Source organism: Anopheles coustani, chromosome 2, assembly GCF_943734705.1.
Source record: "Anopheles coustani chromosome 2, idAnoCousDA_361_x.2, whole genome shotgun sequence".
NCBI classification, from domain to species: Eukaryota; Metazoa; Arthropoda; class Insecta; order Diptera; family Culicidae; genus Anopheles; species Anopheles coustani.
Window position 1 is genome coordinate 11660857 of NC_071289.1, and position 72089 is coordinate 11732945.

The 72089-nt window shown below is 45.1% G+C and overlaps 3 protein-coding genes across 3 annotated transcripts; 1 reads left to right on the forward strand and 2 right to left on the reverse strand.

The window, feature by feature from the left end:
* The first annotated feature begins 14047 nt into the window (after positions 1-14047).
* LOC131263470 (uncharacterized) lies at positions 14048-51639 on the forward strand. Its single transcript, XM_058265670.1, has 5 exons — positions 14048-14137; positions 45433-45739; positions 47487-47724; positions 48196-48358; positions 48436-51639. Exons 1-5 carry the CDS (start codon positions 14048-14050, stop codon positions 51637-51639), a joined length of 4002 nt encoding a protein of 1333 aa, XP_058121653.1.
* Positions 51640-63827: 12188 nt separating this feature from the next.
* LOC131262297 (microfibril-associated glycoprotein 4-like) lies at positions 63828-65065 on the reverse strand. The gene is made up of 3 exons (XM_058264268.1): positions 64940-65065; positions 64771-64860; positions 63828-64703 (listed from the first exon to the last, which is right to left on the reverse strand). Exons 1-3 carry the CDS (start codon positions 65063-65065, stop codon positions 63828-63830), a joined length of 1092 nt encoding a protein of 363 aa, XP_058120251.1.
* Positions 65066-66606: 1541 nt separating this feature from the next.
* On the reverse strand, positions 66607-69401 carry LOC131263123 (cytadherence high molecular weight protein 3-like). Its single transcript, XM_058265279.1, has 2 exons — positions 69393-69401; positions 66607-68202 (listed from the first exon to the last, which is right to left on the reverse strand). The coding sequence occupies exons 1-2, from the start codon at positions 69399-69401 to the stop codon at positions 66607-66609; spliced, it is 1605 nt and encodes a 534-aa protein (XP_058121262.1).
* Between the last annotated feature and the right edge of the window lie 2688 nt (positions 69402-72089).

The following is a 72089-nucleotide window of genomic DNA, read 5'->3' on the forward strand; positions in this document are numbered from 1 at the left end:
GAATTCTTGAGTATTAAATTTTAATTTCAAACAATTAAATCGATATTCATTCTAGGAAACTCCCGAAGCAATGAATTGGAATTAAATGTAGAAACTCCTTGCTTAGATACTATCTTAATAATTGAATAGGCATAAGAATATCTTATAAGATCTTTTAAATGCCTCCTCAAGCTTGAACGCTGGAAAAAGTTATTCTTACTTAATGTCAAATTAAACTATCCATGTCTTTCCACATCAGGTTTTCCGTCTTTCGTCCACCCGTTAGTACAGAACGACGATGAGATCAAAGTTCAAGCAAGCGACACTGCTGGTTCCCCGGTTTTTCTTCTCCCTCCGTCCATTCGGCCTCGTTTGACACGGTTCTGCGAATACGCTCTTCCACCTTTGGCCACGGCATGCGGAAGGAATACCAAATCGAAGATTAATGCTAATTGTGCCGAGCGCAAAACTAGGCATTCCCTGAGGGCTGTGACCCAAGCTCCGGTGACTTTGCAGTGCGCGTTTACCATAATCGGCCCGGTTGGTCACCGTTAAGCTTTCTGCAATCTTCTCCATTTCTAATTACTGCTCCCGTCCCAAGTCGAGGAGTTGAGGTCTGGCGAGGGCTTTTCGTTTCGTTGACCGGGTAAGTGGTTGGTATAGCCTGTGGAGCATTTCCCAGTGTCCAGCGGAACGCCACGCAGCCGTTACGTTTCCCAGGAAGATTCCACCTCTTATCATTACGCCTCTCGTTAACATATGTTCCGAGTGGAGTGGCAGTGGAGAACGCGCACTTGCGTGGCAGAACGATTGGAGCACTCGAACCTGATTAGTAGGGGCACAACCTGGTGGTGGTGGTAGTGGCACAGTAACAGCTGGCCGAGCCGCTGATCAAGCTTCTAGGAGGTGCTTCGGAAGTTCAAGATCACTGCCAACAACCTTTCGCATCTTAACGACGATAGCCATCTTATCTTTTCTCCATTCTCTCTCCTCCAAGCGAACGGACTAGATGAAGATAGAGGAATTCAAGCATTACAACCTAAGCACGGGCAGTTGGATCGTACCTCGCGGCCGAAGAAAACTGTCATAAGGTTCTCGCTGCGGTGCGGAAATTGGAAACACAACAGAACGTTTCTGCGAACAAACACCGTCCGCGCTATGTATGGATCCACGGGCTGAAATGGGATGAAAATCTTCAACCCGTTTCCTCCGCGGTTCGATCACAGTTCATTCCCCCTCCGCGCGTCGGTTTCGTACGGTTCGTTCACGATCTCGCCGCCTGCCAGCGATTCTTGGACCCGCGGAACGTGATGCGGAATAATTGTGTTCGTTCTACTCGTCTTCTTCCAGACGCGAGCGGATAAGTCAACGAACCAACGTCGCGAACGCGCGAATGAAAATGGATAAAAATAGAAGCCGGGAAAGAAGTGGAGTGGTTTCCTGGAGGCTTGGGATTTGTTTTAGAAGTAGAAATTAGAATTGTAGTTTACAATGGGAAAACATTAATCACGCTATTATTCAAGCAGAATTATTAAAAAAATAATTCTAGCGAAGTAGGTGTCGTTGAAAACAAGATAAATTAGCTATTTCTTTAGTTTTATTTTAGCATACTTTAAGCATATCTAAATGCAATATACATGCATTTCATTTTTATTTCTGTAATAAAATCCAGCTGGAAACTAAACAATTATACCACGATCTGGCATGTTTTCCAATTGTCACAGTAACAATTCAAATCAATTGTTAAAGTATTTAATATATTCTGTAAATTCGTAAAATAAATTCTGTAAAATAAGCTATTAGTATGGTCAAAAAAATTTAAGGCATAATTTGCACAGTTTTCTCTATGATATTGTATTAGATGCCAGATGAGGATTAAAACTGAAATAAATAAAAATATATTGTATGTTATAACTGATTTACTGAGTTGCTGTTTGAACTTCTTGACTATTCAAAATTCAGTAATAGAATAAATTAATTTATTCTGCTACTAACACAACAAGTATAACCAACAAACCTTTTGTGCGAGTAATTAAAATAAATTTGTCAGTTCCTCGAGTAATGACTGACAACACAGGAAGTGATTTTATTGTACAATCTTTGCTCGAAGGAAAACAAATGAAATTCGAGTTCCACAGCTTTTTCCGTCAGTTTCATTCAATTCCGTCGCGTGACTCCTGGCGGAAGAAAATGAGAAAACTGTACCCGCACTGTTCAATCGGTGGCGCAGTCCAATCACCCAATTCTCATGGGCCTCGTATCGGGCACACATACACCACCACCACAACCGCAAGGGAAGGCTCGACGAGCATAAAAAAAGCCCCGCGCTCCGTTGTTTGCGTGCTGGCTGGCAAAGCGCGGGCAGGAAATGAGATTCTGAAGATGGCCCGGCCACAAACAGCAGCTTGGTGGCACTCTGGGTTTCCAAGCCCCGGCCAACACACCAACACACACCGCGGCGCGCTCGGTCACGATCGACACAGTTACACGGTTGAAGATCGTCGTGAAGATCATGGACCCCTGGGAGCAGGCCGGGGGGGGGGGGGGGGGGGGGGGGGGAGGAGGAGGCGGCAACAAGAATACCGGGAATCCGCGACCGCCGCGGAAGACGTACCAAAGCGGAATCCGAGCGAAAGAAGTGCGAAGGAGGACGCGAGAAAGTGGCGTCAAAGCAGGACGACGCTAGGGCCGGCCGAGAGTGAGATCGAGCAGCCTCAACTCGCGAGCTGCCAGCGATCTTGAACTTGGGAGCTTTTCCGCCGCGATCGTTCGCGACCGGGCGGCAGTACGCTGGTGTCGTCTTTGCGAGCTGCTTGGCTGCCGTCTTGCGGCGTCCGTGACTTTCGTTGGCCGTGTTGTGCGGGCTAACGGTGCATTTTCCTTCTTCGACTTCGTGGTTGGTGTGTGGCTTCAGTTTTTCTTCATCCAATCGTGTTCTCACCGTTCCCCAAGCCGGTGTTAACGTTCTCGCGTTCCGTCTCAACGCGCGTCGTGGGCGCAAAGCCCTTTTGCGCTTTGTGGACGATAAGGAAAGGGTTCGGTTCGGTTGGAGTCCCCTTGTCAAACGGAGCCAGGGAGCGGAACGACACGATCACAGTGCACGGATTAACGGGCCCTAGGGGGAAGAACGATCGACGTTGCGGTCGGAAAGAAAAGCCAACGGGATAGAATCGAAAAGGCAGCGAAGAATGCAGCCAGTGTCCATCGGCAAAAGGGGTGTTGTGGTTTGGTTTGTGTGTCGACGGTTAACATACGGCGTTGTCCACTTCTTGTGAAAGTGCATTCTGACGCGATGGTAAACATACACGAACCCGTAAGGGCCAAGAAGAAAGTGTTGAAGCTGATGAAACGAAGTGAACGAGTTTTGTGCTTTTAAATAATACGACGAAAAGATTCTATTTTATTTTGTGGTATGATATTTTGAAAAGAAAACCTTCCTGCTGTGTTTATTGAAAATACGAGATTTAAATAATTTTGTGCAATAGTGGGTTTTTAAAAACGGCTAATTTTATTCATCCCTATTTTCGGACGATAAATCTCTAAACATTTATGCTCTTTGGGAAATAAAAAAGCCCAACGTGTGTTTATAAGAATCCATCAACTACGACTGGAGTTACACAAAACTCCCCCGACAGTTTAAAGTTCTAAAAGCTGAAACGTAAAGTGTGCCAAGTGTGTGTGTCCCGCTTCGGGATGACGGATGGTTCCCGTCGGGAAAGGCGGTAAAGTTTTGTAGAAGATTTCCAACCCCAAGCCACCCGATCCAGCCAGACAGCATCACATATGAGCCGACTTTATCCGCTTATGCTTCCCCTCTCTTTCGGGAGAGGAGTTGATCCTCCCGTTCGCATTACCATACGATCGTTGCCAGCAAACATAAATGAGTTGAACGAGGTCGCTAGGAAAATAAAACGGAGTAAAGAGGAACCATCAAAAGTGTCCCGACCCAAGGGGGAAGCGAGTCCCATCGCTCGGTTGAAGTTCTTACGGAGCATAAGCACAAGAGGAGCATCACAAACGGAAACGCCAGCGATGGTGGAAACGAGAGAATGGTGAATACCCGAAAAGCAGAAACAGAAATAACGAAGGAAATCACTTGAATATTGCATCAACAACGAATGGTGGACAGGAAGAAAAAAAAACTTAGCAGTTGAAACACGGAAGGAAAACACTCATCTCACCTAAAGGATGGCTGTCGGGTTGAAGGTTGACGACGATCATCGCAAGTAGCGGGAGCATTAGCGCCCACCTGTGGGCGGAGTGGGTGGTACTGTCGCCTCGAAGTCATCCTCGCTGACTGACGAAGCTAGAGCATGTGCATGTGTGTTTGTGTGTGTGTGTGGATGCCACTTAAGCGATGGGGATGCGAATGAGAAGTGATTTGGAAATGAAAAGTTGCGAAATGCCAGACTCCCGGTTGTTATCAACGAAAACGGAAAAAAGGAAGAGGTTAGGTAGCACGTGTCTAATGGTGGGTGTGTCCTCCCCCAGGGGGGAGAAGTTCCGCGTGGGGGGGCGATGAATGACAAGGTGGCGCTTGGCGACGGTGAAGTGAAGAAGTTCGCTAATATTGAATGAAGCGAATTCGGAGTGTGAGAACCATGATGCCCATTGTTGGGTGCGCGTATGGTGGGGTGTCTCGGGAAAATTGGGCCTGATGGCTGCTGGGGATGAATTTTCCTCGATTGGCACGAACCTTTGCTAACTTGTTGTTCACGACCCCGGCTGGGGACGGAGGAAGGGGCACGAGTTCTGAGCACTCGAAGTAATATCAGTTACGCAAAACAGTTCTTCGTTGGTTTGTTAGGATGGTATTTGAAGGAGTTTGAAAGCAGGACGCTGGGTTGGGAAGGGGGGAAAAAAAACTTCTGCGGGAAGGTTAATTTAAATATCAAAGGAATTCTACCGTCGGTGGAAGGCTTTCATTTTCTTCTTTTTTGCCAAGTCTGCTTCGTGTTCGGAAGTTCCATTACAATTCACTCGGATTCGGTGGAAAATTCGTTCCGCATGCTGAAACCCTCGGGTTGGCCCCGGGAAAAAGCTGCCAGGAAACGATTGAGCTGTGATTGCCTGGCTTTCGGATTGCAAGCTCGAACTAGTACGGTTTGGAGTGTTTGGACCTCGCCGTATGAGAGGTTTTTCTTCTTCTTTCGTGCATGATTATTTGGTCCACAAACGGTGGCTTCTGATAGGAGAAGCGGGAGTTGAAGCGAATTTTTGACCGAAGAAAAGCAGCTCCAACTTTGAAGTGCGGAATGTTTTTATAAGAAGACTTGCGACAGCGTACCCCGGACACGTCCATCAGGCGTAGGACATGGTCGGAGGGATCCCATGGGGGAGCTGAAAAAAAAAGCTGGTACCAGAATGAACAAAGGCTTCAACCTGGGAGCGTGCGTCTTTCGGAGGGTGGAATGTTGCCGCCACATACGAGTGGGTGGAAGCAGTTGCTCTCATCGCGGCCAAGGGAAGACATGTCTGCGTCTTTCGTCTTACGACGTGCCGAAACGAAAACAACCGACCGAAAGTAGTCCCGCCGAGCGTGTCGAAAGATGAAAGTGAGCCCGGTGTAACGAAATTCGGAAAAGCAGCATCCTCATCAATCATGCAACAGTTTTCAGCGCTCAAATATGGTCACCATGGTTTCGGTCTCATGTGTGTGCGAGAACACCCTGGGTACAGCCAGGGTAACACCCGGTTCGGTGTCCTAAGGGATGGTTGCTAAGCTTGGAAATTAGTTCCACATAAGGGCACCGGAAAAGTGTGGAAACTTTAGTTTCTTTTGTTGCGCCCAACGTACGCGTCGCTTTCCCGGCAAAAAGTAGTTTCCACGGAACCGTTGATAAGTACGAACAGCTTTCCTTGTGTCAATTCGACGAAACACATGACAAACAGAAGAGACCGAGAGGGAGTAAAACCTTCCACAAGCATCTCACCGAAGGAGAAGCGCTCCGAGCAAATATCCATTCTCGGTACATACTGCCATGATTTTCAGTTCCGTGTGCATAATAATGGTAGAATGCATTACATTAACAAACATTTGCCCATAACCAACCTTTCGCCTTCCGCCACCTCTCAGCTTTCTTTGCACATGTTACTTTTTAATCTCTTGGCGCACACAAATGACGCCACGCAGCGATGGTGGTGGTAGCGTCAACAAAACCTTCCCAAAAACATCAACATCCGACGTCAATGCTAAGCGTTTTGCCATCAACAAAGCGGGCTGGGATGACGATTGCACCGGAATGCAGTGCCGGAACTATGGGACTCGAGCGGAGGGTCATTTGGCGAAAATTATGTTAATGAAGAATGTTTCGCTGGAAGTAAACGTTGTCGTCGAATTTTTCATTGTTTTAAACATCAAACAACCTGAAGTACTTGTTTACCTTTTTAACCGGAGATTTGTTATGGACCATTGTTGTTTTTTAGCTTTTTGAATATTCTGTTGGAAGAAATAGATTTAAGACTCATTATAGCAAATTTAGTGTTGTGTTGGTCAAATTAATCCATTACAACCTTTAACCATTCATTTTCGTTTGTATTTTTAAATTATTTTTGTATTTAAAAAAATAGTTGGAACAATGGTTTCGTAAACGATGTTAAAAGAAGCAAAAAGAACGAAAAAATTATTGTCAAACCTTGAAGGAAACTTAAACAACAAAAAAATTACAACTTTCAAAACCTTAGATCATTTTTGGGATAAGTAAACTATCCATAAATAAGTCCAAATAATTGGGGAAGTGATTCTTTTAAATCGTAGAAGTGCTTAATATTCGATCCAGATGTAAACCATAGTTTAAACTATCCCAAACAATGAGATATAAAACATGCCAAAAAATAATGTTTCTCCGCATAGTGTCCTGATTTGAGAGACAGCTGAACAGGAGCGTAGACATCAGTGGAATCCTGACCTTTGCCATTGTTTTGTGTACCTTTTTTTTTAAGTTCCACTCGATGGCAGCATCGCAATGACGATGGTGTGTACAAGTCGAGCGACAACATTTTATGTCACGCCGGACTGAAGCAGTGTGTTTAGCTGCTTTGTTATTGATGGTGATGCTCCCTCTGCGTCACTCCGCGCTGTCCACCACTCGGTGTCATTTGCCATTTTACATGCTAAAGTATTCATGAAGCTCGTGTCATCCGAGGCCGTTGTTGTGCTGGAATTGTACGGAGGCTGCCTCCCAAATCCTTTCACAAACATTCACTCAAGCTCGGTGGATGCTGCAAATAGTAAAGGATGTATAGAATAACGTTCGCCAGGACACGATATACCATTCTTGTCGAATTGTTAACGCTTTGTGTATGTACAGTTTTACTCTGTGCAAATAAACATAAACTGCACAGAAAAATGGAATTTACTGAACAGAATACAATTGGCCAAAAGTAAAAATACTGAATATACCTTTCCGCGTGTCGCCGATCACTTCAACAGGGAATGGTACCATACCGATGCTGAAAATAAAACAACAACAAACGGCACCAGCATATTGTTTAACCACGGCTGCCCAGCAAACGAAACGCTCTCGAAATGGTCACGACCAGGCCCGAGGAATCATTGCGGACCATTGGGATTGAATAAAATTGGAGCAAGACATTATGTTCCACCCCATTACACTCTCCGGCCGGCCAGCGGAGTAGCTTTTCTTTCCTTTTCCTAGGGTTTTTTTTTACTTCCCCTGTTGTTCTTGTTCGTGCCGGTCTTGGCGGTTGTCTTCCAGATTCGATCCATTTTCCCATACACTGCACGCCACATTTTCCTCCCCACGGCGACGCGCCGATGTTTGTTTTGCGCTGCTCCAATTCCCGGCCGGCTGGAAAAACTGTAAGCATGTAAGAAAACGGTTGGAAAAAATAAAATGGAACATGGAAGGAGAAGTACTTGCACTTGCAGTGTGGAGCGTTGAAAAAAAACATGAAAATAGTAATGCGTGATCCGTTCGAATGAACAATTCATCTTTCCCATCGGTTGACAGCTTTCAATGTTCGCTGATGGAAACATTTACAGCGTGCCCCGGGGAAAACAAAAATTATGTGGAATGCAGGGGAAGGAAAAGTTTAGAGCGTGTTTTAAGGACCCAACCCATATGATTCCCATTTGTTCGTGTGTGGGTTTGTGCTTGTCCCAGTGAGTTCTAGTTTTGATGAATGAGATTTCCGATTCGGTAATGATATGATTAGTTCATCCGGCGGTGTCGTTCATAAATCTCCATTTTCCGACATGATTTCCTTCCCCACGACCGGCAGTCTCAACTCAACGCAGCACCGATTTTCGGACTCCATTGTGAAGAAAAGCTGACCAAGCAGGGAGCCCAGAGGATGCGGTTTCCTGGACTATTCGCATGAAATCGACCATGCACCATCGCCGGAGCTATGCAATTCTTGTAACATTGTCCACCCCCGGGGTTGAAATATGTTCAAAATGTTTCTCGCCCGGCAAAGGCAACGACTCTCGTGTCTTTCTGTCGCTTAGAAACCAGCTCCTGGGCCACCTAATACCAGACTCTAGAACCGGTTTTCAACCGAAGAGACGCTGAACTAAATCAACGCCGGTCGACGAAAGCCGGTCGAAACGGTGCTGAACCAAAATCCCGTTTGCAGAATGACTGAATCCTAGATCTCCCACACAGGGTGAAGCAAAACAAAAAACTAAAAGTGGAGGTAAAAACCAACCTCACTTCTGGCAAATGCTGTAGCCACCGGGCCGGGTTTTGGTACTTTCACTGGTCGACACTGGGAACGTTGGGAGGGCGGGGGAGTAACCTGCTCTCCCGAGCTGGCTGGGCGAGATAATGAAATGGAATGTAAATACTTTTGAGATGACGTTCTTCTTTGGACCGGCTGGCGCTTCTAGTGTTGCAAAAAAACCGGAATCGGGCAATTCACTCTTCAAATTCAAGTTTCACTTTCCCGGCTGGTGCCCTGGGATGCGGAAATGTAAACAAGCCCGCCGAGGACGTGGGCCCATCATGCGATGGAAAACGGACCGCATTGCGGAGACTTTTGCCGGTAGACGGAATGCAGTTTATATCGCTTCATTGTAATCATGAAAGGGTTGGGCTTATTATTTTTCTTCGGTTTTATAGATTTTCAAAAAAATAATAGAATGTATAGAACTAGAGACAATTTCGATTTTCACTAATGAGTTTTGCATGACTGCCTCAAGGCGTTTAAACATCATGTCAAATTTGAGTCCATCTTGTGACGAACGATGGAAAGCACCACGTAATGAACCGATCAGACTGACAGTATTATAACACGGCGGTAAAAGTGTGTTACCGTTTCCTCAACCGGCACAAGAAGACGCACCAAAGTGGACCATACACCGCTCGTGACCATGTATGACAAACTCGTAAGCAGGCTCGCACCGGTTGCATCCTCACCCGATCGGCCAGTGATCGATGACATGATGCTCCAGTTTACTGCATTTTGTGTCCACAGACACACCAGCATTTTCTGACCCCACATGGACACAAAGGAAAGCAACCATTTTACGTTCTGAAAGGGATGACCAGCATTTAAAAGCTGTGATGCTGGGAGGCATTAATCACTTCGCACCACCACCACCACCACCACCACCGCAAGTGCAATTTCAACGACGATGAAGCTGGTACCATCCGCATCTCATTGAGGTCAGCCTTCCGTCAACCTACGACATTCATTATAAGCACACGCCGGCTGCACGCCGAGTGCAGATTTAATTTCCGACCGGTGGTTTTCGACTCGTTATGTCAAGAATTTCCATCATCATCAACATCGCCATCACCATCTCGACAGCATCAATGCCATCCAAACCTCTCCATTGATGACGTTCCTCTTGTCGCTTTGAAAGCATCAGCATTGATAAGAGGTGGAAGAAAAGGTCGAACGGCAGAATCGGCGTCAATGGTGCGGATGGTCGAATGGAAGTTTGCGGTTGCTTTCTTCGACAAATGTGGCTTGGCTCCCCCCCCTCTGCCTCTCTCTTCTTCCACTGGGAAGAGGAGAAAGTAGCGACGGTAATTATTCGATGAGGCACTGGATGATGCGTCTCTGTGTGATGTGTGAATTATGGCGCACAGACTGAAGTGGGTCTCGGTGTTGATGATTTGAATTTGATGAACTGTTTCTTTTCGCTCTCCAGTCCAAGCATGCCAGGCTTGAAGTGGATCGTTATATTTACGCGCAATAAATATTATAGCTTTTCCTACCCCGTTGCTTCGGGTTCTTTGAGGAGAAATAGTTTTCTGTTTGATCTGTGCCGCCACCTGCGATCGGTTTACTCATCAATCCAGAGCAGAAGAACACAGCAGTATCAAAAGCATTTCTTAGGAACCCACAAAACTCCCATCGGATGTTTGTTCCCGATATTTCTCACTTTCTCTTCAAGGAGTAAGGGTGTATAGTGTTTGAAAATATTTCTTCCGAAAAGATTATTAATTCGATTGCCCGGGCAGGGCAATAAATTTCCCCGATTATCATCAAACTATTAGCGCCGGCAGCAAATTGGGGGGCGGAAAAGCAACCGTAAGGAAAAACCCGCTGGGAAATCGTGGCGTGGGACGTTGAGGCGTTGAGAACTTTGATTTATTGACTGTCGCCATCGTTTCAAACACTTCCTCCATTGTGTTGCGAAATAACCCGCTTTTCCAAGCCAGTGTAAATATGTGTGACCGTGTATGTGTGTGTGTTTGTGTAGTGGTCAGTGTCTTATGAGCTTGCATCGCGAGTGAAAACGAGTTGGTCTGGCGTCTCTTGTCAACCTGAAGCCGTCGTAACGCTGGTTGGCATTTTTTAATTAGAGGAAAAGTAGGAAGCAAATGAAAGCACTCCATAGTAGTGGTCAACCCGTTTTACGTTCGTGCACGTTCGTTTGGACTGTCTTTTCCCATCCGCCGGGTGGTCAGCGGCTGTGGAAAATGTGTGTCGCCCCGGTGCGTTCGTCGCCGGACGATCGTTTGCGCTGAATCTGATTGTTCCGGTAACCTGCTTTCCACGTGTACGGCAAGGCATCCTTCCCGCTTTCCCGCCACGTCACGTTGGAGAGCCAGTTTGGTAAAAAAAGGTACTGAGCTTCAGAATACTCGGTCGGCGCGATGAAGCAACACTTGCGAGCACAATCGTTGTTGTTCCCATATTTTTTTCCGTTCCACGAGATGCAAACTCCTCCACGGAATTTCCTTCGGTATGTAACGCCGATAGGTGTTGATGAGCACATACGCCCCCGTCGTGCACACACAAACACGCCCCGAGTTCGGTATTGCCACGTTAAATAACATTTAAGAAGATCGGCCACAACCGCAGCACGGTTAACGATGTGTTGCTTCCTCGCAGGAGGTTTTTTATTCGGGAAAACTTTTGCCCGGAAGCGGTGGCAAGTGGAGTGGCGTTGGCCTGTGGGGATTATTGTTGTTCGATAGTGCAAACATCTGCTTCCTCGCTTCAATTACCCACCTCGTAACGATAACACACTCAGGCAAATAAGCTCACTCTTGCCCGGAATTCTTTACAAAGTGTATGGAAAGCAACATAAAAGAGTGCGGGGAGGGGAAAACGAACCCTCCCCCAAGGAAGGAACGAGCCGGTTGGAGCACGTTATCGAACGGGATGAAATGTGGGAACGAGCGTGAACCAAATTTCCTCCACATGGACGTTCCATATTGCGGTGTTTTGATGGTATGCTTTGGCAACACTTGTTTATCGATGGAACTACAATAAAGTTCGTTTGCGGTAAGAAGCTTACCGGGAGGCTTACGGTGGCTGGTATTCTCCACCGAACAGTCTACCGGAAAATGAACGATTAACTTTTTCCCTACAATCATCTTTTAACAGCATTTCAAATGGTTTAAATGAAACAAAGCTGGATCGATCGTTGAGCAAGAATCTCGTTGTTACTCGACACAAAAGGGATCGGCTTATCCGTGTATGTTTTCCAAGAAATCCATCTTAACAGAGGCGTAAATGAAATCGGGGATTGCCTAACCACCGGGTAAACGGTCCGACGACCCTAGTGCCTCTTGTATCCATGATGGGCAACCGGTTTTTTTCCCCCGTTTGACCCCAGAAAGCGTCATTGTTTGGGAAGAAAATCGTGTTTTAATGAACTGTTTACGGCGCGGCGACACAAAACCGAGTGCCTCTGCTTGTGACACTTTTCTTTCGGGCCGTTATCCTTCTTTTCGGGCACCGGAAAACCCGGCCCGTTCGTCCGTTTGAACTTCCCCATTCCGGGGTGGGAAAAGAAAACCACGTACGCTCTCGTTCGCTGAACGGTTTCCCGAAAGGCCGTATCACGGGGAAAGTCTGAAATTAAATTCTGTGGCTCGAGTGTGCGGTTTTCGTACCAGCTAAAGTGAGCATTATATCGGAGGGGTTCAATTTGAGATGGTTGAAAGCTATCCGGTATATTTTTGGCCGTGCCCTTTTGAATGACCGATATTTCGTACGAGTTTTCCCGTCACCTTAAAGAAACGAACGGTTCTGCAGAAAGGGTCCTTTCGTCCGGTTTCTCTAACGTGTCGCCGGGGGGAGAAAAAACTGACCAACCAGCTCTTTTCCGAGCCCAGTTTTGTGAGCTCGAAAAGTTGTGGCATCCAACGAACGAAAGGGATATGAGGAAAGACCTTTTTTCCCGATATTCAACTGATGCACAAGTGAACACATTTCCCTCGACGTCGTACGTCGAACGCCTAAACGCAAAGGCAAACACCGGCGACCGGGTCAACAACAGGCGTGTGGTCAGGATCAACCACGGTGTGTATGTGTGTGCGATTTCGTGGTGAATTATCGGACGATGAAGGAAGAGGTCCTCAGTATCGGCAACGATCGAAACGAAGCAGGCAATTAGAGTACCATTGAGAATATCCACCCACTGCTCGCTACCCATTTGCTCGACAGTCCACCGGGAGAACTTTTCCTGTTTGTTACCTGAAACGGTGAAGATGTTTTCCGGAGAGTGTGTTCAGTGCTTCTTTTTCGGTTGATGTCGGTACATGTTGTGCTCCAAAGTATCGGGCAATCGTGCAAACTAAAGTTTTCCTCCAGCATCCGTCCGGTCGGTGGAAAGCGGTGATGCGGTATGGACCCCGGTGCAGACGAAAGACAGCGTCTACAGAGCATGGAGTCGATCGGTTCCGGAACGTACGACGGTGTTGTTGTTGTTGTTGTTGTGCGAATCCTGGTTAGAACTTCCGGTGAACGACGGTGGAAAGACTAAACTTGTTTCATCAAGTGCCGAGCTGTTTACCTTTTTACCTCCGTTGTGGGTGTTTTGAAGTTTGCCTCGTGAAAGGATATTCGAACTGTTGCTACGAATGGCAACGAAAGGGCTGCACCACGCATCGCAATGGACTTACGAACCATTTCGCAACATTTCGAAAGCGCACGAACAACATGATTCGAAACACCTTCACCGTGGTGGAAGATGTATTCGGTCAGAGGAAGAAAAAACAGTGAGAAGAAAGGAGAAAATGCACCCTTTGCCCCGTCAGATGGAACACCGTGGCTTCGGCATTTTCGATTTCTATCTTTCCTTCTAATGATACGTTTGGCACCCGCCCCACTCCCCCTCCCAACGGGGTGCTCGATCGGATGATTTCGATCGAAAGTGAACTAAATTTTAATTATTTTATTTCACCCCCCGAACGTGCTTTATTTTGCAGATGCTGCCCGCGGAAAACGAGTTAAAAGCGCCCATTATCTAACGGCTCGGATCGACAGTGAAATAGCAAAACTGAACGGCACGTGAGATCTCTAGTGCGAGAAACTGGAAAAAAGTGAACTACCAAACCGGGAACAACTTTTAGTGCTACCTCAGGAGGTCTGTGCTTTTAGTGAGGAAAAGTGTGTCACACATTCACGAATGGCGATGGCGCGTCGAATTTGGATGTTGGAGGAGTGTGAAATATCAGCCGTGCTGTTGATGGTGTAGTGGTTTTGTGTGTTTTTTTTATACTTCATGGCTCGTTAGGCAAATTATTCTAGTGAAAGTGAACAGTAGTGCGCTCACGTTGGGCGGTTGTTGTGTTTTTGGAAGTGGTGTCTTTCGAGAGGTTTCTGAAAAAGGGAGGAAAATTAAGAAAATCGTTCAAAAATGGAGCCAATATACGGAACGAACAAGAAGTATCTGCAGAGCATTGCTGGCAGCGACTATTACCGGAGTCCGAGTACACTGAGGCCTATGGTATGTATAAAACTAAGTAAATGATTTACCTGAAGATCAAATCATATCCAACATCGTTACATATAGTAATAGTTGCTATAGTTTGAGATTGAGAAAGTAAATAGTATATTGAGAAAATAAAATATTGATATTGATATTGAGATATTGAGAAAGTAAAAGTTGAAGAAATTATTCTATGATCACGACATGAGATCATCTGGAATGAAAAGTGTATCAATCATACCATTCTATTATACCATTTGATCAAATGAAATATTGTTCAATATTTAGTAAAATTCTAAAGTAATTTTGAAGCGCTAGTATAACTTGGCTTAATAGTTCTATGCTACTCAACAACAACTCTAATTGCAGTGAAAAGTAAATAAAAAATCAAAAACAAACCCCTCCCACAATCTGAACCTGAACAAACAATGTAATCAGACGGAGTCGGTCGCTTCGTCTATGCCTTTTCAATTGCTAGTACCTGGAAGACGTGAATTCCTCAGAAATATTCGCCCATATTGCTTTCGTTTACAAGCGCCAATTGATTCTAGGAATGCCGAAGCACGATTTTTCCCGAATGTTTCAGCCTCCCGGTGGGCGTAAGTATTTGCGAAATATTGTTTTCGGTGCCACGCGGACTTGTTTAGAAAAAGCAGAAATTTGGCGTGGGTTTGATTTGATTTTGACAGCCTGAGACATAAACTGAACCGAGGCCGGCTTTGATCTTTGAAGGGTAGGAATTTGATTGACTGAAACTTAAAATGAAACGTGCACGTCAAATATGCCAAATGTTAAAGAGTGGCCATTTACGGTACCATTTGTTTTCGAAGGAATGCAAACTTCTTACCATAGAGTTGAGTTTCATATTCAACGTTCTCCAGACAATAAAAACGCTGTTGCTTTTCATATGAGTATCAAATGGAGAAACTAATGTTCAGCATCCTCTCGGGCCGGCTAAATAGACAAAGAGTTAATTGAGCTTTCGTTCTAATCGATGTTCATAAGACGGGGCGAGAATCTAGGCGTGAAATGAAATCAATCCATCGTTTATCGCTAATTCAGCTTATTCTATTTTTGGGATGCTGTCTACATTTCCGCACAATAAGCGCCGCCACTTTACCCCCTTCAGGCAATTTCAAACCGGGCAGCTATTTTCAAACGCCCCATGGCGGCCATCGCAGCTGACCACCCGGAGAAAAGATGGTCGGATAGAGCTCCAGTTTTTCATCCCACAACCACCTGGTAGCAGCTTCTGAGAGCGATCGATATTTCGAAAGAACTCCGAACGCTTTCGGGGCACTCGAATTCGATACGCACTCCATCCAGCTTCAGGGCCGGCCGCTTCTTCTCGCTGTTGCGTTGCTTGCCCAATTATCTTTCCCGGGTTAAGATACGAAATTCGGTTCCACTTTCCCGCTCGGCTCGTGCATCAAGCGCCGCCCGAAACGGTCAAAACGTGCCCACCGTTTTGGGGTCGATTTTCCGCCGCTGGAAAGCTCGACTGATGGATCTTCTGCCCAAAAGGCAATTGGGGAAGCGATGGAGGTGTTTTCTCGGCCAGTCCGCTTTCTTAGCGTTGATTCATTTTCGGGCCTGAGTAGTTTTTGGATTTACCACACGGAACGTTGGAAATGGTGCCAGCGATGGAAAGAAGCGCCATCAACGGGTTTGTTTGTTTGTTTGTTATTCATTATGGTTTGGAAGTCTACGGAAAATCTTGTCGTATTGTAGAATTGTTTAACTACTACGTAGTAACAACTAACAGTTTGTCTTTGATGTGATGTTTTGTGTTTTCGTGTTAAATGTTTAAATAAGGCTTTCAAAATATGCTTTACAAATTGAGTACTGTAAAAACTTGTCAAATATAATCTAATACTCATATATTAAAAAATTTCCATCAGCTCAACTCAATATAGCCTCTTCGATTTCCCTCGAAACAATCCATATTCGATGGAAAAATTGGCCTCGGCAAACGTATCATTTCTACCCCCGCTAATGTTTGCGTCCAATTTTCACCTTCGCGTTAGAAAACGCGATTAGATTAATCGGTTTCGCGAGGTGGAAAGAAAGAAGGCATCTCCCCCTCCCCATTAGCATCTTAAACGCATTACCCGCCCCGGCCCGATGAAAGTTAGCTTTGGCCGGCCGATCGGAAATCGGATTAGCCAAAGATAGCACCGGCCGTGTGTGGCAAAAGAGAGAACGGCGATCCGAACCGATTTCCGGCACCGCTGCGCCGATGGGCAAATTAGAGGAGCTTTCTATTTCCTTCGGGTTGCCAAAAAACGGCCCAAAACAAAAAGTCAAAAGCCCCGCGTCCGGGTGATAGGATTCGTATCGGATGGTTCTCCGGCCCGATCGGACGCGCGATACGGATTGGAGATGCTGTTTGCTCGGTCAGTTCGTTCGCCTAGCGGAACGGATCCGGCCGTGATAGGCAAAAATGTGGCAGATTGGATCGAATGTCGGCAGAAGTGCAGTGCGTCGGGTTTTTGTGTGCGAGCGAACGGACAAAGCGAAGGAGTGGAGGCAAAATGGGAGCTTTTTGCGATGACATACCGAAATTTCCCGGAAGGAAAAACTAATGTTTGGACATGAATTGAAGTGGGGGGGTTTTTTTGGTTCTCCTTCTTTTTTTCGTTTCTTTTTGTGGGTGAATGCGAAGGAGAGAAAGTGTTTCAAATCGTCGTGCGCCAGATTGATGCGATGCCCCGCATTTACGGTGCGGCCAGTGCAAACGCGCCCCCTGAGGAAGGCGGGCAAATTTACATAATTAAGTTTATTAGATAATTGACCTGACCTAATGCGAACCGGGTTAGTTTGCCTGGGTCACACGAATGCGAACCCCCGCCTCGGAGGAAGCTGCCGGGCAAAGCGGCCTCCGCTTCGCTAGACGAAAGGTCCGGGGATGCTTTTCGGGGTCCACTTCCAACAGCCGACCGTGGCAGTGAAAAGAGAACCAACCCAAGAGAAGAAGGGCACTGGTGCAGGCGAAGAGTGGATGCTAATGGAGATCGGCAGCCAGCATATTCGGTACGTCGTGGTCAAGCTGCCGTTCCCAATAGTACCGTGAGATAAATTGTCTGACCACTGCCAACACCTACTTCACGTGTTCGCCACTGGAATGTGATGGTGGTGATGGTGGTGAAGAGAGAAGGCGGTGGTAATGGAAATTCTACGTGCACAGGGGAACGAGTACGTGCCGAAACTTTCTCCAATCATCCGATCCCGCAGCCGGGTGAAGCCGGGATCGTTCCCACGACGCACATGACGTCGTGTGCCTGTTGGGTTGGCCGGTAGAAGACGTTGAATAAATTGAAAGAATTAGAAACAGATGTCACGCATCACCTTAGGGTGGGCGCACCTAAACGAACGGGGGTGAAGTTTTCCGTTTGCGACCTTAGCACGAAAACTGTCCGAACTGAATTTTAGAGTGGTTGGGGATCTTGTTTTGGTAGGGTGCAAGGAACGGCACTAGTTTCATGTAGTTTATTTTGATTGTTTTATGCAGAGTTTTTCTTTATTTTACATTAATTTCTCATTTAGTAAATGTAACTTCAAATAAATAATTTTATTAGGTTTTACTTGCCTGTAATAATCCTGAATAGAACTAATATAGCTGAAAAACATGTTTTTAGACATTTCAGTTTGTTTATGAAACAGACCTTATAATGTTGCATTATTAGGTCAAATATTAGGTTATTCCTAAACAGCTAGAAAATTGGTTAAAAGTGTTCTGCAAAACCCTGAAAAATTTTATGAAACTATCAAACAATAGGAATTAAATTTTCAAACAATTTCCATGTATTGAGTTATCATATTACTAATTTGTTCATTTGAGAAAACAGAAAAAAAGGAGGAATATTAACAACTCAATCTATTATTTCCCTCTAGCCCTAAGATCAAAATATAAATAAATGAACAGAACAAATTCGCTGCAATCAGACAACTCGGCGAAATAAAATAATGAACTTGTTCAAGCAAACTCCTTTTTAGCAAATTTATTGTTCACCGGAAACAATATTCCCACATCATTTAAAAACAAGTCATCTGACTCGGTGCATCAAAACAATGAACAATGATTATAAAATGTTGAACAAGAAATCACATGTTCGAAGGAACAATTATTACTAGGAACAATTAAAGAAATCCAGAAAATGAACACAGATTGAAAGTCGATTGTAATCAGCTTATCTTGTTTGCTTATATGAACGCTAATTCCAATCCCAATCGTAAACTGTGTTCCTTGTATCACTTTGGCCAATCGATGTAACACTGAATGCTCATTTGTAGCCGGCTTTACACTCAAACTCAATCAACCTCTTAGCTTATTCCCACCGATGATCGATGACAGCAATTTAAGCGCTCAATCCAATCAATGCTGCTAGAATTCCACGGCCGGCATCGATCACTGTTGTAACTTAGCAACGGGCTGCTCCTTGATTCTCGCGCCGGCAGCTTCGACGATGATTGATTTATTACTTCACCGATCAAAATACTTATCAATTTAATCTAGATTTATGACTACGTTGGTGTGAGGCTGGTGCCTTCATGATTCCTTCAGAGCGCTTGCAGAATGTCACCTCGCAACATCCTGCCGGCATCGTGCCAGACGTTTGCTTCCGGCGTTGGAAGGCATCGTCACCGACAGTGACGGACAGATGGGAGGAGTGAAAACCAAAGAAAAGATCCAAACCGAGCGGGCACCAGGCAGACACTAGTAAAGTTTCCATCCTAAATTATTCATAATCGTTACAGACCACTGCACCGCCGTGTCATTCGATGGCAGTTCGAGGTAGTTGCTGCATTGATCTCGCAGTGAAGTCAAACTTTTAGCAAGAAATCAACGCTTTTACTTTCGCTTCTGTCGTTTCTTTTCGGCCAGTTTTGCACAAACGCTTTAGCAGTGGCTCACTTCAGTGTTTGCCATTTTGTGGGTATATTTTTTTCTTCTTCCAACAAGTTCCTCCGGTTTTCGGTATTTTTCCTTCGCTCTCCGCGAAACGAATTGGTTTTTCCAATCTCGCCCGGTAGGATGGTATGCCGTTTCCGGGCCGATGCAAGTTCGTCCGGGAGGGTCCGAACGGAAAGCGGGAGACGCTTGGAATATAAATTTTATTGACACTTTGGAAAGTGTAAAGCTATTTCGCGGGAAACTTTTTCCCGATACCCGTGCATGCCAACGGCGCGTTTGGATGGATGGACATTCATCCGCCCGGTACGGTACGTGGTCTGCCCGGAACGGATGTGCCCGACGCCCGACTGGATGTTATAGAAAAAGACGACTTTTTTTTCTCTCTCTCTATCCCCACTCTTCCTCCGTGCAAAAAGTGTCCTTTGGATTCTACTCCGCTCAGGGAAGGTGTGAAGAAAACGAAACGCAGACCGTTCGTTCCGGTGGTGGAAGACATTTTCCTCGGGCTAATGGTCCCGCTTACGGCCGGTCGGAACGTTCGCCACCGGGAGTAGGATCTTGGTGGATGGCGGCAAAACTTGTGCAAGTAATGTTCACAATCGTTTTTCCACCCCCTTTGCCCTCCGTCCCGGGCCAACGAAACCGCGGCCGTTCGCGTGGGTTCCGTTGTGTGGACGAGTGAATTACCGAAATTGGTAATTTTGAAATTATTTTCACGCTCAAGCGGTTTCGAGATTTGTTACAAGCAATTCTTGTGACAGTCGTTTTTGTGTCCCTTGCCACGGCAAATACAATTTGTTGCACATTACTGGATGTTGTCCTGTGGCATGTGTCTTATTGGGTTTGGGTTGTGCGAGTTGGAAAAGGTACGAAAAAAGAAAACTGGTTAAAGCCAGTTCAACTGCAGAGTTGTATTGTTTCTATCTAACAGATGGGTACCAGAAGAATAAACTGTTTTGTTCATAAGTGGATCTATTAAACAATTTCTCAGAATAATTGTTATAAAACAAGCAATACAAATTAATAATTGTTTTATGTTAAAAGCAGTACAACAATACAAATAAAATATATTTAACAAAATGATTGTTTCTCAAAAGAGAATGAAATAGTTGTAAAATAAGCATTTTTATTTAAAAATTTTTTTGTGTTGAATTTGAAAAACAAGCATGAAAATATAAACTATCTCAAGTGCCCTACAAACACTTTGTATCTATTTTCATCGTATTCGCCACACAATTTCAGCACGACAAATAAAGCATCCCCACAACGGGCCAACGCAATCGAACTAGTTTCTAGCAGAATGTCAATTCTATCACCACAAACCATGCGACAGGAGGGGAGGGGGAAACAATATCACAAATCCTATTTCGTTGTCATCTAATTGGATTCATTTTCGCTCTGGTGGCGAGTTTTTCTGTTCTGTTTTGTGCCATGCAATTTCAATCGGATCCATCCTGTTCCAGGCGAGGGTACGAAAAAATCAGCACAATGCTCACCGCAAGGACAGCCAGCGTCCCGATTGCGATAACCGAGAGCGGTTAGTTGCACCAGGGGTTGGCCCCACAACACCCCCGAGGGCTCTAATTCAATCGCGACGTCGACTGCATAAATCTAAACGCTGGTCAAAGTCCGATCGCAGGGGTGGAACTAAAAAAAAGGACAGAAAAAACGATCTCAATTAATTGAAAACTTCACACGAAAACGTGTCATGATAGTAAGAGCTTTCACTGGTATTGTGCCTCTCGGTTGCACTGCGGTGCAACGGTGCATTCGACGCACTGTGGTAGTGCATTTGGGAGGAAATTGATGTGAATATGTTGAAAGGGGGGAAAACAAATCACAGTCCTCTACCTTCGAACAATGTGCAGTTTGTGGCGAGAGAACCCGTGTACACACCGTTTCCCTTTTTCTTCTTCCATACACTCGCACGTTTTGTACACCAATATACCAGTTCGTCCTGCATGGGGCTTTTCCTGTGAGCTTGCGGTTGGGTCGGTGTTTGTGTTTTTGCAGGAAACCTTCTCATTGTGGAATTCTTCTCCATCGTTAATGTTCAACATTGCACCAGTAAGTGAGAAGTTGGTTTAAGCTTAACGGTCGTTTTTATTCCTGCTTGTCCTCGGATGGCTGCCATGATGGATGACATCATTATAATCGGCTCGAATCAAGCGGATCGTCTCCCGCACCATTGAACAGCGAGCATTCGTTTCTCGTTTTCCGTTCCCTTGCAACATAAAAAAAAAGGTGCGGAGGTGACGACGGTATGAAAATAAAATCTCCTTCCGCATTGCCCTTGTTCCTGCTCCGCATAAAAACCGCACCCGAGCCACATAATCGGAGGAAAATGTCTTGCAGTGCATACCAACGAGTACAGTAAGAATGTCGACTGAATGGAATACCAATTGTGATGGCAAAACGGTAAAGCAAAGGTTCTCCATTCTATTGGTGGTTGGTGTGGGTTTTGACATTTTTCAAATCCAAAACCAAAGACTTGGGGTTCGGTTGGGGGTTTTGATTTTTTTTTCTGTTTTGCTCGATACGATCCGGTAAACTATTGTACGTTCGCCATTCTGAGCACGTGGCCGAAAAGCACGTTGGGCGTGTCAATTGGGTTTATGAAATGATTTTTTCCCCACCTAAAGAACTATCTGGAACGAAAAGAAAGCGATTATGGAAACGCTTAATATATTTGTTTAAATAATGTTGATTTCCTCATTGAATCTCTTTTTTCGTGAGATTGAAAAATATTATTCTGATAAATTTTAATAAGTCATGTGTTGTATGAGTATGTGTTGTGTGAAAAAAAACATTGAAATTTTAATTTACTTACCCTGAATTAAAAGTTTCAGATTTCGGCTGACTAAGAAGCAATCAAATAAGTATCATTACTTAAATTTCTTCTCGTGCAATGAAATACTAACTCGGCTTAACTCCATGCAACAACAAATGTCGCAAAAATTGTGCTGAAACCAATATTTAGTATCATGTACTTTTTCCACCAATATTTATTCAAACAAACGTCGACGGACTATAGTCGTTTCGTTCATAAAATCCTCCATAAGATCATCTTATCTTATAGGATAACAGATGTCATTCCTCCAAAGTGAACATTCTTTCCAATTTGCTCCAACCAATTTATTTGGTTGACTCTTATTCACCCGTGTTTCTATTTATCTTGTTATTTTTTGTCTTTGACTGAAAACGGACATTTTACTATAAAACGAACTGGTTTTATTCAAAAGCAACTGCCGTGCATAGTACTACACACATTAAATTTTCTTTTATTACTTTAATTTGGTAGAATTGAAGGGCGAGAGGGAACAAAGATGCTGCAGCAAATGAGCATTTTACTGTTGAGGTAATCGTTTTACGATCTACTTGGCCATCTCACTTTATCGCCGAAAAAAATAAAACCGTTACACTGAAAAAAATCTCAAAGACTAGCGGATGCACTCACAGCAACTAAACTTTGCATACTGATCAAGAACATGTTAAGCTTTTAACAAAAAATATTGAACTCGATCCTCTTTTCCCCCGCTTCTCCCTACAACCCGATTTCCGTTACTTTTGGGTCCCCACTCGTATGTTTGTGTTAATTAATGATATTGCGAATCATCATTCGCGAATAGGACATTCCACGGTAGTCATGTTTAAAACTTACCCACATTATCGCACTCCAATGAACTTTGTTCTCATAACGCCCGTTCAAATTAGAATTTTCGCAGTTTTTGTACCACCAAGCTCCGTGATGTTGCTCAGCACAATTAATGGGAGCAAGGTCATTATCTCGATCGAATGTGCTAAACTTGCCATTCTTGTGATATTTCAACGAATCTCCTGCTGTCCCTGAGTATGTTCCTAACTTCTTCAACGCATACATCTCTGACTCGTTCCCTATCTCAAACTCGCTATACTTAGCGTATCCGTAGTTTCCAAGAAAATCTTTGAATTCCACCAACAGTTCGTGGGATCGATTTTTAGTAATTTGATGAATGTATTCTAGTCCGAGCCAGAATTCGCCATCTAAAGCTCCAAATCCGTTGCGGTACTCCGTCCAGTTCCTATAAAAATCGACCGAACCATCATGCCTATGCTGAATTACTGTCCAGCCGCCTTCGAACTTATTTTGCTCACAAAAGACTTGGAATGGTTCGCTATTCTCCCCAATTTTGATCATGTAAGTATCCGATACACTGAGAGCTTGCCGACATGAACTCACTGGATGCAAAAACTTAAATAACCTAGTGGTTAATTTTGCTTGCATACTAATATTTTGTACCGTATCGATAAGCATGTCCAGAGTATTCTTGTTTTCTCTTATTTTCTTGAGCTCAGTTTCCGACGTTTCCTGGATATGGTCCATCTTGGGTATCACATGATTCTTCAACGCCTCCAATTTGTTCCGGGTATTCTCGTTCGATGCTTCCATACTCTGCAAATGAAACAAACATAAATGAAACACAATCGAAACAAACAAAAATGTAACACTGGATGACTCATAAGTGATTATGACTTCACTTGTAATGTTTTTGTTTCAACATAATATTATTGTTTGTACCAAACAATATTCAGTTAAACAATTTGAAATCTGTTCCATAAACGGGAACCAAAACACCAGCAATCGCTTCAGCTTATCGGATGTTTCATTCTTTGCGTTATTTAGTTCTTAAACTAGATTTTCAAACAAGACTTGAATGAATTTAAAAGAGTTGTTTTTTCATCATTGAATCTCCTGCTGTATCTGAGTATGTCCCTAACTTTTTCAGCGCATACTTCTCCCATTCGTTCCCTATCTCAAACCAGTCGTACTTAGCGTGTCCGTCCTTCTATGTATACATACATTTATATTTTTATATATACATATTTTGTTAGCAGAGTACCTCGAATGAAATTGAATTTACTTCAATTTTTTTCATGTACCCGCTGGGCGATTTCGAGCAAATTGTCCTTGAAAACGTCCTACGTGACACAAACATCGAGCAGTTTTGTATGGTGAGTAGGACGAAGTAGGACGATTGCTTGGAAAACGTCCTACATTTGTTTCATCCCCATACAAAAAAGTAGGACGTTTTTAGGACGATATTTCGAGCTGCCTAGCGGCTATTTCCCATGACACCTTGAGAGCTTGTCGACATGAACGCACTGGATGCATCATGTGAAGCAACTGAGTATTAAATTTGCCTTGGATACTAATATTTCGTATAGAATCGGTAAGTATGTCGAGAGTATCATTATTCTCTTCTATCTTTATGAGCTTACGGTACGACATTTTCTGGGACGTTTTGCCTTGAGCATCCTGTTGTTGCTGAGTTTGTTCCATCTTGTGAGCGTCAAAATGATTGGCGGATTTTTATTTTTTAACTGTCGATAGTTGTCTTTTTGATTTCTCCGGCAAGTTTAATGTCAAAATATTTGTCCGGATAGCAGATACGATTTAGTTTGTAAGCTACTACACGTATACTCTTCTATTTTAGATTTTTTCGGTCCTGGCTTTTTCCTGGCTCGGTATTTACGGTCTTGTCAATTTACTCAGATAGCACTATTTCACAACTTCAACGCGACGCCTTTCGCAAACAAAAATCTACGATTTTGGTACCAGTCGGGATTTCACGCGTTCCAAGCCCTAAACCTCCTTTAAAATAGTATTTGCTGATCCTTTCGATATTAAAATATCATCGGCGAAGTCTCTAATCATCCATCGACGCCGAATCCGTGTCCCATGACGTTCTTTGGCTTCGACCAATTCACGGCCATTTTGGAATTCACTATACCACTTGTAAACATTTTTTTACCATCGCTGCATTACCAAAGGCTTTCTCAATGAATCCGGAGCAAAAAGTTTGTTACGCGTACACATTTTTATGCAAAATCAAATTTGGCCAGGAACGAAAATAGAGGAATGTACGTGTAGTAGCTCACAAAATAAATCGTATCTGCTATCCGGATCAATATTTTGACATGAAACTTGCCGCAGAAATCAAAAACACAACTATCAACAATAAACAAAATTATAATCAGCCAATGCCTGCGGACAGTTTGAGCACCAATGTCTCCTCACTTTTTGTACACAGTAAGGTTCGTTATATTGTTTTTGTTTGCCTTCACACTCTACAAAGAAGAAAACATCAATATCGCAGCATTGGAACAGTATTCTAAGGTTGAGCAGCTTGTTTTCAAAAGGTTGTTTCATCCACTGTAATTTCGTGTCAACTTACTTTTTTCCAAGAATCCTCCATTGCCTGCATTCTTGTCTCAAAGTGCATGAGCATGTTTTCCTGCAGACGTTGTTCCATTTTCTGCAAAAAATCATAATTGTCACTCAACTTTAGAAAAGTTGTTTAGACGATGTTAGTCAACAACCTTTAGCGAACTCTCCAAGGTTGCAATCAAGTTTTGCTCTACACCTTGCAGTTTGTCCTCGAAACTATCTAGTTTGCTCACTAAATTATATAACTCAATACTATTTATAGCCATGGTAGCTCGAGCTAACAAAACAACACCAAAACACAAACCCACGAGGTAGCCGCAAATATTCATGGCTCTTGTTATACTTGCACACACAATCGAATTGAGTGATGAAATACGACTGCAGCCGAATTTACAGGAAACGAATGATGAACTCATGTTCTTAGCTATGGTTCAAATATTATCACCAACACTGAACCAAACGCGATTACGCGAACCAAAATACACTCTACTTACTTACTTATGTGGCGCTACAACCGCTGAGCGGTCTTGGCCTGACGAAGCTCCATCCGAAACCGCTCACGGTCGCTCGCCACGCTGGTCCAATTCCGTATCCCGGCAAAAAAAAAAAAATACACTCTATTTTGACAAAAACATGTTCTCACTGGGTGACTCATAACTGATTATGATTTCAAGTTATGTTTTATTAAAGCATAATTAAATTGTTTGTACAGTCCAATAATCATTAAAATATTTTGAAAGTTGTTGCATAAACGGGAATCAAAACACCAGCAGTCGGTTTAGCTTGTCGAATGTTTCATTCTTTGCGTTATTTATTAGATTTGTAAACAAAGCTTCAAAGAATTTAAAAGAAATCTTTTTTCGTTAGTTGAAACATCTCAAAAACACAACTTTCAATGGATCACCGTGTTGAATATACTTGATTTTATGTCACAAACAGTATCCAGTCCGTGAGCTGATTATGTTGAACATTACTTACCTTCGCTATTCAAATAAGAGTACTCCTGGGTTGCGTGTTTTATTTACCTTAGCCATGCAGGTGACCAATTTTCTTGGATATAGGTCAGGGCTCAGAAGATTAGTTCACAAGCGTCGTAGAAAAATCTACGAGTAAGGAATGAATAACAAATTAACAAAGACAAAGATTTGATTCCAATGAAATAAAAAACGAACGGTGATAATGAGAAATGTTTTTATTGAAGGTGAATGAACTGATCGAGTCAGGCTTAAATTAATTGATAATACCGCGAATCATTTTTTTTTTTCAAGTCTTTTTTCAAATAAACCCACGTCATCGCACTCACATCACTTGTTGTATTCTAATAACGCCCGTTCAAATTGGCATAGGTGCATGATAAGTACCACCAGGTTCCGTGTCGCTCCTGAGCGCAATTACGACCATCTTTGTCATTGTCTCGATCGAATGTGGTAAACTTATTATTCCTGTTGTCTCCCATCGCATCTCCTGCTGTTCCTGAGAATTTCTCTAACTTCTTCAACACATACAATTCTGATTCGTTCCCTATCTCAAACTCGCTATACTTAGCGTATCCGTAGTTTCCATGAAAATCTATCACTTCCACTAGCAATTCATGGGGTCGGTTTTTGGTCAGTTGATGAACGTATTCTAGCCCGAGCCAGAATCGCCATCAACATTCCCGAACCCATTGCGGTACTCCGTCCAGTTCCTATAAAAATCGACTGAACCGTCATACCTATGCTGGATTACTGTCCAGCCGCCATGAAATGTGTGCAAAAAGTAAATCAATCCAGTGTTTAATTTTGCTTGGGCACTAATATTTCGTACCGAATCTGTCAACATGTCAAGAGTTTTTTTGTTCTCTCCAAGCGGCTTGAGCTCAGTTGGGGTTTTTCCTGTATTTTTTTTTTGTTTCAGCCGTTAGTTGTAGCTGCATATTGTCTATCCTGGAAATTAACTGATTCTTCACATCTTCCAATTCGGTGCGTGTGTTCTCTTCGCTTGTCTTCACACTCTGATCAAACAACATCAAAACACAAGACTACGAGGCACTCAGAGTTTTCATGGTTTTAACACTTTTTATTTTAGTTTATGATAAAACAGGCACACGAAATCATTTTGACGTCTTTAGCATCCCAATGTAAAAAGCCCTTCAGCTTTGTGTATCGCATGAACTGACGCAAATTTTGGATATTTCACGTAAACGGTGGGGCATATTAAACAAAAAAGCGAACAAGTGAATGTTCAACGTTATCTCCATTCCTGGTCCTGCTCTCTGGCTTCAGTAGTGTCCTTATATGTGTTGATGCAACGAAAGTCTTATCAATGTCCACCAAAACTGGCAAGAGATGAGTAGGAATAACAGGAATATTCAAGAATCTTGGGATTTTAAAATGTTTTTATATTTTAGCGAGGCAAACGTCATTGGCCAGTACTGTGTAAGTTGTTCTAGAAGTCAACTCGCTCAGACAAGGAGGCTGGCAAGATTAAAATTCAACTTGTTCAAACTTCAAATATACTCGAGAAGCAAGGAAGCTTGCAACGGCTCACATAAACAACTCAAGCATCTACAATCTTTACAATGTTTTTTACCATCGTCGAACGAAAATGCGAATTAAATTCATTGCGGTTATGCAAATAGGAAGAATCCGATCCGGCCAACAATCCTTCGAAACGCTGGCTTCCTCTTAATGTGTTAATTATTTATTTCCACCCCGATGATCGGTTCTGTCACCGGCGGAAATCATGAAGAACGCAACAGCACCACTTTGGTCGCTTTCCTCTGAAGCGGAATCAAGAGGTCCTCAGCAGGCAGCCTTTGTTCGGAGAATTCGGAGGCGACGGCTATGACTCCGGCTGAGGTTTTGGTGCAAGTTTCTCCCTTTCCCCGTTCTATCACTTAGTCCACTCGACTGAGCTACTACTGCTTTGCTGATTTATATTGTAGAGCATTGCGGGGCAGTGGAGGATGAAAAAGTGGATACAATTAACGGATTTAATCATGTAAATTTTCCGACCGGTGGTACTGTTTTTCGAATATCAAAACCAATTTCATACTAATGAGATTTATACTCTTAGCTTCAGTGGGAGGCGCGGGAAAGTGCGACAGCTGGAACCGCGGAAAGCGGTGGCTTCAAATTTTGATAACCCCATTCAGGCCTGTCGGTGCGGATCGTTTCCCGCCAGCAACCTACGACCATAATCGCAAATACCCGCCACGACGGTAACGACGTTCCGGTTCCAAAAGTGCCGTCGGTTGAGTTATGGGCTGTGATTTTTCTAAATTTTACGCTCCTCTAGTGGAAAACCGGAAAGTCCCCTCGGGGTTGGGGAGCCACTCGAAACCACTTGTTAGCAGTGGCGATGTAGGACCGGCGTGCGATGCGAAAGAATCCCATTCAAGTTTACCTAAATATGTCGTTCTCGGTCCGGCCCTCGATGAAGTTGTTCAAGAATGTCGTCCGAAGCGGGCGGTCTGGTGTAAAATTTAGCAAAACACATCCTCTCGGCAATGGCCGTGGCTGCGGTGGCACATGCCGTTTGCTCGGTCATGCCGAATGGGTCATTAAACGGGTGAAATACTTTCAAACAATTTCCACAACGAGAGCACGCCCAGCTGCTTTGCAGAACCCGTCGCTGATGGATGCGTTTAAGTTGGGCGGCCGGAATTTCTTAGAACGAAATAAACGATCGGCCATAAATCATCGGCGCTCATAAAAGCAGCAGAAGAAATCGCTCGCACTGGGCCATTGGGTGGTAAAACCGGGTGAGTGTATTGTGTCAGAGCGTTGCTGCGCGGTTTCAGTCCTTACTGGGCAAGATAACACCAAGGTTTGCGGAGGGTGAGGGAGGGGAAAAAGATTAACGGAGTAGGTCATGATTTCTCCATACAGTACACGGAGAGCAATGTTTCAAAATGGAGGTTATTGACGAGCGAACAATGGGATAATGGTTTTCAGATTCCATTGTTTGTTTTGCCATTAGCGGGGAAATGTGCAGGAACGTAACGTTTAATGCTCAAGCTTTCATCCGGATTTTGCAAAACAATTTCCCAACCTGAGGAACATATTAGAAACATTTTTAGAAAACATCGCAAAGAAACTTGTATGATTAGTTTGCTCTTCCACTCGAATGTATTTTATTTTCCATCCCTTCGCATTTCATTTACATCATCCCTTCCGACCACCGCTCGACATAAATCGATCACGTCACATCCATGCTTGGGGTCGGTTCGTGCACTGTTCCGAGCCCTAACCTTCTGAGGGCGCACCGAGCGAAGCGAACGAGCGCCGAAAGTCGTAAAAAATCTTACCATAAATAAATGGCTTTCGTTTTTTATTACGCGTGAAATCTGTACTTTGTGTCAGAATTGTAGATAACATTTTGCCATCTTCTGCCAGCAGCAAATCACTCAGCGTTCTCTCACAGTCACCGGGGTGCAACAGGCACGAGACAGAGAGAGAGAGAAAGTAGGTGAGGTGGTGGTCCCGCTGGGGGAGATGATGTGGGGGTCATAAGTACTTCAACCATAGTGATTGCTGCGGCTGAGGGAGAATAAACCCACGGTGGGTGAAATGGTACTCCTTCTGAAACGTCGGGTTTACGCGGGTTGGCGAATCCACACGGGGACATGAACCGCACGGTCTCCGTCGCCATCGCAGGGAAGATACTCCCGAGAACCACCTAGCGAGGCGCGATATAACTCGCGTTAGCGCGAAACCAGACTCACCTGGGAGAAAATAAGCGCTAAATTGCCTCCATAAAACCGGGATCATTTTTATATTTTACGGAATATTTATTATGACCCCGGACCCTCGACACTTGGGCCGCTCACTCGGGAGCATAATGATCCTAATCAAAATAATTAGCTTCTCCACTGAGTGCAGATAATGCGGCGATTCGGGGCAAGCGGGGTCGACGATTGGGGTGGGAGCTCGGGAGTATTTGTTTTGTTTCCGTTTTGGGGTTACTTTTCGAATGGCGAGATTGCATCAACCACGAGGGAGATGGAAACATATTTTTAATAAACTCTCACCGAACGAAAACGGGTGACCTTACGCAAATGGAATGAAGTCCAGGCATCAGTTTCTTAACCTGATTTGCACGAAACCCGGAGGTGAAGCATCGAGCTTATAAACTCTAGCCCCAAAAATGGCGTCTCTCACACGCGCCCCGTGGGGAATTTGAAATCAGCGGAAAATTGGAAAGGTTGGTCAGTCAGTGCACCTCCGTCTGCGCTGCAGGGAAACTGTGCACGAAACGATGAACCACGGCGGTTGCTCGCGCCCGATGCTCGTTACTCTAATGGGCATGACCAGGGCTAATATCTTCATCACTCGGCTAATTGACCGTACAAAAATTTATGGCCCCGTTGCGATGAGGCCCCGGAAGCCTTCCGTTCCGATGATAACCGTTGAAAATGGTTCGAAACGAATGTGATTACACTGTTCACGAATGTGTTTGTGTGTGGTACGTTAGCCAACACTTTTCGGGATCGGTCGATTGGGCGAATCGATTGGAGGAACAGTTTAGGAACGCATCAAAACGGGTTCGAGGAATATGTTCTCCTAGTTCTACTTGATACTAGTTTGGAATCAAATTATGTAACGTAATTTTTCCTATTATAAGAAGAAGAATGAAAGATAATGTACACTTTTTGGGATCTAAAATATAAGATTTAAATCATCCTATTATTAAATTCAACTTCATCCAACGTGTCGTTACATGGCTTACTTCATCGTGAAATATCCACAAATATATTTGATCCTCCCACAGGGACTCCGGTTTCAACTCTCCGCTCCTAAATCATACCGAACAAGGCCCACGAAATTTGCATTAATCAAATCATGGCGACGTGATAGACGAAACATAAATCTTTATTCTCCCGCGGGACAATGGCGCTTCTAATGGTGTCCGGCGTCCTAAACACACGACCCATCACTGGACGACGCTGGACAACTGTTTCGCCCGACTCCGGTGGGGTTGGTGTAAATTTTCCACCATCGGGCGAGTTCCCGGGTGGCCCGGAGACTGTCGGGTCGCAAGTTACACCCCCAAGAGATCAGGGTATTCGGGTCCGCAGTGCACCGAGTGGTTTCGTGCGTGCGAACCTCGTGTGTGTCGTTATTGTTTGTGAATCCCTTCGATTGGGACGGTGTCATCCCAGTTGTACCTTCCCGGGAAAACCGGGGTGTTTTCAGTGGTGGTGTGCATTCGGGAGTAGGGAGGGGGATCATTCCATCATTCGCTACAAAGTGTTCGGTATCGTTTCGCATGCGGATTGAAATTGATTTAGGAACGCATTGGCACCAGCGCGTCCCCATTGCGAAACGCATGGTGGTGTCATTTGCAGTACGCTGCGTTTTCGAAGTGGTCATCATTAGCCAACGAAGGCGTCAGAGTCGCGTACAGGTCCCACGGTGCGTACGGTGGAGCGAGTGAACCGATTTTACATGTAACATTTATTGGGTGGATTCAGCCACGGTTCGGACGATGATGCCGCATCATGTTTGTTGATTTGCACCGATCGCTCGATGATGGACGAGCGCCACACCGTAAAACTAGACTGGGCGCGTACGCGGTTGTGGCGAGGATTAAAATTTGACAACCGTGCTGTTTGCCAGATTGCCCATTAATGGTCATCCGGGCTTTGCGTGCATCGTACTCGGGTGGTTGGTTCTGGTAATTTCTGGCCCGAAGCATCGATGGTGGCACAGTTCAAAGTGGCAAGTCTTGTTTTGTAATTAAGCTGCGGTGTGCGAAACGTGAGCGTTCGATCGGTGGACGAAGCTTCTCACATTGGAGCAAACTTTCGCAAATAGATGCATTTGACGGGGATATTTATTTGTTTGCCGAAATGGAGATGGGGCGATTTGGGGTTTTGTAAATGGGCTGTTAAATTTCGAATGTAATTATACAAAACGTTTTTCGGCTACAAATTGATCTACCCTTGTTCTAAAGCATTCGAATGGAGAACCCTGACGTGGAAAACTAATGATTTGAACTTAAAAGATGAGTGTTTATCGTACTTAAACAAAAAGATAACTTAAATTTTTATTTTCTTTCTCCATTTTTTTGACAAAACATGTGTCAGTTTGTATCAACACATCAGTCACTTTTCATAAGACAGTTTTTTTCAGATAATTTTCAACTCTAAATTAACACACTTTGAGTTTTCCACAGTTTCTGTTTGTGAGTTCGAAGTGATCAAAATATTTTACTCCAAATTTAATTCAATTCCGAAAAAGTTTTTGTGTTTTTCTTTTTAATACGAAGCTTTTTTGTTTACTAAAAGAAACGTTTGCGTGTTTTTTAAATACATCAATCCCTTTCCATCCATTCAATGCATTTTCTTCAACCGAACCGGCTTAACTTGTTGCAACGTTAGCAATTATTTTAATGCAACTCATCGCACTCGAAAGTGTCAATAAATGTCTAACGGTGATGTCTGAAACCGACGGTCGATTTCGTTCGCGCGAAGCCTTTCCGCTTAAGAGTGACACCGATTGCAGCAGGATATGTCGATGCGCGGGAAATCGGTTCGAGTGCCGTCCCGGAAGGAAGGCGGCACGTGTGCACTCCGCATTCACCATTCAATAATATTTGTTCTACGAAAGTGCGACACACGCAGCAACCTATCGACCCGACGCGATGGTAAACGTCAGGTTTTGCGAGCGAAAATCAATGTCAACATTATTATTCCATTATTCTGGATCGATACATTTTCACATGCGTCTCAGTATAGGGGGACTTTGAAGTGGACGGGTTATTCCTGCGAAACGATCGAAACCACTTTAGCCGACGGAGCGAGTTGATAAACGATGACGTCGATGATCGTCGACGGTGCCGTTGAATATTGCAGTTTTGTGATTTTTCCCCGCGTATCGAAAACATGCGTATGGAAATTGTAACCCAGGATATGGTGCCACGTTTCAGCGAACCGTAACTGAACGCACAACATTATGCATCTCCGGTTCCATATTCTGGCCGACCGGTTTTCGACCGCGCTCGCTTAATGTCATGCATTGTGCCGAGTGCGGAGGGATCGATAAATGTTGAGCCCCCGTACATCACCTGTTCGGTTTCGGGTTGGTTTTCCGTCGACGATGAACTCCGGATCGAGATTGACCTGATTTTCCCGAATGCCGGACGAGCCTATCGGCCCCGGGCCCGTCCGTAAAATGGAGCTTAGGCCCAAAGGGAGAAGAATCCCTAATTTAGTGTAGATGTTATCGCAATTATAATAGATTGACAGCTTAATCTGTGCCATCTAGGCCACCTAGGAATTGGAACCGACCGCAGCGGGGACCAGGGAGAACCGCCGACCGATGCAGCAGGACTCGTGCGTGGGCTGTCCGACGGTTTTCGGGATCGATGATTCGCTTACGGCTGATGCGATAGTTTGTCGGGGCCGTTCGATAATTATCTGTTTGTACAAATGACTCGAAAATGATTGAATAGTGAGTGGAGTATCTAATTGGTGTCCACGCGCGGCGGGTGACAGCGCGCTCGAGCCTATTGTGGGTGAGTAAACGATTATATCGATTAGCCGTGAATCCACCTAACATTCGTTAGCCATTGGACAGGCGGAGTACATCAACGGTGCAATTAATGTTGAGTTATGCAGCGCTATGGCGACAAAACGCCCATGTGGACAAGGGCGGAGGGGAACGTGGGATGGGGGCACGTGGCATGGAGGAGGAATAGAAAGACACAGGTATGGGGTCGATTAAGTTTTAATCTATAACAATGTATCTGAGTGGGTCGTGGGAAATGTGACATGCTTTGGAATTTGGGCATTGACAAAAAATCCCTTTGAGAGCATAATTTCTGTAATTTGGGTGCCATTTGTTTCCATCTCAATAATAGTAATCAAGTAACGAATACTGAATTTTTGTGGGTGGAGAAAAAGCTAAGAGAGATATTGTGTCAAGAAGTTCAATTCAATTATGGAAAATTAATGTGTGTTTTGCTTTATTCGATTAGATTTTTTGTAATTCTGAAACCACTGTTTGTGTGAAGTTCAGACAAGAACAAACCATTTTATTGGTAAAAAAGTAAGCCGCATATACAAAAAATGATATTTCATTCAAAAGCAATTCGTTTATAAATTATTTACCTTTAGTTGCTAAACCAAATCAATTATTTTTTTCTGATTTTTTCTTTTCAAGTGCGTATTTTAGACAATAATCAGAATTTAGACAATAATTTAGAATCAGTGAAGTAGTATTAAAATATCCAAGTTTGGCAGTTTGTTTTCCCAAACACCTAAAAGACAGTTGTTCTTTTTTCCTAATCTATGTCGAATTTCCTTTATTCCTTTTTTATAAATATACTTTCACATTTAACTTTCTTATTGTATTGGTTGCTTTCTCTCAGTATTTGGGTTAGTTTTGTTCAAAGGAAATGTATTTAGGCTAAGTTTCAATTTTAAATCTAATTCTTGAGTCATGAAGACAAGAATGTTGAACTGAAGAAAACATTTATTTGTGTTTAAAAATAATACACACCTCATTTGCTACCTTATAACGAGATCACAAACCACATACCCTCATCGAAAAAAATAACATACACATTTATTAAAAACCCGCTGATAATTTGTTTCACCTATACCTATCGCACCGATTACGCTGGGTGTTTTTTCCTCACGAAAGAAGGGAAAAGCAATGACGACCAATCAAGCTGGGCATAAAAATCAGTGCTCCGGCACTAACAAGCTGCTCAATATTTTGCCTCCAAAATCGCCACAATCGCACGGTGGTTTGATAAATGGAAACAATTCATTACCGAGTTAACGGAACTTAAAAACTGTTGGCCAGCCCACAATCCAGCGCCGGAATCTTCGGCCCGATTGGATTTGCACAATTTCGCGCGAACCACTCGAACGGCGCTCCCGCGGGGCGTTTTCGGTGACGGCCGATGCAATGGATGGCCTTTCCATCATCGTGGCAACGTTTTTAGGTTTTGTTTTCCTCTCTCTCTCTCTCTCTCTCTCTCTCTCTCTCAGTCGAGGGAACGCGAAGGGAGTGGACCAGTGGACGGGAGAAGGAGAATCTCCACGATCATCCGGTGCGCGGTGGCGAATGTAGGTCAAAATGTTTATTCAACAATATAACTCGATGCTAATGATTCCCGGCCCGCGAGCGGAGGGAAAAAGTAAGTACACGCGAGCGCAAAGAACACGATTGCACAACAATTCGCTAACTGTGAATTTCCCTCGTTCCCCGTTCCCGTCCCGAGCTCTCGCCACCGAAGGACCCGGACTTGCATGCCATTGTCTCGTTCGCTTCGGCGCGAAAATAAAAGGGTTTTGCGGGAAGACTCGTCGTTCGCGGCATTTTCTTTTTGCCCTCGCTTTCTTCGCCATCTCGCCCCTCAGGCTCGGAAGAGGTGGATGATTTTCAAACCAGCGTCAGCTCATCTGTGCTCATTTTCGTTTCAAAACCCTTTTGTCGTGGTTCGAGTCACGCTAACGGTCTCGGTAGCGAAACGGGAAAGCGCACGATAGAATATTACACCGCCGGTTTTTTCGGGCGTGAGGTTTGAAAATGCTACATTTAATTTTTAATCTTATTACCTACACCTCAACCACTGCTCCGGTGGAGAGTGTTTTATTTCATTTTTTACTTCAAAGCGCGGCTGGCGGGGGTTTTGGTTTTTCCGGGTCGAGAGGTTCTTTTCCCAAAAATCCCCGCGCCCCGATTGAGGCTGACCGCAGAATTGAGCGTAAATCGGAAATTGGATCGCATTATTATTGTTATTACTGTGGACGGCGTTTGGGGACGCCAAGAGCAGAAAACAGAACGAACAAAAAATGTAAAACCTCGCTCCTAGGCACTCGGAGCAAGGGTGCTAATTTGACCGTGACCGACGGCGTTCTGTTGGCCGGGGCTTTCCTCACCGCAGCGACAGAAAGGGAGGGCGAGCGCTGGAAAGTGTTACCTTTTCTTTACGACAATCGTCCGGAACGTTCTGTTTGTAGCACGTTGTTCGAAATTGTTCCCAAAATGAAGCCGGCAAACATCAAGACGGTGCTCGATGTGGCCAATTTGTGGACAGATTTGACGATTATAATTAGGTCGTTGATTCAAACAAAGGGCAGTTGTAGATGATTTATTTCGAGTACAGGTAAGCGGAGTAACCTTTTATGATCGCTGTAAACATCTTGTTTATACTTTTCCACAGATTTTTTTTTCATGATTTTTTACGTGTTGTGATTATCAATAACTTATTTAGTTGAACTATTTTTTTTAAAGAAAAATTTCCCTTTCCGAACACATATTAAAAATAAAAGCTTTTCCCAAAAAAAGCCTAGGACTAGGATTTTCAAAAGAATTTTCATTCAAATCTCGTCCATGATGACAACTGCACCATTTCATTGAGTTGTATTTCAAAATATGCCAAACCAGGTGATTATTTATGTTTCATTCTCATCAGCTTCCCGGGGTTCCCCTTTCGTTTTGCTTTTGTTTGCCTAATTTCGAGCCATTAATCAAACGCAAATTGTCATCACCGCGACGGTAAAAGCCCCGGCTCCCGAAAATGAGAAAAAGATACTTAAAGCCTTCCCAGTTCTGTGTCGGTAGGTTTGATATTTTTCCCTTTCTTTCTTCTGCTTACTGTATCTTTTTTGCCGGCACGCTGTTTTTAGTGTTCATTGCCACCGTAGCGTAAATATTCGTGTGAAATCAAAATGAAGAAATGAAGCCGGTAGGAACACAAAAGGGGCTGAGGGAGAAGAAAAATAAAGGGTCGCAAACGGGTCGGGTGTCCCGCTGATTTGCCTTTTTCACGAGGATGCGCGCCACGCCGGTTATGCTCTAATTTTTATTTCTTCCCATAAAACTCTCGTAGCTTAGCTTTTGAGCTTCGCCGGCGAAGGGGTCGTTTTATATAATTTTCCCGTCCCTCGGTTTCTTCTATGGGACCGCACCAACCGCGCCGAGCAATGTGTTTTCAGCGTTTTATTTTTTTACCGCTTTACACACCCGGCAGTACCAAGAGGGCAATATTAAAATGCGTTTGAAATAGGTCGGCGTTTTTCGAGCGCTTTACACCTGTGCAACCTTTTCCTTGCCATCATTACCATAACGAGTTGCGGTTTTTTTTGTCTCGGGGACGGGTTCTTAACGGCAAAACCAACAAACGTGGGCTCGGGTAAAGGTAAGAACGGATCGTTTTGATTCTTTTCCGCAAAACTTCAGGTCTCTCATTAGCATCGATAAAAAAATATGGTGGAAAATCGCGTTCCCAAGCGCGACTGCGGGTCAACTTCTTCCGCCCGCCCGGACAATCTCCATTGTGCTAGGCCGTGGAAAAATGGCAAACGCATCACCAACCGGCCCCCCGGGGGGTGTGAGCGGGGGCGGAAGAAAACAATGTCCCGACCTTTTTGTGATGAAATAATTATCCGCTAGAACAACGATTTACTCGGCGTTGAAGTGGTGAAAAATTGACCTCTCCTGGGAGGAGGCTGTTTGGGTGGGCGACGAGAACAAACCATTCAGAAGCCTTTTTTTTTCTTTTAAGATATGCTGTTTTCCCGCGTGAGCTATTAATCAAGCATGTTAAGCATCTTCTAAAAGGGAATGTGATTGTTACAGTCTTTTAATTTATTTAAGCTTCAACCCGGAAGGAGACTCTTCCGTGGCTTTAAGAGAATGAAGAAAAGAATAATAGCGAAAAGGGGTTGAATACTTCTTTCATGGAAACTTTTTATTTCCGCGTTAAGCTCACATGTTTATTTGCTTAACATGCATTTGCATTTTAATGATAAAAAAAACTTGTTAAATGTTTAAGGAACATGGATGAGGTTTTATAAATTTTTTATAAATTTTTCTTTTCTTTATCGGATCTGTCAGAAGTTAAATGATAAACCTTGCTTTCCGTACACCTCTTGAACCTTTTCTAAAATTGTTTGATGTTTATCCTCGAGTTGTATTTTCCCCCCTATTTCAGCTAATTGGAAGGATTTTGCTTCAAACCGTTTCAAAATAATTCATCCGCTATCCACCGGCATTTTTCTCGGCCAAACCCAAAACATAATTTTTGTATACCTCTCTACCCTGGAGATAAAGCGTTCGCTTCCTCCAGACGCTCGTCGCTACGCGTCGGGAGTGCAGATATTTGTTGCCTGCCTTCCGCTCACTTAAACGGAACCGGCGTCACCGACCGTGGCCAGTTAGTTGAGGCAAAGCGCGAGAAAATGAATTCTGACAGCTAGAAATTAATGCTACTTTAGGCTCCACTTTACCGCTAACTTTTAATCTATAAATAAGCCCACCCGTCTCCACCTGGCACGGGGGCAACAGGCAACAGGGTGGGCACGGTTATGAATGCGCGCCGTTCGGAATGTCCAGCCGGTGGACGGTGAAATTTACGGAAAGTGATTCCGGCCGAGGTGCTCGGCGGTTGGTGGTGGTAAAGAAATTCAATTAAACTTTTGCAAGAATTTATATCGTCTCGCGTGGTGCGTTGGAGGTCTCAACGGTAGACCACCTTTCCTTATCTCGTTAGTTACCAGTCGCGATAACGGAGCGGGCAGACCGCGGCCCAGGCACTTCAAGCGCCGTAATGTTAGGAATTGGAAATTAGTCTACGCCCGGTGGGTGAGTGAAGCATAAACGGCCCGCAGCGAAACGGTGTAATCGAATTCTTATCGATTGTGTTGTCGGAACCAAACAGCTGAGCTTTCTGAAATCACTTTTTCCGGAATGGCCCACTTAAATGGCCACTTTTCATCACTTATCAAAGCATTTCAAAAGCATGGTTAACATTTTCGATTTATTAAATGACGGAAAATAAAAACGATTTCTTACGAAACTTATGAAAGCTGTATGACTCATTTGATAATACTTTGAGACTTAAAGTTTTAGTATTTCGTGCTGTTTGACAGAAAAGTTTTCGTCGTTTTCGTATAGATTCATCAATCAAACAAATTGACCACAAGTATACATGCGGAGTAATATATGTTCGCCTATCGCTGGAGACAAATATTGGTTTCGTCCAATTCTTTTTGGTTGCACACAAGCCATAACACTAATAAGTTAATTTTTGCTGCACCAATCTCGTAGAAGTTGCATCAATACGGAATGGCAAAAGGGTCATGTGTTATGAAAAAAGCTGTCACGCATATGAGCGCATTTAATTCCCCCGGCGTGTGACCCGCCACAATGTACCATTTTCATGGAATTCCCTTTTATTTTGTTCGAATCAATGTCCGAGAAAAAAAATCAGCTATAAGTAAGGCTCGATATAAAATGATAATAAAAAGTAAAATGAACCATTATAAAGTGCGCTTGTTCGAGCGGGTTGCTCACTGCTTGAATCTCGCGCGCATTCCCCGGTCGGCCGCAATCGAAAATGCCCCCCGTAATGATGTCGTTCGGTTGGCCAACTGCCAGGACAAAATCGTGCCCGCCCGAATTCCGGGTGTTCTGGTCAATATTTTGGGCTGTCGGTGTCCCTCGTCGCCGGACGGCACTTGCTGCCCAATCGACCACCGGGGCCGTTATCTGACTGCGTGCTCTTGTTGTTGGTTCGTATGTTAGTTTCGTTCTTTTCGCTGCTGGCTTATTTTTCCACGCCTTGTCGTGCGCCCCCATGAAGTCCCCCATCATGCTCTGTCGAGCCGTCGAACATTTTCTTCTGCTCCGTAGCTGGCCACACAACAAGCCAAACTCTTCGGGGAGCTATTTACGTATTCGAGTCATGCCCGGCGAATGATTGCAGCATTATATTCAATAAAGCATTTTACTGTTGAATTTTTTAATCGCTCTCGGGGGTGATTTTTCCTTTTATTTTATTGAAAACAGAAGGACACAGGGAGGGACGGGAAAAGATGAAGCGTCCGGAAAATGGTTTACTACCGCCAACGACAAGATACCCGGGTTGATGTGGTGCAGAAGCAGAATTTGGAGATGATAAAAAAATGAATAAATAACATAAAGCAGAAAATCGGTTGTGGGACAACCGTGATACACAGGCACATACACTTCTAGTCATGAGAATGGCTGGAAAAGTCTCTAAAAGTGGGATATGGAGAATTGTATGACAAAAAAGTATTCGTAGTGACAAAAATTATCGATCCTAATCGAGACGATGAAGAAATTCCTTCATTTGAGTAACAAATTTGCTTGAAAATGTAATTAAACAAAAGATGTAAACGCGATGGGAATAAAAATTAACAAAGCAAGTTCTACAAAAACATTAACAAAAAAGTGTTAAGTAAACAGTTTCTTTATAACAAAGAGTATAACTCGAAAAGTAGAAGATAGAAAAGAAAGAGTGTATAAAAATATTAAATAAGCTTTGTTAATCACACAGAAGAATAAAACATTTTGGGAATTTACATGTTAAAACTATTATTAAAAGTAAACCCAATCCAATAAACTATCTACTTTTTTAGTTTCAACCACATAGCATAAGAAATAATCGTCTAAAGCGTTTCATGTCAAACACTGACAAAGGACAAAGTGAAGCTTGCTTCAAGTGTGCGATCAAGTGTTTTTCATCACCACTGCCGTAATTGTGCAGAAGTGCCTCACGTTGGCGCAAAAAGGAACATTCAGACAACAAAAAAGGAAGGGGACAACAAAAAAACGGGGAACCCTCTCACAAACGACAGATTGAACGAAATACATGCACGGGGTGGGAAAATGCATCGTAGGGTTGGCAGGAAGGAAAAAAAATCCACACAACGGTTCCGGAGGCTGTGGTGGCCGGGAAATGTGCACATTCGCACGTATTTATCTTCGATCTGGGACGATACCAGGCCAGGACACGCAGGCGGGCAAACATTCACTTGTATCACTTCGTCGGTGGGTGGAATTTACCGGCGGAACGTCCGTTTGTTTGCCACCGCTCGAAGGGCCACTGCTGGTCCCGGTTATGCATGTACCGGGGGTGAGGAGGCGGGAAGGACGGGCGGATTTCCGGTCGACCCCGTTAGAAAAGGCAGAAAGGTCACCGGGATACCGGGATTGACGCTGATGCGGCACAGCGAAGCGAAACGGTGAGATTTCTTTATTGATTTAGGCAGATTGGCCGAGGATGCGGCTGTGGATGACGTTTGAAATGATTCTTCAATTCGTCCGTTCGTTTGGTTGGAATTTTTTCCTCCTGTTTTCCCAAAGCAGTCCCCCGTTCGCACCGTTGCTTTTCGAGTGTTTGGTAGTTGAAATTAAAAACTATTTCCCAACCTAAACAGGACGGTGTACAAGCCCGCACTTCAGTCGATCAAATGCATACACTCGGGCGTGTGTGTGTGCGTTTATTTGAATGTGTGTTAGAATCCATCCGGATTCCTTGTCGCTGGTGGGTGTTTTGTTGTTTATTATTTTGGCTGCATTTCAAACTCTGTGCGATGTTCGATTTTCGAAAATGCCGTCCTAGACGGCACCGGGTCGTGCATGATATACGAACAGTGCACCAACCAGCTGACGTTCGTACAACCCAGTGGCCGTGTCGAGGGAATTGGATTAACGGAAGGGTTAATGTGGTTACTGCTGTACCTTATTGCCCTCTGGCCAGTCCAACCGCACCACATTCGTATCATTCACATGCAAACGTTCGCTGCTAATCGCTAGTACGTGCCTCTGAAAATGCCGGAAGCATCTTTATCAGGTGCGACAGGGAAATGTGCACGGCGGAGTAGGGGTGACTAGGATATGTGCCAAACATGAACATGGAAATGGACATCGGAATGGAAAACAAAACTTGCCCCGAGCTGTATGTGCAATCGAGAACCGGTTTAATCCAATGATTAAAGGTTCCCCTGGATCTACCATAAGTACCATTTGATCTTTGATAAGAAGTGCTGGTTGTTGTTCAAACATCAGTAGATTAATATTTCAATTTTTGCTAACGTTCTGTGGTTTTATTTCCGACCACATTCGATACTGGAAAGTGGTTTCTCTTAGTAACATAAAGAGTTACTTCTTCCATTTTTAAAACAAAGTAAGAAAAGCTGTGAAGTGAATTTCATTTACATTATTCCGGACAATGGTTCATTAATCACAATTGAGAAGAGTATTTTTGCGAAAGTAATGTTATTATTCCATGCGATGTGAATAATCAATTATTATGTAATAGTTCTGGCAATCACCAATTGCAAACTTGTACGATTTTTTCTGTGAAATTATTCTTGCATGCATAAAGCAAGGATTGGTTCTGATATTGAATAATCTGTTCTTAAACATAAATGTATGAAGTTTAATTTAATGGAGTTTGCTTCTGCAATCTTTTTTTCACTTTGATTATGTACATAATATGAGTTTTAACTTCTCAAATGATAGTATATTCTCAATATCATAAACCAAACTGAACTTGAGCGATGTTGGAAGCTAAAAGAAAAATAATCTTTGAAATATTAGATGATATTAATGAAAAAGGACTACTACAAGGTATGATGCATATTTTGATCATGCTTATGTCAATCAAATTATTTCACTCTTCAGGATGTCGGAATTCCAAAATCCCATCCACTATCATGCGAGGCAGCAATTCTTTTTGATGATATGTCCCCGTTCCGGTGTCCATCTCCGGAACGATGTGATACGCCGAATACGCGTCCCGTTGCGGTTCCGCCGCAACGAACCGAGCAAGTACATTATCTGCCGCGGTCAGCTTGCGGTTTCGTGTGGTGAAACATATAATTCCAACTCTAACTCGGACTCGAGTTCAACCTGTACGGGCAAATGTTCTGTCGTTTTTAACTTGTGTGTGTGTTTTTTTCTTCTCTCCTTTACCACAACGTGAGCGACACACCTAGAACCTGGTCGCTTTATCGTCGCTGCGACCGACATAGCTGGGAAACAATTTTCAAACTTTTCAAACTGTCCTCCCGCTCGAGGAGGGAGCAAAAAAAAGAATTGCATTTGCACTTTGCGGCCCTTCAACGGTGCAACGGTGTTAGCATAATTTTGGTCCAAAGCCGAAGCCCAACCGGCATTCGGCATGTGTCCGTCCCCAGCGAGGGGTGCTTGGACCTGGGTCTGTCCCTGATCGATTTTTAGGGGGATCCCGCGTCAGGTACTTCATCAATCTAATAGAAAAGCTATTGGTGAAATTGCAGCCACGTCGGTATCACGGAGGCGCAACCGCACTCAATTCGAAAAGTACATCGGCTTTAGCCCACCGACGCGCTTGTGTCTGTGTGTGATAGTCGGTTCGTTGCATCCGGTGTCTGTCCTTAGGCGAGATGTTTGGGATAGAATTTCAATCATGGCCATTTCTCGCCACGACACGACCAGACCGGCCAGGTCGAACATGTGCCGGTTTGAATTTGCGCCGCCAGAAGAAACGAATACTCGAATGGAAATGGATGGACATTCCCTCCGGTTCGTGTGAAGTGTTTCCCCTAACGCTGCGGGGGCGAGAGGCATTCCGACGAGTCATCCTTTTGCCTCCGGACTGACTGTTGACCGACTGGAGGTGTTTCTTGTTCGGCTTTTCCCTCACGCCGTTTGCACGCCGGGCGGAGCAAAACGAAGAAAGGAATAAACCACCGATTCGGTATTTATGGTGCCGCGGTGGCCACACATCGTTCGAAATAGAAAAACATCACTTACACAACACACTCACACACACACATAAACGCTCACACATATGGATGTAGAAGCATCCAACCACCTTCGATCGGTGAACATTCACAACCACTGGCGAAATAGCTTTCGTCCTGTTGTTCGTTATTCCTGTGATCGATTTGTGAAAAAAGAGATGTGGGAATAAAACACACACGAACAAAAAAAAACCGGAGATTTTCCCACTCGTAACGACGAGTATTCACCCTCCGAAACGGGGTGGCACAGAGAATGGAAAACCGCAACGCTCTCGTAATTGATGGGATTTATTTGATCCCCCCAATGGATTACCCTTCGGACGGCGCATCCTTCCTTTCTCCCTTCTCCGTGGATAAATCTTGCAACACGAAACGAAAAACTGGAGCAAAACTATTCCTATCGATCTGTGCTGTTAGTTTTTGATTCGAGTTTATCGCTTTCCCACGTACGTCCGCGCTGTGGTGTTGGTGGTGGTGCTGGTGGTCGGGCCTTTCCGCTTACGGCACTGTTGTGTTGCAGTGTTAATGACACTTGGATTCCATCAATGTTGCGTGTCTTCGGTAAATCGATTATGCACTCACCCGCCGGCCCTGATTGCAGCAGATTAGTGTGATTACCGGGAAAATCATATACTTATAACGAGCGTAACAATCCTCTGCCCGGGAATCCCGTGTTGAACAAAACTGTTTGGGTGCAATTATTTACTTGCCTGCCTCACTATTTACTGAGACTTATTTTGGAATTAAATTAATTTGCTTTTATATTTTCTACATAATGAAGTTTTGTGGTTTGTGCTTCTATTTATTTCAAGCTTTCAAACGGGTTTTCACAAATTGATAATTATAAGCTTCTATCAAAATGCTATTCACGAAATGTTTTGAGTTCATCAAACGCTTTGTTTATGTCAATGAACACCCATGATTGTTGTCACAAAATGATCTAAACATGTGCGCAGAATTAAAGGACGTAGGGTGTATTATTTTGTGTGTACCAATTCAATGGAAAAATTAAAGCCCATTTCATGCACGAACCACACAAAATGTACCTTTTGGAATCGAGTCCGACTATTACAATATTATTACTACTTAATGCATTCAAATACAAGTATATGCTGCAATGGAGCAAGAGCAATGTAAGTGAATTAGAGCCGTCAGATAAAAGAGATTTTCGGGCCAATGCAATATGCACTATGAAGGTACTGCTGTTGAGTTTGGAAAACTGTGCATGCGTTGTAACTTCAAAGCGGTGAACAAATACTTCATCTCTATTATGCTTTACAATAAAATCGGTCGTTATTGTGAATTGATGCGTATATCGAAGCCGTTTGTAGTCGGGATTTTGTTCGGTAGTGCATACTGCCAGTTTACTTTTAAACTTTTATATTTTCTTTGGTTCTATTTGAATGAATTTTCATTGAACTAGCGTATTTATTTCAGTTCAAATTTAATGCTTTTAAAATTATACAGTTTTTTTTGTCTCTATGAAAAGGTAACAAAAATTAAACACCGTTGGTAAACTTTTAGTAAACCATGTATTCGATAAAAGTTATAGATTTGTTTAGCTTCACGATCCTTCATCCATGGTTTATCAAAAACATCCAGCTCAATTAATTGTTCTCTTCCTTCTTCTTCTCACCGTCCTTCTCCCGCAGGCCAACGAGTACGCTTCGTACCAGAACACGCTCGGGCGTCGCTCGACCCTCGTCGGTCCGTACACGCACATGAGCAAATACTCTTATCCGACGGACGTGAGCCTCAGCAGCCACTACGGCTACACGTCCTGGGGGCTCTGGCGGGACAGCCGCAATTTGTCGTCGTCACTGTACGCCAAGAAGCAGAAGAACATCAAATCATTCTCCATTCTGCTGATGTCGGCGGCGTTCATCGTCGTGCTGGCCGTGCTGTGCGTCGCCGGGCTGGCATTCTACTTCAGCACGTTTAAGACGGATTTGACCGATTGTAAGTATAACGGGTGCCCAGCACGTCTGCGTGATTTTTCATTGTCAGTATCCGTTTCGATTAGTGAAAGATTGGAAAGTCCCGTAAGATTGTGAAGTACAAGTAGAAAAAAGATTTATTTATAAGAAACTCATTTTAAAGCTTTTAATGACAGCGATTGAAATGTTTGACTTTTCCCTTTCCAAAGACGTCAACATATAAAAATATTTAAACAAGTAGTTTAGTCTTCATGCCAGAATCATAATTTTATATCTAAAAATATTTTAAAAAAACTTTATTACATTACTTTCGAAAGATTCGTACGGCGTTGAAAATAATCACGTTATCCAGGTCAACGCTAACCTAACGAAAGTATTGCAAGCAACAGTATCCCTATGTTTCCATAAAGTATGACCACGTCCCCTTCAACTCACAGTTTCTCAGTGGCAGCATAAAAATGCGCTGAAATAATGGATGACATTAGCTCACTCGACGACAGCAGCTCCGAGTGAAGCACCTGGCGCCTCCATCGTCATGAAAGCTTTTGGTCACGATGTTGCTGGAACTCGGAACGGTGGACACAACGAAGCTGGTGCACCTATGCATGCTTGGACATGGTGCTGAAATGGCACACGGCATTCATTATGTCATCCCGGGGCCATCATGATGCATCAACTGATTTAATACCGCTGTTTACGGCAGCGAAAAGTGAACCGGTTCATCCACCGGCGGAAGGGAGAAAAAAAGCCAAAAACAAAAGGCACCTACGGACTGCTGTGTGCAACTATATCGATGTGGGCGTTGCAGTGGAGTAGTGACGGTTTTTTGTTTTTGCCCTCTCCTTTCCTCCTCCCCAGTTTGGCCGGTGACGAGTTGTCCAGCATCATCATCCTCATCACGACCCATCGGGTGCTTCACTATCACTCACCCGAAAAGATCCCTTTGTTGTGGCTTTAATGATAGTGCTGTAGTGGACATATGGCCAGGGCGGTCACTGGAGGGTTTTGTTGTTCTCTTCGGGGTTGCCTCGGCACGTTCCAGCTCGTCCGAATGGCCTTGTTTTTGCTGTTCGCCCGATAAAGCTACCTCCGGTTCGGTCGTATATAACCATAATTCAACAGCTTTTCCACCGACCGACGCTGGTCCAACACGCGGCCCACTCGGGGTTACCGAAAAACAAACATTGCGCTGGAGCTTAATTAAAGTCAGCTTGGATCAATAGATGCGTAGTTTCGCAGTTCTTTTCGTCCCTTGTCCCGTGTGTCACTCAATACCCAACGGCTTGCGGGGACGAAGAGGAAAACAAGCGAGCATTATGTTCATCAATTTCCAATCAAAAAACCGCAAGCTTCGTTGCATCGGGGGTGGTGAAACAGTGGTGACAGTTTGTTTGAAATAGTCCACGCTGCGAAACGGAACAACTTGCATGCGGTTAGCAAAGTGCCAGGTATTTTATGTAGCTGGTTTCGATCGGAGTGATTTAAAACTTTATTCATGTCACCCGGCGTGGTCTATTGTTTATATTGATGAACTTAGCTCATCACCACCTTGGTAGGGGAGTTTTTATTCACTTCAATTCTAAACGTTTATTTTAGAGATGCGAAAATGGAACAAACAAACAAAAAATCGAGATTTGACACGTCAATTATAAGTTTGACAGCAAATTTTCCCCTATTTTTCAGAACACCTCGTCGAAGCATCGTTTTTGGTTCGACAACAATAATCGAGTTGTTAACAATTTTTTTCCCCCATTTTCCACTCCTTACAGCCATTCTTGCGTTTGATTGCACGTTCCGGGTGGCCCGGGGCGACATCTATACAACGGGCTTGCGGACCAACAGCACCCCGGTCTACCGGCAGAAGACGGCGTTCTACGAAAAGCTGATCGATACCTCGCTCGAACGCAGCGGCCTCACCGTTTCCCGGACGGAAATCATGAACTTTGGTGACGGCCCGACCATCGTGCTCAGCTTTCGGGTGTTTCTGGACATGCGAAAGATTAAAATGTAAGCTGTTTAAACGGAAAACGATTTAATAGAGGGATTGCTAATTCCCATGTACTTTAGTATTCTAGCGAACAAAGAAGTTAATACTTTGGAAACGTATTTGTTTAATTTCATATTTCCAATAATTATTGTACTCGTGTTAAACAGTTTTTCTTATAATTCGCAATATTTTATGGAATGAATTTTCTACATGTCTTTATTTTAAAACAAGAGAATGTAGTAAACCCATTTACTAATAATCCGATATTCTCATCGTTATGTAAATTCGTTTCGATAATGGATTTTGTGGCCTCGAGGAAAACTGTTGTTCCAAAATAAGCTTCCAAAATTTGCAATCTACCTAACCTCACTTAGATAAACTCTCGCTTAGCGTACCAAACTAACTTTGTCCTGTGTGTTTTTTTGTGTTCAAAACTCGCCCTCCGGCGAACTTTTCGGTGCATGCGAAACCAACTCGTCATCGCCCGGTAGCACTATCAATAACGTGGAGGAGCACATTCGCACCGCGTTCCTAAGCGAGGTGCTCAACCCGAACTCGGCCTTCAAGAGCATACGCATCGACCCGGACAGTATCGAGATCAAGCGGTTGCTCGACCAGGACGTGCTGAAGACGGCCCTTCTCACCCGGAATGAGGTAAGCACTTTGGGCGCCGGACCCGGGATTAGATAACACTGATGATGATTTGTTTTTCCTTCTTGCCCACCTTGTAGCCGTATCCGCCGGCGCTGGTCAAACCGGCGGGCGGGGGAGTGGTGGAACCGGAGCAACGTCACGTCACGAAGAAGACGGGTGTAATCGAAAAAACTATCCACAAGTTTACGCCCCGCGTCCCGCCGGCCCCACCGGCCGGCCGTCCGCTCGACGATAGCAAGGGCACGGTCGTGGCGGAATCTGACATTGACATGGATAATTTACCGGTTATACAAGGATCGTTTGAGGTAACGAAAACAGACGCCGACATTACGCAGAAGCGGGCGCCGGCCGGGGGAGGCGCGGAGGCGGGAAAGGCGCCCCCGGTGGCGTCGGCCACCCTCAAGCCGTTCGCCGTCAGCCCGGCCCAGATAACGGTGCGTGGCAGCGAGCGGACGAAGGCGACCGAAAGCGTGAAGGCGGTGGTCGTTTCCGGTGGTGATGAAAAACTGCCGCAAGCGCCATCAACCGGTGGCGGTGTGTCGCCCCCGTTCGGCCGGTTCGGACCGGGCGGGAAGCTGAAGTACGAAACGGCAACGGCGAAGATTGAAAAAATGGATAAGCACGGAGCGACGACGAAGAAAATTAAAACAACCTCTCCCAAACCATCGTCGAGCGGAGCCCGGCGGGCGACGACGGCCGTGCTCGGACGTACCGCGACCACGACGAGGCCCACCACGTCGACTACCACGACAACAACGACGACGACGACGACAACGACGACCGAGGCACCGCCAACGGTGGCCAGCAAAAGCCGGACACCTACGACAAGCCGGTTGACAACGCTGCGCTATCAGGTAGTGGCATCGAACGAAACATCATCATCCGCATCATCCGGCGAGGAGGAGGAGGACGACCCGGAGGACGACGCCGACGAGGACGACCTGCGGCGGCACGACGAACCGTACGGGCTGGACCACCATCTGCCGGTGATTGGGCTGTCCGGCGAAGGTGGCGTAAAAAATGACACACTGCTGGAGACCATTTTTCAGGCGATCATTAACGACAGCATCCCGGAGGAGTTTGCGTCGGATCGGCGGCGTATCGGAGGCCTCGAGCCGGACAGCATACCGAAGCTGGACGTCAATCTGTTCACCAGCGCACCGGTCCTCGACAAGCAGCCCTGGCATCCGATCAATCCCAATCAGCCGGAACAGCAGCAAACTCAGGAGGGTCAAGTGCAGATACCGGTCCGCAAGAAGGCCTCACTAGCGGAGGAAATCCTCTACCGGAACCGGCCGTCGGACATCGAGAGCGCGCTGGCGTACACGGAAAACCCCAACGGGCACATTTACTACCAGAGCTACACCAATCCGAGCTTCGGCTCGTCGACGCTCGGCATCGAGCCGCTCGGCGTAGCGGACGTCCGGCCGTATCCGCTGCCGGTGGACAAGATCCACGAGGAGGTAATACCGGACTTCAAGTATCTGACGCCGACGGCGCTGGACGCGGCGAACGAGCAGCTGCTGGGTCTACCGCTGGACGAGCAGAAGTTCGAACATCTGGGCGACGGAGTGATTGCAAAGAAACCGGACCAGACTCCACTCACCGCCAATGGTGGAGATAGTTCGGGAGTGGATGGGGACGCGGAACTGGCTACGACTACGGCAATGGCTAGTACCGGCAGTCCCAGCAGTGTCGCGTCCGGTGAGAGTCAATCGTCCGACGAGAGTTCGACGGAAGTGTACTACGTGACGGAAAGCGTCCCTTCTGGGCTTTCCGGGGAGTTAAACGGTACGATGCATGACGTGGAGTTGGTCGATCCCTCCATGGATTTGGAGTCGCGGATCAGCCCCGACGAGGAGTCGCCGGCGACGACGGCCCTTCCCACCATTACGACCACAACCTCCAGTTCCTCGTCCGAAGAGTCGTTGGAGCAAACATCTACCACGACGATGGGTGCGTCCGTAACGGAGGGGTCCAGTGAGGAGGCGGACTCCTTGGTGAGCTCCCTCGGGACCACGACGGAAGTTCCGTACGCCTCAAGCTCGGAGGAAATGACCACCGGAAGTACGCCGGCGGAAGCAGCACTCACAACGGTGCGTGGACTCGCGGATCAACCTTCGAGGAATCGTCCGTCGACGACGTACGTCGAGGTGGAAACGTACAGATACACCCCGACCGCGACCCCGCCGACGACCGCCACCCTCCCGGAGCTGTTTCCCATCACCAAGTGGGAGTTTGTGAATGGGACGCGTCGGACGACGGCCGAGAAGCCACCCACCAGGAAGGTGTTCAACGAAACACTCCAAGCCTTCGTGGTGGTGAATGTCCAGCCGGATGGCGATGGAACCACCGCCCTACCGCGCCCGGCTAGCACCGCCAACATCGACGCGCTCAAGAGTGACCGTGCGAACGGTACGCAGCTGCAGAACCTCTCCGACATCTTCGACACGCTCGCCTCGAAGCTCGGCATCCAGCCGGAGGTTTCGAGCAAAATGCCACCGTTCTCCTCGTTTGCGAAGATTAAGAACCAGTACCGCAACTCAGCCAACCGGACAGGCACTCGGTCAACCACCACCACCACCACCACAACCGCCCGACCGAAGCGCAGGAAGACACGTCCGACGACCGCCCGAACAACGACGCCACGGCCAACGGAGCGCTTCCCGGAGACGACACCGATGGCACGGGTCATTCCAACCGTCATTAACGACGACATTGACGACGTCGTTCCGGTCATGCTGGAGACATCGTCCGAGCTGGCCTCCGCCGACCTCCTCCTGCCGGCGGTCGTCGGCCAGGCGGAAGTGGAAGTAATCGATCCGAACCGCTACGAGGAGATGCTCAGCTCGATCTCGCTGGCGACCGGCCGCGTTCCGACGACCACCCCGACGGCCCCCTCCACGCTGGTCACGCTCCTGCCGGTCAAGTCGAACTCGGGCATCCGCCAGTTTCGCCCCAAAACCAAACGACCACCAGCACCGTCCACTTCCGTCCCTCCGTCGCGCCGTCGTACGGAAGGCGATAAAAACGAGAGCAGAAAAATGGACGGGATGGGCTTAAAATTAATGAATGCAAATAAAGCCAACGATGGCGACGATGACAGGCCATCCCCGCAGCAACAGCAGCAGCAGCAGCAGCCGCTTCCACCAAGCGCACCGGAAAGCGGCCACCGGAGACCACCGCCGGAGCAATCGCCACCGACGCGACGTCCGGGAAGTAATAAAAATAACACAATGGTCGAAACGGTGGTGCGGGCCAGCATGCGCTTCGAGTCGTAAAGCTAACCGCACAGTTGGGAAGGGAGGATGAGAAGGTGTTGATGGGGAGGGCGGGATGGACAGGATGGCTTCCGGGATCAGGGACCCACGGGCGATGATGGTGCGTTCCGGAAGGGAGTTCTCTGCTTTGGTGATTTTTTGTCTTTCCCATTTGTCCGCTCTGGAGTTGCGGAGGATGATAAAGGTGATAATTGAGTGACGGCAGGGCGGTCGGTGGCCACAATGGGTACCGGTGGTCAACACCAATCCCCCCCCCCCCCCCCGATTCTCCCAGGGTGTCCTCCCGGCAGCAGCAGCATCATCATCCGGTTTGACAGCTCTCCGGGGTGGTCTGCGGTTCGTGACAGCGCGTCCCGAATCGGTCCCTCGGGCCTGGAAACACGATAATCATGGTGCGATTTGCCCCGTGGGGAGCCGGCTTTCCGGTCGGGGTCGGGCAGCATCAGGCAGCATTATTTGAGATTTAACGTCTTTTACAAACTTCAAAGGTTCGCGCTCGGTTCAGAACGCAGGCTCACTCGACACAAGACTGATGAAACTTGGCTACGGGGGGGCGTGGTGTTTTCTGCCGAGGTGACCGTCCCTGACCCCGAGCCACGGTAGGGCGAGGGAAACGGTCGGGGTAGCGTGTAAGTTAGTTACCTCCGAGAAAGCTGGGCAGCCAATCGATATCGATCGCGCCGAGTGCCGATGATAATTTATTTCTACGAAACGGAAAATCCTACTTTTAAGTTCCACTGCAAACCGATGGGGTAGGATCGAGAGAAACGGCACGGAGGGATGTGCATAATCTTTCTCCTTCTTCAAAGTAGATTAAACCACCCTTTTTGTACAGAAGCAAACAACACTCAAACACACAAACTGAAGTTCACTAACAATACACATTGAAGGCAGGGTATCTGATAAGCGAGTAATTTATTTATTTTCCTCTTTCCCCACGAAGCAAAGGGAGAAGCGACAGGCGGGTGAACACAACAGTGGTGCATTAGTTAGTAATTGGTTTTATTCTAAGTATACGGTAGTGCGTGTGGCGATTACGATGATATTTGTATTGATTTTAATTCCGAAGAGGCGGGTGGTTTATTTCAGTAATAAAAGTGATACATTAATAATCCATGGTTTGATGTTTTCTTCAACATAATTTGAAACTAAATCGCATGAGTGTTAAATAAATTGAATTATATTCCTCGGAAGGTACGTATTAGAATAGTAAATAGAATATAAAGTAATGTTTTCGAACTTCGTTTCAATCTGGAATAATCAGAAACAGTTATGCTGCTCGTCGTCGTAGGATTTGGTTTATTTCACACGCATTTGAATCTGTGACATGCTAATTGGCTCTAACTTCTTCAACTTGTACTTCTCGGATTCGCTTCCAATCGCAAACTCTCCGTACTTAGCGCAACCTAAGTTTCCGTGAAAATCTTTAATTTCGACTATAAACTCGTGTGGTTGGTTTTTCATAATTTGAGGAACATATTCCAGCCCTAACCACGATTCGCCATTAACATTAACGAACCCATTGCGGTATTCGACCCAGTTACGGTAAAAATCGACTGATCCGTCGAAGGTATGCTGAATCACAGTCCAACCACCATAGATCTTATTTTGTCCACAACCGAATTCAAATAGTTTTGAATTTTCCCACAAACCGAACACATACTTGCCAGTTACAATTGTTAGCTGATGATACGACCACACAGGATGTATGAAGTGGTCTGCCAGTATCTTATTGTTTTTCGCCGAGTGTTTACTCATATTTTGCACTGAATCTGTAATTGTATAGACCCCTTTCTTATTTTCATCTATTTGTTGTGGGTCAGTTTGCGACGTTTTCTGGTAGGATTTGATTTGAGTTATTTGATGCTGTTGAATGTGGTCCAACTTGAAATGGATCAATTGATTCTTTAATTGTAGTAATTTGGTCCGAATATTTTCCATGCTTGTCTTCCCAGTCTGCTGTAAACGAACCATACGTCATTTTCACAAATTCGACTTGTTTGACCCTACACCTTTCTTACCTTCTTTACGAAGTCTTCCATCGCCAGCACTTTTGTCTCGAACTCAGAGTTCACTTTATCGATCGGTTCTATTGCATCTTCTTGAAGTTTTACAAGCTAGTCCTGCAGGACTAGTCATGCCTCTCTTTTAAAGCTCGTTTAATTTCCTGCAATATTGGTAAAATTAAAATTGATAAAATTTACAACCTTCAACAAGTACGGGAGGCTCTATTGCATGCTTTTCAACCACTGTGTTTTTGAAATATTTGATCCTTTAATTGTTATCTTCGAAAAATTAGCTTCGTTTAACACTTTTTAAGGATTCAATAAATAAATTACCTTAAGCTAGCTCTCAATGATTGTCTTCATGAATTGTTCCATGGCTTGCAGTTTGTTTTGAAAGTTATTAATTTTACTAAAATGTTTTAATACGTTGGCACCAACTGCAATTCCATGCTGAACTATTAAAACAAAACCTAAACACAGCACAACGGAACACCACTGAGAATTCACGGCTTTAAAATAGTTCATCTGCCTCTAGACACATGATCGAAACGACTGATGAAGAACGACTGTTGCTTCTGTGAATACATTTGTCTCTAAAAGGCAAGAAAATGTTGAGAACGAATATTGAACATGTGTTCTTAGCGATAATGCAATGTTATCAATAACAGTAACCCATAATAGAAGCGGCCACAATTCCGAGAAAAAAACATGTTTCCACAAAAAACAGTTAACCCAGTGATAAGATTACAAAAACAGAACATTGTTTTACATGTGTGGTTCATTTGGTTACCATGTGTACGGTAAGTGTCGCTTGGCAGTGTTTTTCTTAGTTTTAAACAGAACCATAAAACCGAAAACCCCTGCAGTGCCATGAAGTCTAGGGAATGTTCCATTCTTATCGTACTCATCGGAAAAGAGATGGCTATAATTGAACATCCGTTCATACCACGAACTGAGACAAAAAAGTGAAAAGATTATGTTGAACATTACCTCGAACGGTTCTCGGCTTCACGTTCTGACTTGATAAATGAAGATGTGTGTTTTTGTTTCTGGACAAGGTTCAGACGTTGATTTCAAATTAATTAGAACGCTGATTGATCTCGAACGTCCCGACTTATCGTTCATTTCTTTCAAGTATTAATTTATGACATGATCATTCGGATATAAATCATCATTCTTCACATTTCACTAACCCCTTCAGCAGGTATTTGTATATTTCGTACTTTTTTCATCTCAATTACTTTCAAATTAAAACAATTTCGATTTACAGGATGACCCTGTGAAATATTAATCGGGGCAACAATTGACCTCAGCGCATAAGCATATTAATCTCGGACATTTAGAATCTACGAACGCTCTTTTGTGTGTTTACCAAGCTAAGATTTCAACTCTTCCCAACTAATCATACCTACGTTTTTTTTTTTTTTTTTTTTTATATGATCGACCTCTAAGGCGACCTCTCTGACCCTTTGTCCCCATCCCGCATGTGCACCAATAAGGTAGAGCTAGGATGGGAGGGTTTCGGAAGGACAAAAATCTCCTTTTACGGACGTTGTGGCACGCGACGATCCCCTGAAGGGGGAAAGCGAATGTCGCCGAGAGGCTTCTAGACAACCTTTGGATCAACAGACCAAAGTTATCCTGCTCTCGACGATGGACTCAAACGGGATACAATTGACATGGTTGCCCACCAATTGAATTACTCCCGTTTACTACCCCCTAAAAACCTTCCCGAAGCACACGCTGGAAGCTCCCAGCATTTTCCCTCCCGACTTATCTCGGAATCATACCTACGTTTTTTCGACATGATTTGTTTTCATCTTTTCATTTGCAAGTAATTATCCGATAATGATAACGTAAATCGAAACTTTTGTAAACCCTCTCTTACATGTTGCGAAAGATTAGTTGAGTTGAAAGATTGATAAATTTAATTAAAATCTTTTTTAAAAATTCTCAAGAAAATTTGATGCCTTAACTGTATTATTTTACTTCATTTTCGAGTTGTCCTTTTTATACTAAATCACTGACTCCAGATTGAAAGCATATTTTTCAATTAAAACCTACTTTACACTATCTTGAATCCTTTGATTTCCATCACACATGAACAGTAGAAAAGGGATAAAGAACCCAAGTTTTAAGTGACGTGTCTATGGCCTGCGTTAACTCTTGTTGCGGAGATCATTAAAAACGAAAAAAAAACCTGATTTATTTCTCTCGACTAAAGCAACTCCATCACAGTGGCCCAATTAACCTCCCATCAATCTGATGAACTCCGTCCCGTGTGGTTGCCATGGTGTGGCAAAAGGGTTTGCTGAGATCTCATTCGTACGATTTGCACTCGTACCGAATGCCCATTTGCGCAGCCAGCCAGCGTGAGTATTTACAGAGCCCCATCTGGTCTGGAGGGTGAAAAATCCCTTGCGGTGGTTTTGAATGCATAAATATCAGCACACCATGTGCCTCCGACTCCCAGCCACATGGTCGCTGCTGGTTCGATGCTGAATGGGCGACGCCGGAAAACTTGAATGAATCGGCTGGCTGTGCGACGTCCACGTATCGTCGTCGAGCAGACTCCGGACTGGAAGTCCTCGGGCGGTCACACAATGCGAGCACGCATGTCAACGTACGGCGCACATACACGCCTAGCCACAAGCAGCAGTCACTACTGGCAGTCCGTACCCCGGCAGGGTCCGTCCCGGGTCCGATAAGCGAACCCCGGGATCCCGGGGACGGAGATGCTATCAATAATTTAACACATTTCTTCGCTTTCGTCGGGTGTCAAACGATAAAAGTAGGATAAAAGCTGGGAAAAGCCACCGCCACAGGAAAACAACATTTGCCCGTCGCCACCCACCCGTCCCTCACTAGCTCTCTCTCTCTGTCGGAATGATTCTTGGCATGCCCGTAATTACTAGATAGAAGTGCCGAGACGCCGAAGTCGGCCACCTTTGTCGTCCGGATCGGGACCCGGGCCACAGGGTCAAGCGGGTGTTTTATCTAGATGGATCTCATAATATTTTCCGAAGATTACTTTTTTGCCTCCCTCCCCCGCATTTCCCGCCCACGCACGCATTCCCATAAGTAAGCATCTATCTGGGCAGGGACGGGGGCAGGCCATCGGGAGAGACGGGTCTTTTATTTACTCGTGTGCGTACGAGTACGAGTCTATTAATGACGGGTGGCCCGACGGTAGCCACAGGAGATTCATTTTAAGTCCCTCAGATCAGGCAGTCCACCGGTTTACCGGACGACGCCGACAGCCTGCGGGGCCGTACGGTTTTGATCTTTCCGAAAGGAAGGGCACAAACCCAACTACGGGATTCTATTTACGCTGATGTATTTATTCTTCATACACTTGCAAAATGAACGCTTCCCTCCGAAAAGGCCTTCCGCAAGCATGGTTTGCTTTTCTTCTCGGGGAAAAGCACTGTAAGCTCGAGCTCGTCGCTACGTTCCTACAAAGTGTTTACCGCACCCACTTGCTGGAGCTTGTGTTTTTCCCTTTGCATTTTTCCTTTGTACCATCTCATTGCTTGAAGAGATTAGATTTTTTTTAATCTTCCATTTACTTCCCAGAACAAGATGCTGCGAGCCGAAAATGAATGAACAAAACGGTACGCACCTTTAAAGATAAGACAGTCCGGGTGGGTTTGCAAAGAAAACACTCCCACACAAAAGCACACTGCAAACACGATAAAAGAAGATTAAACCAGCGAGTGGCCCGTGGAAGGAGCCGCAGCTGTTGAGCGAAGGCTACGTCGTACGGGAAGCATGACAAAAAAGCAGTCCATCAGGTGACGAAAGGACATCCGGACGCGTGGGAACATTTTGCGTTTCGTAACACGAGGTGGTTCTGTCGCACCGAAAGCGTTTGCGTTGTCGGGGGCGTTGGGTGAGTAGCGAGGATGGGTGGGTTTGTAATTAGAAATGGAAACAGCATCCCAGCAGACCCGTGTGAACAAATGTACCGTTTTTGCACGTGGCGAATTTTTTTATTTTCGGGAACCGTTTTTTCTTTGACGAATGTGAAATTTTGAAAAGTGCCCGGGAACAGAAGCAGCCCGATGATAATTGTGTTTTTATTTCAATGGGTTTTTTTGGCTGTATGTTTTCAGTCTGTTTTTTTTGTTTCGACAAGCTTTTTATTAGATGTTTTTGGTATCTTGTTGAACCTTTACTAATATCATAATTTTTATGACATTTTTACATAATTCATCGCAGGTTTCCTTTCATCCCACATTTTGGCATACTTGTTATCTAAAGTTTAAAATTAATTTCCAGTAGAATCGTTTCGTCTAGTCTTGCAAAAGCATTCGCTCCGAATGAGATTGCTCAAGCAAGGGCAATAAATCTATACGTTTTGACATCTTGAAAGCTACATCCCATTACTTTTTGCTGAGCTTCACCCTTCCCTGTTCGCGGGAGTAACCGAAGCCTAACCCCAACCGAGACCATTTTCCATTTGACCCCGTTCAAACCATCAAGCAGCACACCCTTCGGTATCGCCCGTTGCCGTTGCGAGTCAAACGCCGAAGCGAATGCGATCATCGTTGCGAAGACACCGAAGGACAAGAAGTTGCCATTCCTTAATCTTCTTGCGGATCCGGAGGACCGACCTTCCAAACCGTCCGACCGACCGAGCCTGGTGGCGCGTTTGAGCTTGGGAGGTGTTCTCGCCACTCGGATATGAATATTGTATCGTGCATTATTTAGCAGGCTCGGCCACATAAAATTTCATATTCATGACAAAGTGATATTATTAAAGTTAATTACAGCGAATGAGGTTTTACGTGCGTGCACCGAAACGGCGCGAACCTTCCCTCACCGGGGCTGGGGCGGTGCGTGGAAGGGGCTGGCTCGGTTTACTGCCACCCTCCCTGACAAGGGACAATTAGAAGCCTTCTCTCACCCACACACACACTCACCCGCGTTGGCCACATCGACACCACCAGGCAGATCTCAGCTGTTGTGTCTTCGCCGTCGTACGTGTGTGGGAATTATTAGCATGAAAAACCGGCACAATATGCTTTCGGGCGAAGGTTTGCATATTCTTTAGCTGCTCGCCGGCTAAAGGCTTCCCATTATTAGCCATCTTTTGCCGTAAGGTTTCTCATAAATTTTAAGATTCTCGTCCCTTGCAGGAAAAGGGTTCGGTGTTTGCACGCCAACGTGTATTGGTGCGATCGTTAATTCTAAAACGTTAATTGAAGTCAACGCGACCGCTGTGGGGTTTTCCGGGGGTGGGGGCGGTTGAAACGATGGATTTGAATTATGGCAAACCATTTTGTGCTTTGCTTACAGGACGACGCCGCTCACCTTGGATTGTCTCCAGGGTGCAACAAATTAGGCCATGTTGTTATGCAAGCTAGTAATCTTATACGGAGATGATTCGATCATCAGCTGTGTGGGTAATTATTATCAGTTCAAAAACCAAATAGAATAGAACAATTTATCTTAATTTACAGCTTTAAGAAGATGCTAAAACGATGTAATTGTTTATTTGTACGTCATCAGTGAACAAACATTTGAAGTTGGTTTTAGATAATATTTGAATTTTACTTTTCGTGGATTTGAGATTCAACTTTTTCCACCCATACGTTTGTGATGAAAGCTAAGACTAAATCTTCAAGTGGACGCATTTTTCTTCAGATCCTTTTTATTCTTTCCACCCATTGGGTGGCTGCAACAGTACGAAATATTTCATTTCTGAGCTGCTGCTAGCAGGTTTTAGTTTTGTTTCAATTAGAACATGAATGGAATGTATTTCTTTGGAACGGCACGGCAAGGAAAAACCAAAATACTGCGATATCGTTAGGAAGAATGAAACAAAGCAAAGCAAACAAACATCACTGTTTCATTCTCGACCATTGCTTGTTAGTTTGAAAGCTTCAAATTTTATCCCCTCTTTGTTTTTCGTAGTCAGTTGAAGTTTTTTTTGATGTTTTATCAAAGGCTCAAAACGTGCTAGGGCTTCATTTGGCGTATTTCCTCCATTTATCTTCTTTCGGTGGATTGAATTTTTCACTACAAGAAGAAAACAACTTTGAATCATGAGAAAAACCGAAACCAGATCCACTTGGTCATCTTTGTAATTGCTATTTTTAAATAATTTGTGCATTCTCTGGCTATTTAAAATAAAACTGTTAGCCTATGTAAGGATATCGTGGTAAGGGTTTTTATTAATTATCTAAAACATAGACAAGTGCCAAACCACATGTTTAACAATTAATATTTCAATAACGCTCTTAAAACCCCCCTTTTTTCAAACATGCATTTTAAACTTTTATATTATACTTTTTTCGTACGTGACGGATAGTTCCACGGCTCACTGTTGGTTCCAGGTTCTACTGATTGTTTCAAATTAGAATATCGTTAATTGTCCCTAGCAGTAGGGAAGACCGAAAACCATTTTCCTAATGCTACGAATTCAGTGCTGCTCCTTTTGAGGTCATTGTGTGACTCACTTCGGTACGAAATGTACTCTAAAAAGTTGCATTTTTTCCCCTGTTTGAGAAAGTTGAAGCATTTTTTCTCAATTAATGTGGCATATTTTTAAAACTTTTGTTAATGGGCACTGCAGTCAGCATTCATCTCGGTAGATAATTGTTTTTGTCAAGCACGCCACTTCACGTGGCCTGATGCCAATTGGAACTAGTCGTAGCACTTTAGATATGTGCATCCAGAACTAATTGGAATAGTTGAAGTAGCAGTTCGTTGGAAAAAGTTTTTTTTAATGAGTACACATGAGTTAGTGGTTGAGTGAGCCTGCGTCACTTGAATTTGGTTTGACAGTATTTTATAATACTAGCACTGCAATGTCGTATGTCATTAATGAAAAGTAGATTTATTTTTATGTCAAGTTGAGAAGCAATTCTCTTCTATACATTTCACTTCTTATGTGCCTCAACATCAACATACTGTTATTTTTTTTGTTCAGTATGTACTGTTCTTTTGAAAAACAGCTAAAACTGTTCAAATGTCCCTTGGGCTTGTGTTCCTTTTCATTATCCAATACCATTTGTATGCAGTTCGGTTGCCACAGAATGATGTGTTTCATTAGCTGTGCTTAATGTGTGGACGTGTGTGACTTTTTTCCTATTTTCATTTCTACCACTGCGGCCACGTGCGTCCTTATGGGCAGAATGGCATCGATGGAGTCGCAAAGTAGCATTAAAATTCAATTGAAATTTGCATATCAAATTATTATGAAATTGGAAAACATATTTCCAATTTTTATCCCATTAATAATGAAAAATACTAAAATGTACCAGCAGTGGGTTGGAAGCTGGGGATGGTTGAATGGGGTTTCCAGGGTTGGCCGTGGCAAATGGTCCGTAGTAAAAGGGGGTAGAAGGGGGAAAAAAAGAAAATAGTTCATTTCGATGATTATTTACTACGGACTCGCGAGCAACGCTGGCGCTGACGTGTCGATGCGAACCGAGGGAATACACAGCTACGTCCATTTTGTGACCTCCATCCTCTTCCCTCACCTCTCTCACTCCTTTTTGTGTTCCAGGAACCAAAGCTCGCTTGATGTTGGCTGGTCGTTTGTGTTTGAGTTTTAGATCCATTTGTTTGTTGGCCGTGTTTTTGATGCGAACCGCATTTTCACCACCATTTCCTTTTATAGCTCCACTCCCCACCGCCCGACCCCTTGTGATTACAACCACTTTGACCGCCACTCTATTCATTCGAGTTCATAAAATGGTCACTACACCGAATCGAAGGGTTTGCAACCCGAACCTCGGTCATCGAACAGCTAGAGGATGGGATTGGTTTGCATCCGAGTGGCGGATCCGGGAATGGTATTGGGTTTTGTGCTTAAGTACAATGGGCTAAAATTGGCTTAATAGCAACAAACAAAAACAAAAAAATGGCACCGAAAACAGCACGACCAGCCACAGTCATAATTATTATTGCAGCTGTTGACTTTCGGTACAATCGCAATCCATTGGGAGGCAAGCGTGCATCAACACCGCGTGGCGGTCACAACCGGTGGCCGGAAGGTCCGGAGGATCGCGGAGAGTTGGCGGGGTCCGTGCAGTCGTGCAAACCATTCCCGTAATCAATGATGCGTTGGAAATAATCAAATTTATGCATGAAAAATTTGTTATTTAGATTGAGCCCGGCTCGGTTTGAATTAGTTCGTGCTCATTCCGGCGAGTAGTCCCTCCGGAGTGCCGGCTGCCCCTCGGGACACGCCACCGGCAAGTCGCTTCCCTCGGAAAACCCGTTTCAAATTCTCAACACGCCCGAATGCCCGCCACCATGACACCACGTCCTGCCCGCCCTCAGCCACTTGCGAGCGTCCTTATGACCTCGAAGAGTGCACGTATTATGGTGCATTTAATTTGCCTTTTTCCACCTCTTGGCTCTCGTGGGGTTTCCTCCAGCCATGGACCCTCCCAGAATCAATGGCCCGCACAAGGCAGCGATTGCGAACGGTCTGTCCCGAACATTTTGCTGACTTGTAGACTGAATTCCCAAATTAGCAGAATGACTCCTGAAATTGGCCCCGATCGTGCACCGACCCGAGCGTGTTGAGCGAGAGGCAATGTACGATCGGATAGCTCGGTAGGCCTGCCCGGGGTGGCGGTTTTGATAAATTTTCCACCTAATTAGATTACGGTTCATTTAAAATTGCAATCCGGCCGCCATTGATTCCGGCCGCCATTGATTCCGGCCGGCGTGTATTTCCCTGCGACGGCGGTAAAGAAGAACCGAATTTTGACAGCGTTTCACACAAATTCTTGTTGCCTTACCTGGGGGGCTCGTACGTGGCCGAGCGTGACGACACGAACACGGTGTGTTCACTAAAGTACACCGTAAATCAATCGACGTCAGGTGCGAGAAGCGAATTTAGTCTACGGGGAATTTAAATCTGAAAAAAGATGGTATGAAAAATTTGTTTTTGACTCTTTAAAACAAGAATAAGGAAATCGGTAGTATCGGGGTAAATAAGCATAACGTACATATATCACTTACAAAATATTTTAAGGCATAAGGCTAACATGGGCATTCTTTGAAAAACATGTGTTAAGTAGAAAACACGCAACATCGTCTGCTGAAATCGATCTTTATATTCCAAAAAACTGACTATTTACTTAATAACTTCAAGAAAAATATAACTTTGTCTCTTCTTTAAATAAAAGGTATGACATATATTTTTTCATATATACAATATATAAACAGAGGCATGCTTCTGCTGAAAGAAAATGTAACCCTTCAGAGTGTGTGGACACTTCTCACTTCGGCCGTCCGCGTCATCCTGAATGGCAACCTACAAAAGATACGAAAAAGATACGGCTGTTATTATAAAGCGATTCGGTGTTAATTCCAAACAACTTGATGGCACTCAACGGAGTGACTCCTTACCTTCTTCTTCTTGGCGTAACGACCTCTTGGTCATGCCTGCCCGTTAAGGGCTTACGAGACTTGTTTCCCTGTTGTACGTGGATAGTCAGTTCTCTCGTACAGGGGAGGGTCCGGTCTCGGTTGGGATTCGAACCCACGTCGAGATGGTGAAGCCCCGGCGCTCATGGGTTTTCTAACCGGCGCTACCGCTCGGCTGTCACGGACCCCCTACCTCCTTACCTTACGAGCGGCTATTTTACCTCCGACTACACGGTTCGCTCGCATGCATATAGCACAGGTTAGGGCGCTAGAACGGAAGATCGGGCATCGAAGCTTCCCATTACCCTTTCGAACTCTTGTCCAGATCGGAGAGCTGACAAACATATGAGATTTCTGAGAAGCTAGCAGCAACATGTCTCTTAAGGAATCTTTCAATGGGTTATCGAGCATCGATAGATATCGCCGAAGATACTGTGTAGGCAGTTGAACGGTCTTTTCAATAACGCTGTGTTCAAAAACGCTCAACTATTTGTTGCTCACCATTGACGATTTATTGTATCTGTTAATGTAATATTAATATTTGAGCATACAACGCCACATAAAACACATAAAAATCTCACATTCAAACCTATTGCCAACTTAGCGTTTTTTACATTATTTTTACCAATGTCTTTATTTGATGACAACGTACTTAAACATACTAATCTTCCATGAGCTACATGACATTTACACAGGCAAGGCAGAGAGGAAGAAGGGTAGGGGGGGGGGGGGGGGGCTGTTGAAACGATTAAAATCGTTCGTTGATGAGTTAATCGGAAAAAGATTTTACTAATTGACGATACTGCGAATCATCATTCTCGAGTAAGACATACCACGATAATCGTTTTTGAAATAGTACCACGACATCGCACTCATATAATCTGTTGTGTTCTGATAACGGCCGTTCAAATTGGAAAAGGTGCAATGATAGTACCACCAGGCCCCGTGTCGCTCCTCAGCGCAATTACCAACTGTTATATCATTGTTACGATCGAATGTGCTAAACTTTTCATCCTGATTGTCTCGCATCGAATCTCCCGCTGTCCCTGAGTGTGTCCCTAATTTATTCAACACATACGACTCTGACTCACTACCTATCTCAAACTCTTCGTACTTAGCGTATGCGTAATTTCCATGGAAATCTTTGATCTCCACCAACAGTTCGTGGGGTCGGTTTCTCGTCATTTGATACACGTATTCTAGCCCGAGCCAGAATTCACCGTCCAAACTCCCGAATCCATTGCGGTACTCGGTCCAGTTCCGATAAAAATCGACTGAACCGTCAAACCTTTGCTGGATGACCGTCCAGCCGCCTTCGAACTTAGTTTGTTCACAAAGTACCTCGAATGGTTTGGTATTCTCCGCAATTTTGATCATGTATTTTCCTGATACATTGGGAGCTTGCCGACATGAACTCACTGGATGCATAAAGTTAAGCAACATAGTGTTGAAATTTCCTTGGATACTAATATTTCGTACCGAATCTGTCAACATGTCAAGAGTATTCTTGTTTTCATCTATTTTCTTGAGCTCCGTATCCGACGTTTCTTGGTACGATTTGATTTGCGCGATTTGATGTTGCCGAATGTGGCTCATATTGAAATTCAACTGATTTTGAAGATCTTCCAATCCGCCACGTGTTTTGATTTCAATTGTCTTCAAGCCCTGTAAAAGAGGGATATATTAACTCAACAAAACTAGAACAGTTGCTTGTTTCGTGCTTAGAGCTTACTTTCTCCACCCTTTCCTTATCATTTTTCTCCAGTCTGATTAGCATGTCTTGCAGGTTAATATGCCTTTCCTTTGAGGCTTGTTCAATTTCCTGCAAAAAAAAACTCATTTGGTGCAACGATAATTCATTTTATTTGCGACAGATCGTGATTTAAAATGACCAAACTCACCATTATTGTACTTTGCAATGAATTTTCCACCGCATTCATTCTTGTCTCGAACTTAGAGTCCACTTTCTCGATGGTTGTTTTCAGTGTTTGCTCCACTTCTTGCAATTTATATTGCAAATAGTCCATCTTACTCAGTAGAAGCTCCATCTCGAAACCTCCTATGGCCAATGTGTGCCGTACTAATAAAACTACACCGAAACACATCACAATGGAACTTCCGCTAGTATTCATGGCTTTACAATGGCTGTGCTCACTTTGAACTTGAAAACACGATTAGAACGAAAGCATAAAGACGACTGATGCTCGTGAGAATTTGTATGTCCCACAAAGACAAGAATCTGCATGGCTGGAATGGTACACATGTGTCGTAAGCGATAACGCAATTCTATTATCAACAGCGCCCCAAAACCGTTACGACCACAGTTTTGGCAAAATCAAATGCAGGATGGTTAATAAATGGTTCACTTGTGAGTTCATTTCATCGTCTGTAAACGGCATGCAATAGTTGATTTTTTAAAAACTTGAACGACCCGAAAAAGACATTAGTTTCATATCAACCCTATTCTATGATCTTATCTTACAATCTTTTATGTTAGATCCTGTACTTAATTTGAATAAATTGTTTTTATAAACTTGAAAAAATAACTAGGTTATATGGGAGCACCCTGTGAGACATACACATAAGCTGATACCAAACACTGAGCCTGCAAACGAGCAAACTGATTACATTAAACATTATCTCGTATGGTTAGTCCTGGTTTCGCCTTCTGGCTCGGCCAAAGAACTTGTGTGAGTGTTTGCTGCGCAAGGTTCTTTGCGTTGTAGTCATTACAGTAGGTTAAGTCTTCCAGCTAAAATTGGAAGATTAGAGAAAGATACATTCAAGAGTCAATGGACTTTGAAATAGTTTAATGCAAAGGAGTCAATTACAGATGTGCGTTTCCTATAATTGCTCAGTTTAGAAAGCTGCGTATGTCTAATGAAGGAAGGAGTAGAACACATTTTGTGGATGAATCAAAAGCAGTATGACTATGAAATTTGCGAGTAAATATCTCATCGCTTTTAACAGGCCATGGACACCCCCACCCTTCATGATGTACTAGAATTTAAATGAAAACATGCTTGTTTGTGATCATAATGTTTTTTTATTTATTTTTTAAGGCTCTTCAATTCAGTCATACAGTACAACAACTAACAACAACTTGATGCAAATATCGACGAGCGTTACCATTTCGCCCTTCCCCCACCGCACGGTTCCCACCCGCCCAGCCGCACATTACCAGTCCCTGCTGTACGGCTGCTCGAGCGGAACCATCGGCGCTGGGAAACCGGGACGATCGATGGCATCACTGTTGCATCCGAATATTTCAAGATTTTTTCCGCCATTGACTTGGCGCTCCTTGGCAAGCGCGTTGAATACATGTTTCTAAACTCCTGCTGCTTCTCACTCCTTGATCCTGTTCGCTCTCTTACAATAAAGCACGTAAACGAATCTGCGAGTTCCGTTGCTGGACTCCTCCTGCGGTCCATGGGCGAAATAGGGCTGATCGAATGTCCGACCGGGTCGGCACGACCGTTGCAAAGCATCACGAGGCGTACATACACTTAAGGGCTAATATAGAGTTTATCACATCATTCGGATCGATCTCAAATCGGGGCCGGTGCGATTAGTGCGATTCGTAGTGTTGGTGCTGATGCTGGTGAGTCTGCTCCTGCTGCTGGAACTGCTGCTGCTGGTGAGCGTTGTAGATCTGCTGCTGGTGCTGCTGGTACTGGTGGTACTGCTGCTCCTGCTGCTGCTGATGGACCTGCTGGAGCTGCTGCTGGCTCAGCTTCTGCTGGTGCACCTGCTGCTGGTGCAGCTGATGAAGCTGCTGCTGGTTTGCCTGCTGCTGGTGCAGCTGGTGAAGCTGCTGCTGGTTCGCCTGCTGCTGCTGCTGCTGCTGGTGCAGCTGGTGCAGTTGATGCTGGTTCAGCTGCTGCTGGTGGGCTTCCTGATGGTAGGACTGCTGCTGTTCCTCCTGGTGGTAGGATGGCTGCTCCTGCTGGTAGGCCAGAGCCTGAGGCTGCTCATGCTGGTGGTAGAACTGCTCCTGCTGTTCTTCCTCATGATGCTGCTCGTGGGACTGCTCATGCTGGAACTCCACTTCCGGTTGCTTCTTCTCGCTCTTCACCAACACTGGCACGATCACCTTCTCCTTCACCGGCACCGGGACCTCCTTGGTGACGGCAAACTTAACCTCCTTGTACACTGGCACTGGGCGATCAACCGGAACCTTCACCTCGTATGGCACGGGCTTCTCGACGGTGTACGGGAACTTCTTCTCGACAGTGTACGGGGCTGGGAACGGTACCTTCACTTCCACCTTGTACGGTTTCGGGACCTCCACCTTGTACGGCTTGTCGACCGGGACCTTCACCTCGTACGGCACCTTCTTCTCGACGACGACTGGGTAGGGTTTGGGCACTTCCACCTTGACTGGGCGAAGGACTTCCACCTTGTAGGGCTTGTCGACTGGAACCTTCACCTCAAACGGCACCTTCTTGACAACAGTGTACGGCTTCGGGACGGCCACCTCGTACTTCACCTCGTACGGCACCTTCTTCTCGACGGTAACTGGGACCGGGACCGGCACCTTCACCTCGTACGGCACCTTCTTCTCGACGATGTACGGCTTCGGGACGTGCACCTTCACCTCGTACGGCTTGTCAACCGGGTACTTCACCTCATACGGGATCTTCTTGTAGACGGTGTACGGCTCCGGGACGTGCACGGCGTACTTGACGTACTCCTTGTAGTGCAGCGGGACCTTCTTCTCTACCAGGTACGGCTTCGGGATGGGGACCTTCACCTCGTACGGCACCTTCTTCTCGACCGTGTACGGGACGTGCTTGTGCACGGTGTACGGCACCGGGATCTTCTTCTCGATCGTGATCGTCTTGATCGGCTCCTCGTGCTTATGATGGTACTGCTGGTACTGGTGGTACTGCTGGTACTCCTGCGGCTGATGCTGCTGCTGCTGCTGCTGCTGATGGTACTGCAGCTGCGGGTGGTACTGCTGATAGCTGTGCTGGTCGGCGTAACCGTGCGACAACTGCTGGCTCCATTCGCCCAGCGACGCTCCGCGCTTCTCGAGTCGTTGAGAATCCTTTGGCTCAGCTTCTTCGCTTCTCTTTTCGGCCACCGTTTGCTGCTCCGATGCCGCGTTTCCCTCAGCAGTGGCCAGCGCCACCAGCAGGGCCAGGCAGCAAGGGATAATAAACTGCGGGAAGAAAACGGAAAAAACCGAGAGATTGAATAACATTAATCGGCGAGCGTGCGTTGCTCCACCACCCGATAAAAACACCATAAAACACCCCAATCCGGGGTCTTATGAGTTGGCGCGAATTATACACCTGACGGTCGGACTTAGCGTGTGCCGCTCTGATAGTTACATGAATGATGCACGCGCCAAAGGAAGCAACAGACAACGCCGAAAAACGCTCTCTTCCTCTTTGGCGAGACCAATGTGGTAACGCGTGAAAATTGTTATAATCGATGCAAACGCAGACGGAACATATTTTTTGTTGAGTGGAAAGTCAAACTCTCGCTCATCAAAATTGGCAACGAAATGCAGTCGAGTTTCGTAATGAATAATTGCTCGCGCACAAATTGCAGCAGGCGGAAGCGGAGAAGCAGCGTACGCGTAAGATCGAAGCAGGCCAAGGAGAGGAAGAGTTAAAGGAAACAACGAAAACATCATAACCAATCCCCCTGCGCGGGTTTTGGAGAAGTTCAATTTAAATCGGTTTCACTTAGGCCCAAACTAATGTGGGCCACTTTTCTCCCACCGAAACATGTTTCTACACGATCGAATGTGGTTTTTGTGTAGAGAAATATACCACGAGGTTCCCCGTCGGTCGATTGTTCGAAGATCAACAGAAAAGAAGGGAAGATTCATCGATCGATCTTCGAGCCCTTGATCGATGAAATTGGAGAAAGGAAAAGCTCCAGCCACTAGGTCGGGTGAGGCGAGAACAATACTGTCTATCTCCCGCCTCGACACAAACACACACACACACACACAAGCACGCAGTGGGTGGGAAATGGTTTTTGGGCTTCTTCAATTTCTCTTGCTGCTGTCTGGAGCAGATTCATCGCGCACGCGTCATTCTCGGACGATTGATCGATCGATCTTTTTTTTTGGCACGCCAGTGGAAAGTGAAGACCCTGATCGGATCGCCCCGTTTAGGTCCCGTTAGGTTTTCACTGAATTCTCCAATTATCTTATCAGCGGGCCCGGATCGAAGCGCATCGTGATTGGATCCCGCAAACTTTCACGCACTAAGGCGAGACCCCGGGAAACGGGGGAACCGATCGATGGCGGTGGAATGTGTCTGGCCGGTCCAGAATACTGGTACCACACTGGGGAAAACTTTCGCCTTTTGGAAGACGGCGCTCGGTGGGACGTACCATACGCATCGTGCACTGTCGATTCACCAAACGCGCTGATAGTTGTCTAGTACACTTTGCCCTACACCACAAGTAACCGGAGATAGCGAGACCAGAGAAAGAACTGATTTTCGGTAGGCCACGGTTGGGGCTTTTATACCCCGAAAGTGTTTCTCGGAGATCCGTAAGGCCGACGACCCGGGCCGGACGGTGGTCGCGGTTCGGTTCGCGGGCCCCCGTTGCTGTTGCTGTCGCTTTTGCACGGAAGTGAAGCGTGAATCTTCCGAGATTCGGCCACCGATCCCCTCCCCGCACGGAACGCACCAATCTCCCCCGATCAGGTCGTCGGGGCTGGGTCCGCAGCTGTTGCACCAACCGTGGGCAACCCATTACGGGGCCAGGTATTTTTTCTCCTATTTTCCCACTTCGTAGAGGTGGTCCAAAACCACGCGTTGTTAGGAAATAGGCACCACATTTATCTGCCGAGAAATAAAACTTATAACTTTGATGCTCTATGGGTTTTCCATCGAATTGGTAATTGTCTCCCGCCTTTTGAGGGAGTAACCCCCAAGATAGAGGGAAAAAAAAGCCTGCAAAAAGGGAAGAAAATATGGTTCGCTAAGTTTTCTTTACCCCTCGCCACCCCCGGGGGGAAGTGGACGGTTTAGTTTTGGGTGTATCGTGTTCGTAAGGAATCGACCACGACCGATGGAAAAGTTTACGGCCAAATTATTCATCCCCCTTTCAGTGTTCCGGTGTTCGATTAGCCCCGAAAAGTTAGAAAAACTTTCCAACCTTTCGGTATGTGTGTGTGTGTGTGTGTAGGTAAGTGTTTTTCTCTAAATTTTCTTTCCATGCCAAACCATCGGGGGACATCGGGTTTTTCGGGAGTTCATATTTGTCTTAGCTAAGGTACAGGTAAGGTTCATACACGTGCTTTGGGAAGCTGCAGGTGCGCAGTATGTCATGTTTTTCGAAACGGTGTCTTCTTTTTTCCACTCTTTCATTTCCTTCGGGTGAAGTTTTCTTCATCCTGCCTGCTGTTTCCCCTCAGGCCAGTGTTCCAGGTGAACGTTGTTGTTTTGTTGGTTCACTCTTTTAATTGAACAACATCGTTTGTCCCCCTCCCATGGGGCGAGGCCATTGTTCAGTAGGTTGATTTCTTATTTATTACGGAGTATGCCGAAAGAAATCTTCCGATACCGAGCTGCACCGGACAAACAACCCGCGCCGAAGGCTGCACGGTCCATCGCCACACCGACGGTGGCAACGGTTCGGAGAGCAAATTAAGCAATTAATAAATTTATGATCGTTCACAATTTTCGATCGACGCATCTCGATCGGGCAGAGACAGGAGGAAGAAAAATGTGGCCTTACCGAACCCCGCTCCCCGTCGTGCCTCCCCCCCACCCTAGTGTGTTTTGGCTTATCTCCCGCGAGCGATCGTGCATCCGCGAAGATAGAAACCGAAAACGCGAAATACCACACAAACATTGCAGCAGATCATCATCATCATCGTCATCATCATCATTATCATCGGCTCGGGTCGATGGGGGCAAAGTTCGATAAGGCTTGGCGCACCCCCGGCTGGAGTGTGTGCAATGGAAGGCGCGGCCGGCCAAGACGAAAACCGGCAGCCAGCAGGTCATGGAGGATGCCCACGTTGCGCAACATGTGTGTGTGTGTGTGTGTGTGTGTGTGTGTGTGTGTGTGTGTGTGTGTGTGTTTTTTTGTACGCCGCATGAGTCGGCACCGCGAGCGGCTTTCCGCTTCAGAAAGGGTGGCGAAGAGATTTGGAGTAGCTAATTATGGACATTTTTTTTTACTCGTTTTGTTTCAGTTTTAATGCGAACGTTACAACGCGGCTTATCATTATGCTACCGAAAGGGCATCGGCGGGCGAACGTGAGCATGAAAGTGAATTAGACACGACTGCCGGCTGCGAGTTGCGGTTCGACACTCAACGCTTTGGCGAAGAAAACATAAAACAACGGTGAAATATGAAGTAAAAATGCCGGAAAAAACCTGACAACTCTTTCTTACGAGTGAGGAATAGTATTAAATTAAAATTAAAAGTAAAAGTTTGCAGCAAAAATATGCATGAAACTTTATCTCAGCTTGAATTGGTTTATTTTACTGGTACACTTACAAATAAATAAGTTTCTACACATTCCGCGATGAAGCACCTGTCGTGTGTAGCTCGTTGTCATCAGGTTCACGAAAACCCAACAACCTTCGCTCGCAACTGTCTCGGCTCGACTTATTTGACTGCCATAAATATTCATTGTCATATTTGGCATTCAGATTGATGCTAATGTAAAATGTTTGCAAACTATCGCGCGCCTCTCCGGTGAACTCCGCCCTTGGTGAACTTTGGACTGCAGAGCTTAGCATAACTTGTAAATCCCATTTCCGCCTGCGGCCGTGAAGAACGGGCGTTCATTAAATCATAGAAGTTGCGCATCGAATCCACATACGGATGATGCACACACACAATCCGGGATGTAACCGGGCGACGATGAATGAAATGTGCACTTTCTGTGCACACAGACGTACACAGATCAAGGCTCTCGGGCAGGTTTCCTGGTGGATCACAATTGCAGGCTCATAACTCGGTAGCTCGGAGGGGGAGGAATATCATCGACCGAGAGCACACGAAAGTCTTCTAATTGTGAGCCCGGTGGCGTTAATAAATTAACAAACAAAACACCACCAAGCT

What these genes read in the sequence shown, in the direction of transcription:
- LOC131263470 (XM_058265670.1), top strand. Translation starts at nt 14,048, where the DNA reads ATGGAGCCAATATACGGAACGAACAAGAAGTATCTGCAGAGCATTGCT. An exon ending in CGAGTACACTGAGGCCTATG is followed by an intron (nt 14,138 to 45,432) that starts GTATGTATAAAA and finishes CTTCTCCCGCAG; the next exon opens with GCCAACGAGTACGCTTCGTA. An exon ending in TAAGACGGATTTGACCGATT is followed by an intron (nt 45,740 to 47,486) that starts GTAAGTATAACG and finishes CACTCCTTACAG; the next exon opens with CCATTCTTGCGTTTGATTGC.
- LOC131262297 (XM_058264268.1), bottom strand. Translation starts at nt 65,065, where the DNA reads ATGGACTATTTGCAATATAAATTGCAAGAAGTGGAGCAAACACTGAAA. An exon ending in CATTGCAAAGTACAATAATG is followed by an intron (nt 64,861 to 64,939) that starts GTGAGTTTGGTC and finishes TTTTTTTTGCAG; the next exon opens with GAAATTGAACAAGCCTCAAA. An exon ending in ATAAGGAAAGGGTGGAGAAA is followed by an intron (nt 64,704 to 64,770) that starts GTAAGCTCTAAG and finishes CCTCTTTTACAG; the next exon opens with GGCTTGAAGACAATTGAAAT.